At 40.3% G+C, this 60,948-nt stretch overlaps 2 protein-coding genes across 3 annotated transcripts; both read right to left on the bottom strand.

Moving 5' to 3' along the window:
- Positions 1 to 681: 681 nt before the first annotated feature.
- On the bottom strand, positions 682 to 23,225 carry cacng7b (calcium channel, voltage-dependent, gamma subunit 7b). Its single transcript, XM_041793444.1, has 6 exons — positions 23,111 to 23,225; positions 14,222 to 14,417; positions 13,806 to 13,892; positions 10,649 to 10,789; positions 2,070 to 2,215; positions 682 to 1,538 (listed from the first exon to the last, which is right to left on the bottom strand). Exons 2-6 carry the CDS (start codon positions 14,415 to 14,417, stop codon positions 1,092 to 1,094), a joined length of 1,017 nt encoding a protein of 338 aa, XP_041649378.1. The 5' UTR covers positions 23,111 to 23,225; the 3' UTR covers positions 682 to 1,091.
- A 3,445-nt stretch (positions 23,226 to 26,670) lies between these two features.
- On the bottom strand, positions 26,671 to 57,232 carry prkcg (protein kinase C, gamma). 2 transcript variants are annotated; one of them, XM_041793441.1, is made up of 17 exons: positions 57,211 to 57,232; positions 56,082 to 56,328; positions 46,942 to 46,973; positions 46,745 to 46,827; positions 45,747 to 45,858; positions 41,375 to 41,503; positions 41,109 to 41,265; positions 40,568 to 40,769; positions 39,951 to 40,148; positions 36,028 to 36,201; positions 35,689 to 35,780; positions 35,151 to 35,213; positions 33,162 to 33,300; positions 32,011 to 32,091; positions 31,722 to 31,829; positions 28,861 to 29,001; positions 26,671 to 28,147 (listed from the first exon to the last, which is right to left on the bottom strand). In XM_041793441.1, exons 2-17 carry the CDS (start codon positions 56,321 to 56,323, stop codon positions 27,986 to 27,988), a joined length of 2,115 nt encoding a protein of 704 aa, XP_041649375.1. In that variant the 5' UTR covers positions 56,324 to 56,328; positions 57,211 to 57,232; the 3' UTR covers positions 26,671 to 27,985. The 2 variants fall into 2 exon arrangements, with proteins under 2 accessions (XP_041649375.1, XP_041649374.1); XM_041793440.1 differs by lacking the exon at positions 26,671 to 28,147 and having other exon boundaries at positions 28,487 to 29,001.
- Between the last annotated feature and the right edge of the window lie 3,716 nt (positions 57,233 to 60,948).

The following is a 60,948-nucleotide window of genomic DNA, read 5'->3' as shown; positions in this document are numbered from 1 at the left end:
ACTTTAGCAGACAACTTCATCATCTGGGATTTCCGGATGCTAAGCTGCTCTTTAAAAGAGCGGTTAACTAGTCTTAAAGCATGTATCTTCACTCCCGCTGACATTCACCATCTCTCCACCAGCTGTGGACCAACTCTTCTCTGCTGCACCATCAGCTGACACGGTGCAGGTCAGGGCCGCTCCTGGGTCAGTGCAGATCAGTGGCCAGTAGGGGGCATCAGACCCCTGCGTCAGCACCTTGTGGTTCTCCCCGTAAGCCAGCTGCATTCAGGGTGGTGGTGTTGTTATGGTTTGTTGGAGTTGGCCTGTTGCAGAGTCCTCATCAACAGCAGAATAAGTCCGAGGTTTTGTTGATGTGAATGCGCCAAAGCTTCATTCATAATTTACAACATCTATACACGGGTGTGCAGTATTATGTACAGGGTGTTAAAAACGTGTCTCCTAAACAAATATGTCAAATGATTTTCTCATGATATCACAGAATATCATCCACTTCTGCCTGTTTTTATATAACAACATTCGCATACAGTGTTCTCAGATTACTATATTGTTAACTTATATTTTGCACTTAATAATATTAATACTACTTTGTCATTGCTAGTTATGAAACTGGGTTGATGATGTAAGAAATTGAGAGAAGACAAGAATATATTAGAGCACATTTATCCTTTGGTAAAAAGGAGCAGAGTCCATGTATTGGCATGAATTATGGATGTATAAAACTATGTGCATCCTCAGTCGTCAGTGATCGTGTGCATACAAATTTCCCGCAGCACTGCAGCATCTGGGTTTTATACCGCAGCACCTCGCTCACCCCTGCCTTACTCCCTCCCTTTATATCTCCTCTGTCACTCAGCTCTCTCTGCTAAAGTCTTTCTAGGAAAAACACCCTGAATTCCTCTTTTTTCCTTTTTTTCCTCTTGTCCATGCTTGTTTCTTAAAAATCTCACAATTCTTTTGTCTCATTGTTTCAGAGCTACATTTTTTAAAACATTTGATGATTCTTTTTAGCTTGTGCGATCCTGATCAAAGCCCGTCCATCACCTACATTTTTACATGATTATGAGGAGTCTGTCTCCCTCTCTCCCTCTCTAACAGGGGGAGGCGCTCATGTGCATGTGTGCATGATAGTGAGGTGGAGGTACAGGGGATGGAGGCATTGCCATGGGCAGAGCCTGGCCTTGAGGGTGTGAGGAGTGCGACCTTGGCAGGGTGTGTGTGGAGGGGTAACCGCCCGTTTGCGGGTAGCTCCCTGCAGAGGACGACCCGGACGGTGGGCTGCCCTGCCCGCTCTTTTGGAGGTTGCTTTTGGCCGGGGCTGGTGGCGCCTGGTTGAGCTGTATGGAGATGTCACTGGAGGCTTCAGAGGTGCTGCGCCCTCGCTTTGGTGGAGGCCAGGAGGATTCTGGGTGGAGAAACTGGCCACTGTAGTCACTGCTTTCAGACAGACGAGGGCGGTAGAGCGCTGGGTGGGGACGATACATCTCCTCCTCGGCATAGCGCTTCATGAACAGATAGACTGACAGCACGCCGGCCCCCTGAGACGATGTGGGAAGAGATGAGGGGAGATCAGATGAGAGACAAATACATTTTCAAAAAATAGTTCCAAGTGATGACAGGGGAAATTAGACCGGAATGACTGATAAGCTAGAAGTGTTTAAAGAAGGTACAAGGTGGAGAGGTGTAAGTATGTGCTTTTGATCACTGAGGATTAACAAAGTAGGGATGAATGAATTCCTCAAAGCTCATACAAAAAGATTAAGAAGAAAAGGATAGAGTTAAGAGTAGGGGAGGAGGTGAGTTCACACTGAAGTGCCCACTGCACCACATTAAGAGCAGAGCTGCTGATGAGGGGAAAGAAGCAGAAGGAGCAGGGGGGAGGATTCACATGATACTGCAGTACACATGGATGAACACGTACACATTCTGCAGTTCTGCATCACCAATACCACACACCGTCTCCTAATTATCGTCCCTACTTGCAAACACAGCATGCAATACTCCAGGGAAAGAAAAAACACACCATAGAATGAAAATATAATGTGTTTGCAGATGGCACATTGACTGACCTCTTTAAGTAAGAAGGAAGAAGCAGCAAAGGCAAAGGACCAGCCATAGTGGTAGTTAAAGAACTGCTCAGGCTCCCTGGGTCGGTTCATCACCTCATCGTTTATACTGGAGATGTAGAGCACCAGCCCCACCACCAGACTGAGGCCTGCACACAGCATGTTAACAAAGGAAGTGAGTCAGAGAGGGAAAGAGACAACACAGGAGGGAGAGAGGGTTATCAAAGAGAAATCCACTGTGGCTGCACTAATTTGTCCAGGGAGAGAGAAGAGAGCATCAGCATCCAAAAACAGAACATTAATAAAGAGATGGGAGGCAAACCAAAGAAAGACATTAATCTGTGCACAATAGTAGAGATACCTCAATATAAAGTAAAATCAATTCAATAAAGGGGCAACTTAAACTGCTGGCAGAAAAAATGCACAGCTCAAGAGGAAATGTGAACAACAGCGACTCAGCCATGAAGCAGAAGACCAGGTGAAACCACAGAGCAGGGTCAACAACTGAAGAGTTCTGAACTTCCACTGGCACAAAAACTGCGACAGGAGCTACATGGAATAAGTTTGCATGGCCGAATAGCTGCATACAAGCCTCACATCACCAAGTCCAATGCCAAGTGTCAGAAGGAGTGGTGTAAAGCAGACCAACTTTTGACTGTGGAGTGACGAATCACGCTTCTCTGTGGCAGTCATGGGTGAGTCTGGGTTTGGCGGATGCTGGGGGAACGTTACCTGCCTGACTGCACTCTGCCAACTGTAAAGTTTGTTCAAGGAGGGATAAGGTATGAGGCTTCTTTCAAGGGTTTGGGCTAGGCCTCTTATCTCCAGTGAAGGACAATCTTGATGCTTCAGCATACCAAGACATTCTGGACAATGCTATGCGTCCAACTTTGTGGCAACAGTTTGGGGAAGGGCATTTTCTATTCCAACATGACTGTGGCCCAGTTCACAAAACAAGGACTATAAAGACATGGTTTGATGAGTTCAGTGTGGAAGAACTTGACTGGCCTGCACAGAGCCCTGACCAAGACCCCATCGAAAACTTTTGGGATAAACTGGAACAGAGATTGTGAGCCAGGCCTTCTATTCCAACATCAGTGCCTGACCCCATAAATGCTCTACAGAATGAATGGGCACAAATTAACACAGAAACACTCCAAAATCTTGTGGGAAGCCTTCCAAGAAGAGTGGAGACTGTGATAGCTGTAAAAAGGGGGGGCAAATCCATGTTAAAATATGTATTAGAATACAATGTCATTACAGTCCCTGATGATGTAATGGTGTCCACATTCTTTTGTCCACATAGAGTATATGTGTATATTTATCTATATGGAGATAAGAGGATGTGTATGTGTATGTTATTTATATGAAGATCTATATAAATAGGACAGATCAATTCACTTTTTAAGCTATATTTCCCTTTATCAATAGCAACCCCGATAATATGCATCTCTAAAAAACAAGAAAGAGCCTACATCAAAATATCATGTAACTGACTTTGCTTTCATGGCATTATGAAAATGAAGTCACTGTGAAAAATCCTGATATAATTGATCATTAACCCAGCATTGTGCTATTCATAGGTTGAGTTGAGTGTATCGTTCCATCTTTTCACATCATAGTAAAATAGGAGAAATAGATGCATATCAGTATTTAAACAAAAAACAAACGAGCTTTACGGACCAAAAACACATCAGAGCTCATAAAAAGGTGAACACTCTCTGGGATAATAAATCTGACGATGTCTAGCTCTGGTAAAGAAACACTAAAGGAAACTATTTAAGATCAAGAGGAACTTTCAGAACTTAAAAACTGAACATCTGATGCTGTTTTTTTCTGCATTTTTCCTACCCTTTAAATGTGTGTGTGGGTGTGTAAGGAAGGACTAAGTGTAACTGTCTTGGCCTCCAGCCTTCCCTGGAGCGACTCTGTCTCATGCAAAACAACATTTTAAATTCCTTTTTTGTTTTGCCAAAGTGAGTTTTGAGGGAAACCAAATTTCTGCCTGGATTATGTTCAGTAGAAAATCCTTTTGAGCTTATTAAGAAGTACTGCACGCAAAGCAAAGTCAACATTAGCTCTGAGGTTAAGATTAGGGAAGGATGTTGGTTAAGTGAAATTGTTGACACAGGAAAGTCATCTATACTAAACAGACTGCTTTCTTCTATTCACTGAAACAAAGGGCTTTTAATGTCCTCACGTTACTATTTAAATGACTATGTAATGCTGCTAACATTCACAAAAAATCCAAGGAAACACTTTGGTTTCAGTTCCTTGAGGTCAGGAAAAAATATAAAACAATGTCTTAATGTGTATTTGTATTATTGGAATATAGATGATATTTTTGGGCTGAGATCCAACATGCTGATATTTCCAAACTTGTTTTTGCCAACATCAAAACATAAAACAAGGTTCCAGCTAAAACTTCACAGACTTAATGCTTACATTATAAGGGGATGCTAGGGATGGGCACAAAAACAGATTCTGTTTAAACTACATGTGTATTATTTACTTTTCCATTATCTTTTTTTACCAGTGCTTGATTTTAAGGCGACACTACTGATGGTGGCAGTAGCACATTTTTAAATCCGTTTGCTAACTGTCATTAAATGACAAAAGAAGAAAGCAGTGATGTCTGGTGAGATGACTGAACTCAGGAACGAACTTCACTTTATTTAACTCAAGAAAATTTATTTAAGATCTATTTTATAGATCTAAAAAAAAAAAGAAGATGTATTAGATATATAGTGCTGTCAAGTAAAATAGCCTTTCTCTTAAGTTGAAAGTAGCACTAACTTATTTTAAATCTGTTTGCCTGATAAAGGTATTTTATATGCCAGTATCAAGCTAACAAATGCAGGTATACATCTGGGTCCATCTCTTAGAATCTTTGAATCTTCTTGTGACTTTTGAATAGAAGTTTTCTTTGAAATGCCACCGATATGTTGAACTCTAAATCAGTTTTATTTGTTTAGGTAACAAAAAGCCAACAGATGGCAGCAGAAGCTAAACTGCATGATGTAAGTATGTTCAGAGCAAAACAAGCTGGAGGTAGTGGATGAGATAGTTTAACTACTGCCAGCAAGACAAAGGTCGTTTTCACACCCGATAGTCCGGTTAACTCTGTTTGATTTGGGGCTGCAGTTGCGATGTTGTCGCACTTTTATGTGGTTTGGTTTGCTTTCACATTGCACATGGACAAAACGAACTGAATCATCTGAACAGTGTCAAGCAGTTAAACATCTACTATCATTGATTAAAGAGGAGAAGACACAGAAGAAGACAAAAATGGCTCATCTATTGGCTAAAACAGAAACTTCTGCTAACTTCTTTTTACCACAAACAATGGAGCAACACCAAATTTATGTTGTCTTGGGTTTTCTGCTTCTGCTTTGGTGTGCATATGTGTATTTTACAAGAGGGAATTCAGGATGAGCAGCAAGCTTAATGTCTGTGCATACACTGAGAGGGGGATCAACATGTATTTGAATGTATTAAATCCCATATATATCTGTAAATCATACACTTCACGCCACTTCCTGCCTTTGGTTCAAAAGTTGGTCTGCTTTGCTTTCACACTTCAAATGAACCACACCAGGATTAGTTTGGGGGTGAACCGAGACCCCCGTTCTTTAGCAGACCAAAGTTCACTTGTTTAGTCCACTTGATCCTTTACACTGCCCCAAACGAACTGGACTATCCAGGAAAATGGACCAGGGTTCATTTAGAGTGGATTGAACTGCTCTGGTGTGAAAGCGACCTAAAAGGAAACACTGGATTGTTTTGGGTTTCGTCAAACACCTGAAAGTCAGGAGGTGGACGTCACACTTGCAACATGCAAGCAAAAACATGATAAAATACATCAGCAACACCGATCCTTGTCTACACAGGACAAGACACCAGGCTAATTAGCAGTTAGCATCAACAGCTAGGCTGGTTACACTGAGCTGGTTTGTGCTGTCACATCCAGCACTGACTGATGCTTTAAAGTCCAGATTTTCCTCAACCTCTAAACAGGATCAGAAGATGACAAACAGCACATTCTGCTTTACCTTTAAAGAGTTGAGCTGTACAGCATAGCTGATAATGAAGGCTTCAGACAGCTTCCTATTTAGTATGCATAACACTGCTTAATCCCAACTCATTGGCTCATTACAGAAATTGTGGTGGTGTGGTATGCAGATGTTAAGCAAATACAAGTGGACTAACAGCCTTTGCACACTGAGTCCGTTTATTTCGTCCGAATTTTTCGCACGGTAAAAAAAGAAAATCGAGCTCATGATGTTACGATCATGTTTGCACACTGATGCCAAAATTTTTGTCTGTCATTTTTTTTTTTTGAAAAAGGTTTGATTTTATGCGAAATTTCGCATCAGTCCAAATCATTAAAATGGGTGATTGATGATTCAAAACAGTGCTCCCTGCTTCCTCCTCGCTTGCTTACCCCCGCCTGACCCCTCCTCTCTCTCCCCTCTCTCTCTCTCTCTCTCTCGCACCAAACCTCACTTTAAACACCAAAGTTTTCTTATTTATTATGCTGATATCAACCATAGAAATATAACAGAAAGATGGGTGATTGATGATTCAGATCAGTGTGTTTTGCTTTATTCTCTCTTGCTTGCTGACCCCCTCCCAACCCCTCCCTCTCTCTCCCTTTCTCTCCCTCTCTTGCACCAAAACCTCACTGCAATCACCGTAGTTTGCCAGTGTGTTATGTGGATATCAGATATGAAAATATGACAGATAGAGGCAGAAGTTTGTAGCCTACTCACAGGTCATAACAGGCTAAATTAAAAAGTTACTCATCATCTCTCCAACTTGTCTCAGCGCTATGACGCATGAGCGTGTTCTGTTTGAAGCTCTCTGTCATGATGGATCCAGCGGGATTTTAAAGGAGTGACAGAGCCACATACTCGCAATACGAAACAATTTCCCCCATTCTACGAATTTTCGCAGTGAAGGCAAATAAAAACGCAGCGGATCCAGAGTGCAAGGTCAGAGTGCGTGACGTTTTTTTGGATTACGGATCAGAAAAAAACGCATCCGAAAATAACCTACCCAATGTGTTAAGACCTTTATAGTAAAGTGATATCAGAATTGTATTATTGAATGACAAACGACAGCAAGAGGGTTAGAAGAGAGGGTTGTTTTAAATTTAAAGGGTTAAATATTACTGAATGTGCATTTATTAGAAACTCAGTGATTATTATTGGATATTTGAATTTACTTGCTGGATCTCCAAGGACCTAAAGTTGAGTCTTCCAGAGTCTAAGATCCTTAAAGCCGGGTGTACATTGTGTGTTTTTCCTGTGATTCAGCCATGAGTTTGGAGTCGCGCGATAGGGCGTCGTTTCTCGTGCTGTGTACAGGGGCATACGCCGGCCGACCACAGCCCGTCGTACGACCGCACGACCTGCCCCCGACTGGTCGGGAGGATTTCTGGCATGTTTGATATTTTGGTCGTACAACCCCAGACACTTCACAGTGAGAGCAGAAATGCAAGCAGAATAAACAACTTTGGGGGATTGTTTTCCTTTGTAAACGGTCAGACAACATCCTAAATTACCATGACAACAGCTGGAATGACTTTCTGATGCACCCCCCCATGATAAAGGAAATAAACGAGCAGGAAATATTCCTCTCCGTGGATCTGAGGTGATGATGTTTGTGTGTGTGGGATAGAGGGAGGTAGCAGGAGAGGGAGAGAGAGTGAGAGAGGGAGAGAGAGTGTTAGAGATGGGGGAGGGGGGAGAAGATGAATGGAGACACTTCACCCTGAGTGTGTGAGTCTTTTTAAAAGGAAACTCTGCGGGTTTCTGTCACAGTCCATCCCGATTTCAGTCGCACAGTGTGAGCACTCAGGTCGTGCACGATCTTTGAATCGTACAGTGTGATGGGACATGTTTATTAGGTTATATTTATTAGCTAAAATCAATGTGTATCGCAATGTTTTTACTTGGGCTGGGAAATATCCAGTAGAAATGTACGTTTCCCAGGACTGGACAGCAGTTTGAACTTTTCTTTATAAAACTTTGCTATCAAAAGTACTGTTGTCTCTTTAATGAGTGTCTTGTAATCAGGGATGCACGATATTATCGGTCTATCATTATCGGAAGATATAAGCTTAAAAAGGCAAATATTGATATCTGCTGATAATTACATCCAGTATTTTGTTTGTGTATTACTTTGTGTACAGTGCTTAACAAATTTATTAGACCACCTGTCATATTTGTCTCTGTCAGATTTTGTCCATGTATACTAATAAATTGGAGTTTCAGACTGAACCAACAGACCTATGTCAGTTGAGGTCGTTTTCTTTATTTATCCTCATAGTTTAAATTTAAAAGTGTTTTTTAAGGACTAAAGTTTGTTTCGTTGGTCATCCTGAAACCTTAAAGTATGTCCAAAAGGACTGAAATTTCTTGTCCGAAAATCATATTAAGATTTTGATATCGATATTGGCTAAAATAAATCTATAAATACTGGCATATCAGCAAAAATCCAATATTGTGCATCTACTTGTAGAGATGGGCAATTAACCAAGAAATAATCAAATATGACATTTAGAGCCTCTAACCGACGAAAACCTGCCATGTCAATAATTTCACATTTTTCCCCTTGTAATTCTCTCTCTACTAATGCACCACCCCCTTATAAACAAACTACTAGCTGTGTAGTTGCGTGATAGACAGCCAGGTGTTGCAAGGCATGTAGCCTGCAGGAAACCTAAGAGAAGAAGAAGTACGAGTCATGTGACATCATCCCATCCAGTCCGTTAAAACTCAACCAACTGTGCAACGCGAGCAGCAGGTTTATTTGCTACTTTTTGTACAACAGCTGCTGAAACTGCTCTAGGAACTAAATGGTGCCAGATCCATGATTTTGATTTTTTCCATAATCGCCCAGCTCTACCTACTTGTAATGAGATGTACTAACTTGGCACATCTCATTCTCAAGATGTTGGCAGATTTGTTTTGTGCATCTTTACTTAAGATTTTGATCTGGACTTGTTTGGTGAATGTAATAAGTATAATGAGATATTTTTCACTTATAATTAGACAAAAACAACTTTACTCAGAATGTAGTTTCTGCAGTATACCATGAACAATAACTGTCAGTGTCTAAAGAACTCAGGGGGAAAAAAAATCATAACTCAATTAAACAAATGAAAATAATGCACCTTTACACCTATAGGCATTACATACAACATTAAATCCCCCTTCCTCTAAGTACATTTTCATGCTTTCACTCTACCTCAGTGATGTTAAATGCATGAGCATCAACATATGGCCAACATCAAAGAATCAATATTCAAGCAATGCAGCATGCTGTAAGCAGCAAAAAAGATTATTTTTAGCTTCCACTGCAACATCCAAATGCAGCAGCATGCTTATTCCTTTTAAAATTGACATGTCTCTCAGCTGTTAATGTAGAGGATGTAGCAGTTTGACAGCCTGCTGCTGCTGATGCAGAAACCATGCTGCTGTCAATCAGTGAGTGGAGGTACATGCTTATCTAAATAAGTAACACGGGGAAATGGAGGGGCACATGCGTGTGCATATAAAGATAACAGGAACAGAACGTTGGTTGTGTGTGAATGAAAAGAAAGATATGTAGGTAAATACTTGGATTATGAGAAGATCAATAAGTGCTTTGGTGTTGCTTTGAACTAATCAGAAACTAATTCTGAATTCATGAGATCACACTCTAAATATAACAAGCACCAAAGGCTCATATTTCTAAAAAGTCCAAAAACACCCCAGCATCTGCAGAAAACTGAGAGGAAAAACTCTGAATGAAAGGATGAGACAGAAATGAGAGGGAGGAAAGCTACAGAGAGGGGGCAGAGATGTAAAAAGCAAAGAGAGGGGGGAGTCAGAAGGAGAGGGGGGTGAGTAAAGCAGTGTTTAGAGTGAGAGAGGCTTAGTGCAGCAGAATATCCAACCCCAGAAAAGCAATTTGATACACTTGCCCCTTGTTATCACCCTATTATCAGAGTACCTCATAAAGTAAAACACTGCGACACTTTGAGCGGCGGATATAAACATTACATAACCCCCGCCTGTTACATAACACTTATTATTCTGCTACACCCTTTATCGGCAGGTCCCTGCTATAGCATGTCAGAGCCGTCGCAGCAGAGTCTGTTTGATGTTTCCTTTGAGCTCTGCGGCGCTACTCCCCTCTCAAAACATGTCAGTGAAACCGCCGTCAGAGAAAAGGAGGCTCAGTTTGGCTACTGACTGTCAGCACAGAGGCTGGCAAACGGAAGCGTTACAGCCACCTGCTGTTCAAGAAGGTTAACTACACTCAAGCAGGAAACCAAGCTGGAGAACTGGTCTTTAGAGTTCCAACTTTTACATGATTAAAATGCAAATGAACCCTTATGTATAAACCTGTACAGGAAATCCAAGGCCGAAAGGTCAGAAAAGTCTCCCGTTTGGCCTTGAACCATCGCAGTTCTATTTTTTCTGACACTAAAAATAGAACTGTGATGGAGTGACTCCACATGTGACACAGGACACATCAGACCACTGTAATCAATCACAGAGTGACAGTCTGACATGACTAATGGGTCCCACCTGAAAGGATGAAGAAGATGCCGGAAACAAAGGCGAGGATGGTGCGCTGAGGCCGGATGTGTCCGATGTTACTGATGACGAAGGCTGTGAAGACGAAAAGCAGCGACACCATGGGGAAGGGCGTGGCTGTACGCACCATCTCTGTAAAGAGGGGAGGTCACGGTGTTAGAAAAGATGATGGAGTTTGACCTCAGACTGCAGGTAGAGGTTGATGATAAAGCTTCTTGACCTTAAAACTTGTACGTCAACAGAATCATAGGCAGAAAAATCTGTATATGAAGTACTGAGCAGTGTTTCTCTTATAAATGTCAGTTTTCAGATTATTTGGACACATTGCAACAACATTTATTACGTTTTTTGAATGTTCTTGTTACTATTCTACTATAAAAACAGAACTTCAGCCAACCGGTGTGATGCAAAACAAAGAAACATTGCTGTAAACCTGTAAACTGCAAAGAAACATCACTCTCATCCAGCTTTTCACTAAATATTTATAAATTTTCTCTTGTACAGGCTCATGGCATGAAGGAAAGAATGATAAAAGCTTTATAGATACGGTTTGCACCTTTATTACTAGGAGCATTAGATGATGCAAGTGATGAACTTGAGAAACTCTAAATGTAAAATGAACTTTCTATGGTTTTTCCAATTGAAGATTTATTTTATTTGAAAACTATGATGCAATGTATCATAGTTAAAGAACAGGGCATAGAACTTCTGCGCAGAGAGATTATATGTTTTTCCTCATTTCTAACACGTTTTTTAAACATGCTTTACTAAAAATCATAATGAAATATCTGTATATTTACATTTCACTTGTAAAATTTGTCAAAAGTTTGTCAATTTTGATTCCTCCTCTGTTTTATAATCAAAGAACCCTTTTTGTGTTGTGTCAACTTTGGTTCCCCTTGTGAAGTGTCGTATTATTTCAAGGGAAAATAATCCAAAGATGAGGCAGGTTTATATATATTTATATACCATAGTTCGTACAAACAAGTAGTTAGGACATTTCAGCAAGACTAGACCATTTAACATCTTACAACCCCCCCCCCCAAAAAAAAACAAAAAAAACCCCATCTCTTTATCTTAACTTATAAATAAAATTTCAGTTGTGGCTTCAAAGTCTATTTTCACTGCTGGTCATTATTTCACTTCCATTGCTAGAAGTTTCAAGGACTTTCTAATAACTTTTAACAATTTCCAGTTAAAGAAATGTCACGGTTCAGTCTAATTTTGAAAAATGTTACCTTCATATACGTCACTTATGTCACACCTTGGTGTTTTCCCCACAGATGGACGCTACTCAATAATGTTCTCTACACATTTAAGTTATATGTTCCAACAAAGTCTTTATATTTCAGATGTCTTCTGGTAAATCTTTGGCATAGAAACCTTTAAAAAGGAAGCAAGTTATAAATCACCTTAACAGACAGCTGCTCAGCAGAATGAGCATCAGGCATACAAACAGTTTAAAAATATCAAATTGTCTCAATGATGGGTTTGTTTGCCTTTGTTGATCTTATTGATGCATCAGTATTAATATGTCTGTTTTATTAACATAAAAAATCCTCACAGAATTTATGGGTGAAACTTCTGGTGATATAGTGGAAGTAGAAACGTGCATTTCTCCTAAAGGCTAACCACAAAGTTGTTGATGTTTTGAAAGGAATTCACACTAGATTTAGCAAACACTGCTTCATTTTCTTTTAAAATCAGATATTCAATCAATCATAAGTTGTAAGTTATAAATTATAATAGTAGCACTCTGTTTTATAGGGCCCTAATAACCTAGTAATTTTATAGTAATAAGTATAATATCTAGTCTTTATCGACCCTAAAAATTAGTCAGGAATGACTCACTTTAATTAAGTGGACCAAAATACAGAAATTATCAGGGAATTATCATGCAGAGAGTTAGGATCTTTTTTTCCTAAGAAACTGTTTGTTAAAAACAAACAAACAAACAAACAAAAAACTAATTAACATATAAATGACATGACATGTAATTGTCATAATATTATGAGGATTAGGGTTGGGGGTTCAGGTTAGGATTGGGGGGTTGTGTTAGGGTAAAATACCACCAAATTACCAGAAAAGTGCCGCAATATTTTGGCGGTTTGGTTTAGAGGGTAAGGGTTAGAGGGTTAAGGTTAAATACCACCTAATTACCATGGAATTGCCACAGTATTAGGAGGGTTAAGGTAAGGGGGTTAGGGGTTAAGGTTAGGGTTAGATACCACCTAATTACCAGAGAATTGCCATAATATTACAAGGATTAGGGTTAGGGGTTTGGGTTATGATTAGGGGTTAGGGTAATTTACCATTCAATTACCAGAGACTTGCCACAATATTACGAGGGTTAGGATAAGTTGGCTAGGGTTAGGGTAAAGTATCACCTAATTACCTTAGAATTGCAACCATTTTTCAGGAAATTAATCAGGCTTTTCAATTTTTACTAAATTAATCTGGAATTCCTGATTTACCAACCTAAAGAGGTGGTTAATGTAAATATTAGATATCAACAAAATTTATTTGTGAAATAAGGTGAATTTCAGAACATCCACAGGCTAAAATGGGTGATGATACTTTTCTAAGCATCCTTGTTTTTATTTATGTTGAGTTTTAAATAAGCTTGGTTTGAAATGGACAGGTATAAGCCATGTTAGCTGTGATTTTGTACATTATCCTGTTAGAGGTGTAACCGATGACATAATCTCTGAATCACTCCAATAATCAGGATTAGTGTCTCATTACTTTGGAAAAGACTGGCTCTATATTCAGTGACACAGGATGCTGAAAGTCCAGATTTCATATAAACTATGTGGTTTAGGAAAAAGGTGAATGAAACATTTAACATTTCCAACAAGAATTTAAGGACACAAATGTTTTAGAGATTTTGTTCACAGCAAAACAGAGCAGCAGGTCCTCACAGATGCATCAAATGGGTTTCATTCTCTATAAGCCTATGAACTACCACTTCATACTGAAACCGCTGCAGCTGTGCTTCATGCAGATCCACTAGTAGCTGCCGCTTTGCTGTTTAGTTCAGATTTCAGTACCCAGAATCGGTCAGCAGGGGGACTGTGCAGCTTTTCTCCGGGCTGCAGACTCTCACACACAGAGGAGGTGATGTGCTGTTACATGTGTTTTTACTCACTGAGGATGTTTGCTGTGTTTTCCGTGGTGATCTCTATTTCGGGTTCAGTGAAGTACTCTGATGCAACGCATCGCCCGTTCTCTGATCCTGGGAGAAACACACACATAGAGAAGAGCAGGGATGAACTGTTAGGGTTTGCTTTTAGGATCAGAGTCAGTGATGCATGAGGAAACAAAACAAAACTGAAAAACAAGTGTGAGGGTCTGTGCAGTCCTGCTTACAGGTAATGGTCATGTTTTATGACAGCTAGGATTCTAGCTTTCTCTCACTCCTTCCCTTGCTTCTTTCTCACTCAGTATTCTTTCTCTGTGTTGCTGTTGATGTTGTGGATGTATGCAAACACACACAACATGACTGTGTGTGCACAGTAACTCTTCTACCATCTTCATTTAATTTTTGTTGTTGTGTTTTCTCACCAGCCACAAAGCAAACTCTCCAGAGGCCTGAGTGCAGTGCCATCTTCACCTCCATGCTCTGGTTCTGTTGCAGGATGATGCCCTCTACCATGATCAGCCAGTAGTCTGTGGACACGGCCACCCCCACCAGCAGCAGCCCACAGGCTCCGAACACCGTGGACAGGATGGTCAACGCACGGCTGCTGCACGAGCTCATCTGGAGGGCAGAGCGAGAGTAATTTAGGGAGGGTGTGGAAAGAAGAGAGGAATAACACGTGAAAATCTGCAGAGAGGAAAATTAAGGTAAATTTGGAATGGGTCACAGAGAGAGGTCATTAGAAAAGGAGCAGAGAAACATGTGATGTGCACACATGAAAACAGCTACAGGCTGTCCTTCTGTCTTGTTATTGCTAAAGAGAAGTTAGTGACACATCATGTGGCAACCAATCCTGTTAAAGGTTAGAGATAGAGCAAGAATGATGAACTAAAACAGAGAGATAGTAATCACACATATACACACAAATGAGGATAAGGAGGAGGGGTCCTATGTGACTCACACACATGATCTTTCTTCGTGACTTATTCTGACTGGCTGGGAAAAACTTCACTGTAGACCCTCTGAGTGTACCAAATGCCTGCTAAAGTTAGATTCCTGTGCACGTGTGAGATTGTTCAGGCACCAACTTGTGCTTATCTTGGTAATGGAAAGCAAAAGCATGAGAAACAGAGCAGGGTTCTATGTTTCAGTCTTTTTTCCATGGACTGTATATTAAGATGGACAAAGCAACAGCTGAAGGGGAGTGAGGCCAAAATATTTAGAGCTGACTGGCAGTAGCACAGGTCATAAACCCCACATCCTCAATGTTGACAGAATATAAAATTGAATAACAACGTTAAAATGCATGCATTAATGAGAAAACAAATGCAAACAGACCTATCATTAAGAGAGTTTACTTTTCCTATATGGCAAGGTAGGTGTCTGGTAAGGCAGCTTTCTACTGGAATGATATCACTGTATATGTCCAAGGCCCTTTTTTCTGAGTGGTCTTGCTTTAGTTTGTTATTTGACCCAAAAAGACTTGTGTAGCACAGGGCCTGAGACTAAGCATGTCCTGGGACAATGCAAAATGTGCTCTGAGCAACAGAAATCTTTCCAGGGATGACACTGGGAGAAATTGGATTTCTGCATGTGTGTTTTTAAGCTTTATGTTTGTATGTGACAACTTCAGCTTAGAAAAAATGCTAATTTAACCCATTGGTCATTACAACAGCAGATCAAAATGCAGAGCGTACATCTCTGATAGCCTCTCTCACCGTCCGTTGGTTTGGGACACCATCTGTGTCAGAAAGGAAGTGACATAAGTTGCTGGTACAACATATTTCAAGTTTTAGATTTTATTTTCCAAATTAAACTTAATCATGAACAAAGTCTGGCAGTTACATTCATGAAACAATCACATTGCAAACATTAGAGACTAGGAAACATTTAATAAATTAAACAGAGAGGTCTAATCTGGGACTAAATTATGTATCAACCCATTTTAGAAGTAGATACACAAACTCGCTTAAGCTTTGTTAGCATTAGCTAAAGCTAACATAGCCACAATAGCTATGTAATTAACGTTATCACATAAGCCAATGTAGTCAGGTTAGCTTTAGCAACATGAGCATTAGCAAATGTAGCTAGAGATAACGTAATTAAAGATAACGTAGCTAAAGATAATGTAGCTCTGGAGATAACATAGTTTAAGAAGCTGCTTTGTGAGTTTAGCTTAATTATGTTAGCTACGTAGCTAGGTTACCTAGCTGTTTTCTGTTATAATGTTTTTTTTTTTATGGGGAAAAAGCTTTTTCCTATAAGCAGACTGTTTGGCTTTATTAAACATTTTGTAATCAGGTTTTGCAGGTCAGGTTTTTAATTTCTAACTTTTAGTACCCTAACCCTAAACAGAAGTTTAATCTGATTTTATTTAGAAAGTTTTAGTGCGTTCTTCCTTTCTGACAGACGGCATCTCTAACAAACAGGCCAGGAGAGGGAGGATGTACGGTCTGCAGACAGACCTGTTTTGCTTTTCATGGCTGCTGTGCGTTGTTATGGACTCTGTCCTCTTAAGCCTACCTTCACTGAATGGCATTGAAGAAGCAACTTTTTGATCAGGCAATTTAGATGTACTTGAAGACAGCTAAAAATGTTTTTCAGGGACATTAGCTCAAAAAAAAGTCTGGAGCCCTGGTGTAAAGTCATGATTGACAGCTCTGTTGATGAATGTGTCTCCTTACAGCGATCCCGGCTGGATTAGCAGAGTACAGGAGGAAAGGCAAGAGAGAAGTTTCCATACAAAAAAAAATCTTCTGTGCTTTGTGAATTACCAACCTGTGCCATCTTTGATATTTTTACGGTAAGACAATGTGTGCTACTGTCAGTGGAAGGGACATGGTGTCAATTTAATTTGGGCATGTCCCAGCACCAGTTTATATGACTAGTGCAATATTTTGCAACTTATCTTGTAGCATGAAAGAGCTTCTTTCCTTTACCGTCTTTAATTATCATCTATCTTTAAGTATGCATGCTCTCATTGTTTTCAAATACCTGCTAATTCAAAAGAGTCAAGAGTAGGGTTTAAGGACTTAAGCCCAAAGAATTTTGGTTTATTTGCTCCAGGTCCAGGCTCTTGATTTAAAAAATGTAATAGGGCCTAATACATAGGTCTACAAACATTATAAATATGCCAATGCGTATCAACTTGCACTTTCCATCCTGAGATAAAGAGAGCAACTCGTGCTGCAGCCCCACATTTTTCAAATCATCTGCAGTGCCTGGACCTGGATCATTAAAATCTATGTTTTCTGGTCTTAAACCCCCCCTCCCATTTTAATGTGTTCCCCTCCATGAGCACTGGTTGTTTGAGGGATAACAGAACAGCTCCTGCGTCTCTTTTTTTAAGATTATGTTAGTGTTTAAGTTCACTGTCAGTTGTGGTTGCAGACAAAGTGTTAATCATTATAAAATGGGTGTAGATGTTGTCATTAATGATAAGATGCCCTTTCAAATAACTCAAAACTAATGGATGTTGTGCAGCATTTAATAAGATGCCATTATATCAACTAATTTGGCTGAGGGAGGATCTGCCCTTTCACCTCACGTCTTAATCTCTGAGGGGATTACCTTCACTTTTACATCAATTATTAATCTATTTTATGCTCAGTCTTGAATTTGATAGGCTTTCCACCCAGTCGCATGCTGATTTACATTTCTCTCTATGTAATTGGCCATTACACTATGAGTTTTTTTAAACCAACATATGCAGTGTTATAAGCCTGGGGCTCATTAAATTAGCCACTACTTGCCACGACAACAGAGCCAACCCTTATTACTTCAGGAGGAGCCCGGTCCACAATTACAGCTCCTCTGAGTGGCTGCGAGTGTTTCATCGCTGCATGCTTGCTGGGAAAATCCCATTGTATCTCACAGTGTGTGCAGGCCATTAAAGTACACTAAAGTCACTTTAAATGAAATGTGACACTGTAAAAACTGGCAGAGAGAGCCCAATTATGACCATGAAGCAGTATGCTTGCTCTGCAACACAACAACATCCAAAACCTGTCTCAGTGAGTGCTAGGAAAACTTTCCCTCTATCATTACACGCAGTGTGCTGCAAACAGCCTGAACTGTGGAGGCAGAAAGAAGCTTCTATGTTAAAGTTTAATGCAAAGCCATTGATATTTGTTGCAGCAGGAAGATGTTTTCACTCTTTGCTTGTCCAGTTGCAGCGATCAGGTTACCACTCGAGCTTCGCTGCTTTCTTACAATTGCTGACACGAGTGAAATCAGGCATGTTCTCCTGCTGATGTAACACAGCTGCTGCAAGGTTGGAAAAGATGTGTGTGAGAGTGTTTGAATGTGTTTCCTCTGCGTGTCACCGTGCAGAGCTGGTGTCTGCATGCTTGTGGCCTGCTGGTTTGCTTGTCAATAATAAAATGTTCACAGCACTGCAGCTTATCTGATGTTTTATACAGTTTCTTGTACCATCCTCTAAAAGTCCACAATCTATACATATTTTATTTCAATGTAACAGACACTGAACTTCTGTACCTTGTCCTTCTCTTATTCATTGAGCTGTTTGCATAGAAACAGTGGTGGAATACATCATGTTTAGGATGAGTAACTCATTTAATAATGGACATTAATCAGTCACTTACAAGGGCTTTATCAACGCCTTAAATAAAAGAACCTCTTCATTCTTTGTCTGGCTTTCTAAATATCACTAACCTCAGAGCCTTTGAAGAGCAGATTAGTATAGATACAATCATTCTAGTGGGGACTAAACTCTTTCAGACTAGATTTGCCTCTTCTTATCAGAATTGTATGAAGAAGAAACAACTGCAAAAGTTGCTTCAGGTTTTGTGCAGCACTAGGAGTGACTAGAGTTTTTTCTGGGGGAGCTGTAACAGAGCCAGCCAGAGCTGGAGAGCACTCACTTTTGAAGGGATGGTATAGTGAATAGCATTATTTACCCTTTCTATCCTGACCAATCAAATCTTCTTTAATGACTAAAATGAAGTATTTTAAATGTGGCTGAGTTCTTTTGTATATTTTTTTACTTTAAAAAGTTATACAGTGGAGCGAAAACAAATTAATCATGTGACTGCTTCAAGGGCTAAAAAAAAAGCTGTTTGCCCAAGGTCACGAGTTAAAGTAGTAACAAAAATTAATTGAAAGCTGCTGCTTGTGTTGAAGAATGAAACTGCAGTTCCTTAAGTGTCCACTTAGCTAGCATGTAGCTAGCTTTATCACGTAGCTAAATCTAACTAAGATATGTTTGCTTATGCTACGTTTGCTAAAGCTCATGTAAGTTAATGTAGCTACACTGGCCTACATAGTAAGTGGCGTGGCTACTTTAGCCCTAGCTACAGCTAACAAAGCTAATGCGCTTTATACTGTGTTTTTTCAGTGTATTTCAATGTAACTGCTACACTTTGTTTATGAATAAAGTTGGATTTTAAAAAAACTTCTACAACATTGTAACAGCAAATTACATCACTTCTGTTCAGACAGAGGTGGTATCTCCCAGTAGTGGTCTACTAGAGGGTGGGGTCTGAGATCTGTGGTCTGCAGCCAGAACCCTCTCTAATTTTCCCTTAAGAGGGGGAGAGCAGCAGACTTATGCCCATAAACATCTAAAACAAGATATTTCAATCAATTTCAAGCAAAAATATGCATCTGATTCAATTGCTACATGAAGGCCATTGGAAGTTTTTCTCTGGTTTGGAAAGTCTTTTAGTTTTCTTTGAATTGTACTTTTGCATGGAAAGGCCATTGCCCTAGAGGTCAGCTGTGCCCGCCCCCTTTTTTGATGACGTTGCTTCCAGAAATAAAATTCCCTATTCAAATACCCCATTGACATTTTGTAAAATCCTTTTTACAACACTTTTAATGCATGAACCAAGCTAAACAACTACCTGAGTACAAATGAAAATGAAAAATCTGATTTGGCAAAAAAGCAGTGTATGAAAAAGTCAAAAGTACAAAACTGCATTTACAAGTAGAAAGGAGCTATGTATCCAAGAATCAGCTGTGGTTCATTTGATCTGTTGTTAATAATAGCTTTTTAAGCTTTCAAACCTAATATGTACCTTTTTTCTACACTAATCTTTGTGGGCTCTATTAACAGCAGGGTGTGACGCATTTCCACTGAAAAATTAGGCTGCCTGACAACTTCTGCCCAACGATACGTGCTAAGCCTAAATGGAACCTACGTCGTCGTAAATTGTCCTATACTGCGTTTATTTGTCAGTTTTTTTGTTTGTGTTTTTCGATTGTCATTTGTGGTTACTCTTTATCATAATTGCATCCAAACATGATAAAATGACGTTTCAAAGATGGGTTAAAAGCACTTCTGGACCTTATCTCCTGTGTACCACGTCTTCAGCTAAATTTAATTCTGTTCTCAGTTAATTTCTGCAAACAGCAGGTAAACCGCAACAAATCTGCCATTGTACACCATTCTCTTCTGCATTCAATCTTCCAGCCAGAAGTTTGTGAGCAGCCTAATGTCAAATGCGGAAGTGATGCGTGCATAGAGCCTATTGCAGTAATTATATTTGAAGTGATGATGAATAACTCAGTTTGAGCATTTCATACTGGAGCTGCATGTATTATCGTCATCAATAGTCGACAGCCTTCATTTGTGGGCATGGTAGATATTTCCATGGTAAGCAGAGGCGCCACCAATCATCACTTTGCGTTCACACTCGTGGATTGTTGGTATTGTAGTGTTTTTGGCTGAGATTGTGAGTAAGCTAAGTTTTTTTTCTTAAAACAAGACTGATATCTTCCGAGCTTTTGACTTCTACCAGAGCACATAACATCTTTTCAGACTCTGGTAGCTTGAGATCTAACTTGGATACTTCCAGTAATATGGATAATAATCAAATCCGAATGAAGTGGATTAATTAATTCCAGAACCACATGTGAGCCCTATACCTGTAGACACAGCATGCCCAAGTGGATGGGGCTGTCTGCCCCCCCCACTTGGTTGCAAGACTAACAGTTGGATGAGGCGTATATGTGAGAAAAAAATGTATGGAGAGTGAAATGTAATTAAGCCAAAGGAAGTATTGTCCTGTTTATGTGAACACAGAGCTGATATCAACAAATCCAAAGGGACTTTGACTTCAGTTTGAAGTCAAAGTTTAGAAAAGTCCATTTAGAAAGTCATTTCACATTGTATTAACATAAGGTACAATATAATTTAAAATGTATTAATTTTCAGTAGGGATGTATGGTATAAAATAATATCGGAATCAGCAGGTATAAACATTTCTGCTGATACTTCCATATTGGTGGTTTATAACCTATATCAGACTTAAATATTGGTAAAATATAGAAATGTACCATCGAGTCAAGGTTGTTGCCGGGGTTCCTATAGACTCTCAAGGCCCATCCTTAGTCCTTAACAGTCTGAATGAAGCCCAAAACATAAAACAACCACCAGACTGTCTACTTCCTCTTTCAGCTCAGCTTGACTCGGCCTCTCTTTGCACTGAGACACTTGGTGGGGTATTTTTTAAATATTGAAAATATTTGCAATATGGGATGAGAAGTATGAGGAACCATTAAAAGTCCCTGCACACAAACAGAATGGATTAAAAATGTAAAATCAGAGGGATCAAAAGGCAAAGTTACAAGATTTATAAGTACAGGGATACAAACTGCCATCAAAATCACAGTCACATAACACCATTGAGGATTTATATTCAGTTTGTTTCTGCTGTTTTCAATCTACCTTCTTTTTTCTCCTCTAATTGGAGGTTGTGACCGTACTAGAAGTGGCTATTTCTGCTGCTTCTGCTGCTGTTGACATCCGGGACCATCCGTGGATAAGAGTTTGATCTAGTGTGATTGAGAGGACTTAGAAGTAGTCTCCGTAAAATCAAAAACAACTCAACCAAATGACTGAAGGCACAGAGAGAGAGGAGGGGAGAATACAAAGATGACCAGGGCGCAGAGAGGAGAGACGCTCAGGGATGAACAATCACATCTCACGGCAGCTGGAGAACGTGCCGAAGATGCCAGAGCAGACCGTGAATCAATTGGAGTTGCAGCGCAGCTGAAATGAGTGGATGTGGATGAGTGGCTCTTGCAGGCTCGTTCAGCACCATGGACAGCACCCTCAGAGGCTGCCCGTCAAACAGAAAGCACAGAAAAGCACACCAAATCTATGCTGAAAATGAGTTTAAACTCATGTGAGAGGAACAAATTCGACTCTTTGTGCCAAAAAAAGTCCTCCAAAGAGCTGCTGCCACTTTAGGAGAGGACTCTGGGATTGAGATTGAGTGAAAAGAAATCAGTTTGCCTGATAGATTTGTGATAACAATCCCATTTTAGCGCTCTGAGACAGGCCCCTCAGCTCCCTCACCCAGAAAGTAATGAGCCAATTGGATGGGTTAGATAGGAGCCACAAGGGGGACAAAAGGTTTAATTCTGTGTAATCTGTCACAATCTGGAGTCTGACATCACCTCAGAGTCTCTCAGTGAGAGAAAGGAAGAAAAAGCAGAAAAAAATGCCAAGGAAAGAAAGTAGCAGGAGGAAAAGGGATGTAAGGGGAGAGTCTTTATGGTGGGTGAAAGAGGAGACTATGCAGGGAAAGACCTTGGGCCAAAAAAGGAAGGAGTACCCAACATGCACGCAGAGGATGCACGGGTATGCGCCCACACCTGTGCTTAAATACCCAACCTTAAATGCGCAGCGTCTCTAAATAAAATAATGAATAAATAAAAATATAAAAAAAACAAGCCTGAGAGGACGCAGGAGTCACTCAGAGGGAAATAAATGACTTCATAACGACTAACGTTGATATCGTGACTCAATGGGAGGGTTGGCTCATGATTTCTCAGAGCATTTTAGCTGCGTAGAAACCATTTCCACAGAGCCGAGCTGGACCTTTGCTAACATCCCTGTAAACTACATGCATGTTAAAGTGAATGCTCTCTCTCTCTCTCTCTCTCTCTCTGAGGGCTGACTGACTGACTGAGGCGTAGATGTGCGCATTGACTTGTTTAGAGCCCCCCCTTACTGTCACACACACTCGCACGCGGAGTTTGGAGATGATAAACAGAGCTTGGAACATGTGAGCCACTCACACAGTACCAAACATGGAATAAAACGGTAATAACAGACAGCTTGTCAACGGCTTTGCCCCCAGGTAACAGCTGAATGGAACGTCAAAACGGGCACGAGCGGCTGTCTTTACGCTAACACGACATGAAGACGCGTTATGAATGTTGCTGTCCTCTCACACTAACAGAGACTGTTAACATTTAGAAAGACTGACTCAGGTTGAAAAGGCGTCACTGGTGCAATAAAAGCCACGCACAATAGTTGCTTAGAAATGGGAGAAATTACTCACCCTGCCACGAGAATCGTGCGCACACGTCAGAAGCCAAGAAAGCTCACAGCAGGAGGCTCGCTGGGTTTTTGCTCTCCCTCCCTTCCCCTCTCTCTCTCTCTCTTCCTCTCTCTCTTTCTCTCTCACTGTGTGTGTATTTTCCCTTAAGCCCCCTTACCCATCCTCTAAATCCCACTCTCTCCTCTCTCCTCTCTTTCACTCAATCTGTCCCAGGCACTGCGGTGGATCGGTTTCAGCGCGAGCTACTCTGGCTACGATAGAGAGAGAGCGAGAGAGAGAGAGAGAGAGAGCGAGAGAGAGAGAGAGAGAGAGAGGAGGGAACGCCAAACTTCCATTTCTCATGCTATCATGTATTTAATATATTATAATCATTGGTTTTCTGTCTTTATAGTATGTTGTGCAATAATGTGGCAGTAGAATAGAAGTTTTACACTATATTTAGAGTTTTTAATTGCATTTGCAGTTGTTGGCTAAACAAAACATTAAAAAAACAACAATTCTTTATATTTTGTATTCAAGTATGCTCCATTTTCAATTTTCCTCTCTTTAATTACCTCCTGTCAAGGTTTTCATCATTTTCATATCTTTTTAAATAATTATTATTTTTTAGAATAAAATTTATATAATAAAAATACTACTAATAATACTCCACATATATTACTTGATTAATCAATATGTTTCATTATATATTCAATTATTCAATGAGTGTCAATTATTATTATAAGTGATATCAAAAACTCAGTTTAACATAAAATTATGGTTGAAAACATAGACATTCTTTTTTAATGCAGAAAGTCCATTTCATGGTGTTGATGTGGTGATTGAGGTTTTTCTTTGGTCAATCACACATAATGTATGATTTACACACTGTTGCTCTTCACCCAGCAGATATGGAAGCTTCTGTTCATTGTTCATGCTAGTGAATTGTTTTTGTTTGTTGGTGAAAAGTGGAAAGAACTTGTCTCTAATATCATTGTATAAAGGACAGGTGGATAGAAAGTGTAGCTCTGTTTCCACCTGCTGTTGGCTGCAGTGGGTGCACAGTCTCTTCTCTGTAGGAATCCAATAATCAATACAATGATAATAATGATAAATGCAATAACAGTAGTGCAATGATGATTATAATTAGGGCTGTCAGGGCTTATCACATTAATTGCAATTAACTATTATCCACACTTATCCATACTTATTTCCTTTTCAGTCCATAACAAGTTCCTTTGTCCGTGGTGCAAATCTGGATGTTAAAATCTTCAATCTACCAGTAAAAGCAGTATCCAAACTGGAGATCTCATAGCCTTAGTTTAAGACCTTAGAAAAATCCAAAATTGCACAAAACAGTTTTAAATGCAAAATAGTAGAATTATAAATGCTATAAATCAGGTGTGATTAATTGTGATTAACTACAGAAATCTTGAGATAAATAGCAATTTTATTTTTCAATCTTTTGACAGCCCTGGTAACATTGTATTACTGAATCTAAAACAAATGATATGATATGATTATGCTGCTGCTAATGATTATTATAATAGTAATAAGATGATGGTGTTTCTCATGGGCCTCAAGCCCGCTTTAAAGGAGTGCAGAACAAGTAGCACATCATTAGGGATTAATATCAAAATCCAGTACCAACACATCTGATACTGATTTACAGGACAGATTTTGGTGCTTCATTTCAGTAACCCCCCCCCCCCACTGCAAAGGAAAGGCACAAAATATGCTATGTGATCACTTACGCCTGTTTCCTTTACTCTCATTTATAATACTAAGACAGCTTTTAATCAGCTGACTGCTTTTAAAACACTTTTTTTGTCTTTAAAGTATTGATTCAGTTACAGTTTAGGCATGGACGCCTTATTAAAAGTATTGATTTAGCACTGGTATTGGGGAAACAAAACTATACCCAACTCTACATCATACCTGGAGCACTGAGTTAGATTGAAAGAGTTTCAGAGCAAGCAACACATCATGGATGAAGCATTGAATTTAATAAGTATGAGGATGTTGCAGGTTAAAATTTAGATCCCACATGAGACAAACTTTCAGTATAAGGTATCAAAGTATGAACCAGACTGCTTGGCATGTTCTCTGGAGTTCATTCAAGTTTCTCATGTAACCCCACATTACTGTACAAGTGCACATAAAGAGCACCAAACTGGCACAGATAGTGTCCTCGCTGTCTTCTTTTCTCTCCTCCTCTTCTTCCTCTTGCCCCTCTTCCTCCTTTGTCTCCTGTGGTCCCTGTCCCTCGCTCTATTTTTGGCAGACTGGTGGAGGGATCCTATATTTTTAGTAACGATATCAATAGTCTACAGCACACTCTGACCTCAGGGCAGAGAGAAAGAGGAGTAAGAGGGGGAGGAAGGGAGGGGTGGTGGTAGAGTGAGACAGTGAGGAGAGAGAGAGGAAGAGGAAGCAGGAGTAAAGAAGAGGGATGATACTGTGTCAGAGTGACAGTGAGTGATGGACTGTGAATGCGTACACTGACGACCCCTAACTGGGAGCTCTGGAGGTTCAGTTGCAAAAGTCAGATGCTGGCAAGGTTGGAGTAAAGGAAGAGTTAAAAGGAAGTGATTGACAGCTAGGGAAAAATGTAGCAAAGGAGGTTTTATTTCTTTAAAAAATACCTCGTTTATGGGTGAAAATGATCAGTTTTAGGTCTGTATCTGCTGTTTGAACCTGCATCTGCATTCCTTTTGCATCCCTCTCACACTGAATACCATCAGCAGTCATATAGATATAAATATAGAGGAGTTGTAAACAAATATAAACACAAGCATACAGTCTATCAGTGTACAGACACACAGACAGCAGCAAAACAAGATATGATTCTCTTATCATCAGGCACCAGCAGGGGGGTTTTTATCACAGAGATAATGGCAACAACAGTAAATCCTGACTTTATGATTTATAGGGAATGGCATAAAACAATGCAGTAAAGGATTTACAGTGCGGCAGCGACAGGAGAGAAGAAGAAAAAGAAAAAGTGAGATGAAGGGCAGATAAGAGAGGAGGGAGCAGAGGGAGGGAGGTGAGGGAAAGAGGAGTTGATGAGATTTTAATGTGAAGGTCAACTTGTTATAACTGAGATCTCTATGGGGATAGTAGTCCCATCATGATGCGGGAGGAAGGGGAGACTGAGGGGAGGCGGGCCCAACGAGAGGAGGAGGAGGGATTGAAAGTGAGATGCCCGAGAGGGGGTTTTGCTGGTTCGACAACTACAGTAGCAGAGTAAATAGAAGGGTCAGCATCTTCTGTGTGTGTGTGTGGACATGTTTGCACTTTTGAGCAGCAGTATGTGTGAAGCTGAGGAAGAGGGAGCGTGACAGAAGGAGAGAAAGAAGCGTGTGGAGGAGACAATACGAGAGGGTGCGCGTGTTTGTTTCTCAGCAGCTTCACACAAAAACACTTTGGCTGTCGCTGTTTCATGATTTTTTCAGTAACGTTTATTTCAATGCTTCAGTTTTTTTCCAGCACATGAAAACAGGTTAGCTCAAGAAACAGATACATAAATGCATAAATCATCTATTGTTAATCTATTATTGATTGCATTATCTATTGTATTGTGTTGTGACATTTTGACATCAGCTTGGATTAACTGCTCTGACCTTTAACTGCTGTTAAAGGGCCACACATAAAGGAAAGTTAGCTCCTTTTTAGGTGGAAATGTTAAAAAATCATAAAGAAAAAAGACAGAAAGATACCTTAGAGGACTTAATGATTTCTGTGGCTGGTTTGTGAGATAGGAGCTCTGAAATAGGATTATTTCACTGGACGTTTGCAGCCACCTGCACCGCTCAGATAATGTTTAATGACAGCGCTGCTATTTTTTTTCCATGTATTGAACAGTCCCAGTGAGCTTCACTTTTAATTACCCCAAATCAATGCTCTGAGTGTGTCGTTACACAGCAAAAAGCTTATCGTATACATAAAAAAAGAGCAGAAAAAAGAAATAACTTCGTCTTTCATGTGGTGAAAACACCATTAGGACGCATAATTACTAAGTGTGATTATTTTGCCATAATTATGGGCAAACTTCAGCATGTTGCAGCGTGGATGGAGTTTCACAGCTTGTTCAGGGAAAATACTAACACGTGGAGAAAAAGATGCATCTGGATGTGAGGCAGTAATGTAATAGCAGAGTGGGACTGAGCTGGGGGGGCAGCACAGCAGCCTACATTAACTGTCACATTAACTGTGCAGGCTGTGTTGTTTCAGGCTCTCAGCGGGTCAGCTGGGGTCACTGGTGTGACGTAAAAAACAAGAGGTCGGGCCAGGCCAGAGGAACGTGACCGAGCTGCTAGTCTGATACAAAAAAAAGAGACTGAACTGACTTGCTTGATGCTGAATCACTCAACTGTGTAGAAATTCAATGTTACACTGGAATAAACCTGCTAGGAAACAGTAGTAGTCATGTGTTAGAGCAGAGCTGCAATGGCTAAAAAGTCAAAGAGAAACCTGACTGCTGCTCATTCAAAGGTAGAAGATTTAAATAAATTCTCTTTACTTTTTTATCTTCTTGGATATTCTACGCTATAGAAAACTAGTGTGTCAGAGCATTTCATTCTACAAACATTGCATGCAAATAGATTCATTTACCAGTTTGATACTACAGTACTCTTCAATCATTCTATCAGGTAAAGGAAAAGGATGCAACTCTACAGAATAATAAATGTCTTTGTTTGCAACATATCCTGTGACTATCAAGATAAAATACAGACATCAAAAGGGTGCATGGATACAAAGGTGTCTTGGCATCATCATGTAAACAGAATTTGGTTATGAGAGGTGTCTTTAATAGTCATGTTCTCATTCTTTGTTAAAAAACTACTATTAAAGGAGACGACAGGGAGATTTGGGTGGAGCAGGGAGCCGTTTTCAAACTGCAGTGAGAGGTGAAGGAGCAAAGTCTGGGTTCTGGAAGGAGAAGCCCTCGAAGTCCTCCTGGTTCATAGCTGCGAGGATTTCTGGGTCAGAGGGAGTGAGCGCTGATGGAGCTGCTGTGAAGAACTTGTCAAAATTTTCCCCCTTTTTCCCGCCCTGGAGAACAAGAGGAGAAGATTAGCATGCAAATTCTCACTTTAATACTGATTGTATGCACCATTACCTCCCACCTGAGGGGCATAAAAAGAGTTGAACTATAAAAAGACTCCACCTCCGTGTTTCTTTCTCTCACCCACACCCTCGTTTGCTCTCTTAGGATCTCTCTACCAAACTTCTGTAGGCAGAAAGCTGCTCACTTTTCTTTTACAGTGTGTGACAGTCGCTCTGCTGGATGATATGAATCTCATTTGGCTAATGGGCCTGGCCTCTAACCTCTGAGCTCGCTCAGCTCACCTCACCATTGGCCAGCAGAGCTGCAAACTGGTTTGTGGTGGGCTAATGATGACATGTATTAGCATATGGGAGGAGTAGGCAGGACCCAAAGGCCAGCAGGTCCTGTCAGTTGTGACTACTGGTTCCATAGGAAGCAGCAGATGAGGAGGTGGAAGGGAGAAAAAGGGAGTGGAGTGAGGGTGAAAGAGAGAGGGACAGGGACAGTTTCACAGAAAAGGCCAATGTACAGTAGATGGCTAAGAGAGGATGCATGCTGGGAAATGAGAGAAAAAGTGAAGACAGATGGAAGAAAGTGACAGCTTCAAAACCCAAGGTGTCCCAAGAGAGACAATGAAGGGTAAGTAGAGAAAAGAGTGACAAGAAAGAAAGAAAGGAAAACAAGTCAGAATAGTGTTTAGTCCAGCTGTTCGACTGACAGTTCTGGGTTTGAAGGGTGTCGGGAGCTCCAGTCTCTCCAGACGGTCCCAGTCAATCCAACGAAAGAACGGATGCTCCCTGATTTCTCTCTCTGCATCTTCTCCTGCACCCAGACGCTTGATCGGGTTCTTTGTAAGGAGCTTGGGAGAAAAAAGAGAAAAAAGGAAATATTCTGTAGGGGACTGGGTACACAGGAGTGATCTCTGTATATTGGCTTGAATAGTCTTTAGTAGGGTGAGCTTTTCTGTGTGACTATGAATAAATCAGAATACGGTGCTTTGCAAAACTAAAATTCGATTCCAGCAAAGCATTCCCAAAAAGTTTGGAGGGGGTCATGTGATTTCTTCTTTAAACAGCACTGCAACATTTTGGGAACTGAAGCGAAAACTTTCAGTTTTAAAAATGGAAAGGTTATTCCATTCTAGATTTCAGTTGTTTAAAACTCAGTGTCTCCTATTTTAATATGCACCAAATATTTTCAACTGGTGACAAGTTGGGACTGCAGACTGGAAAGTTTAGCAACCGGATTCTTTCACTATGGAGCCATGCGGCTGTAATATGTGCAGGATGTGGTTTGGCATTGTCTTGAGGAAATAATCGAGGCCTCCTCTGAAAAGGACATGTCTACTTGGCAACATAAGCTTCACTCCAAAACATGGAGCACCGTCTGCAAGCTAGTTCAGGCAACTACTTCAAGCTGCGCTGATTTCTCACTTGACGTGTCATTTTTTAATCTCCCTCCATGTTTACACTGCCATTGCCAGATATGCCTTGATGGTACTGGGCTCTTGCTGCTAACTGACCACCACCCCAGCATCCACTTGAAGCTATTTGGTAATAAACTCTCTTGCCTGAAGTCTGTATGATAAATATAAAGCGTTTTATCTTTAAATAATGGGAGTAAAATTGACAACTGTTGTATGAAGTGGGTTTATGTGCAGGAGTATATAAGAGGGAGTAGATGAGAGAGACTCCAGACAACTGAATTTCCCTGCGGAGATAAATAAAGTTATTGTATTGTATTGTATCGTATTGTATTGTATTGTATTGTATTGTATTTCCCGGGGTGGAAAAGACTTCAGAAAGTCAGGAATTAGTCTGCTGCACCCAGTAATATCAAAGTCTGAAAGAGAAAGAGATGTTAAGTAGCGACATTTAGGGCCACTGGAAGAAGGCTTTTGTAACATTAAACCAGAGTGTGGCGAGTGGTTCACTTCTGTTTCCATTCTTTATGCTAAACTGAGCTAAGCTAACAGCTACTGAACTAAAGTAATTTCTATTAACCCTCCAAGACAAACATTGTCCTTTACGACAAGAAGTAACACAGTTTCTGAAAATTTAAATCACTTTTTAACCATAAATCACAGCCTCTTACTTTTCTTCCTGTTGGAGGTTGCTGTTTTGCCATTCCATGCTTTCAAAGTCCTTACAGAAGCTTTTCTAGTGAACCTGAAAGTTGGGGGACTTTCTGTGGTCTTTAACGATTGAATCCTGACTGGTAAATCTAGAAGTGGATATTGTTTGATCCATTTTTTAAAAACATTTTTGAACGTTTCTGCTGCTAACGGCTAATGGTAAACACCATTTTGTATCCCACTATACTTTGTGACAGGCTGTGACAAATAATGGCAGGCTGTTCCGTCATCCCATCATGCTTTGTGAACTATGCATGGCTGTACAGTGAAGACGGCCAGAATAGCTCATGATGGAGAGAAAGAGAGACAGAGAGCCTGTAATGTGGCCCTCTGTGTCACTGCAGACAGGAACTGCTGCAAGTAATGACTCAAATAGAGTCAATTCATAGAAACGCAGGAACTTTTTTGTAAATACGTGAATATTTTGACATTAATATTAATTTTGATATTAAAATTAATATGTTTTTTGTCTTGGAAAAGTACTTTTTCTATTTTTGGTCCCTAAGAAATAGGAGAACAAGTTTGTGCCAAAAAGAGTCAGTCATTACTGTTTACTGTGTGTTGCATGAAAATCTTTAAATTTCCATTTAGTTTTCTGTTTTTGTCTTTATAGTCCCACATTTGTCTTTAAAATCAAATGACACTACTACAGAACACATATTTTTAAAGCTCAGGTTGTTCTGAAAAAGGATGACTGTGCACCACAGGGTTAATTTTACAAGTTTTCATTATTCCTTTAAAGCAGTGGACCCCCCCCCCCCCCCCCAATATTGTTGCCAAAAATCAACATCCATTTAACTGTTTCATTGATAAAACCCAAAGGAAGTGGCTCTTCACAGTCTTTTTCTTACCAACAGACCATTTTATAAGCTGTTTATTAAGTGCCTTATCATAATTTTACTTAATAGTTGCAAATCTAATTTTGACAACCTCAGAGTAGACAAAGCATTGATATTTTTCAACCTTCCACTGAAATCCCTCCCAAAAATACGAATAAAAATTGCCATAAAAAAATCTCTGGGGGGAATTTTTAAAAATCATTTATTAGATTGTATTCAAAAGGCTTTTAAGTAATTTGTTTATCATGGTGATTAGTTAAAGGTCTAAAAGTTTCTATCAAATACAGTTGGCTTCAAAGGGTTAAGCTGATAAGTCCAGGCGAGACAAAATGATTAAAAAATGAACTTAGGGCTCAGAGGGCTAAAAACATAAAAGTGGTTTCAGTTCTGATCCAACTCTTAGTGAGTAAAAGCATTTACTTCAAAAAACATTATTTGACTATTCCTTTAAAGAGCTCTTAATCTGTATGGTTTCGCTTTGCTGCCTTTTGGTAATTATTTGAATATATATTTAAGAAATGTAATTCGAGGAGCTTTCATTTAATTTTATCTTAATTGTCTTTGTGCTAAGTTATACGGCTTAGGAAAAATTAAGTGGTAACTTACTCCCTTGCAGATAGCGACGGCTTCACGAGAAAGACTTTTTGGGTACGAGACACACTGCTCCATGATGGACTGAAACAGCTCCTCCTCGTCTATACCATCAAACGGTGGCTGGAAGGAAAAAGGCAGAGAGAAGAAGAAGAAAAGTAACTATGAAGACCGGAGAGCCAATTAAAGGCAAATATATTGAAATGATATTCTTTCAGATGACTTTTGAAGTGATTACAAAGAACAAGAACTGCAGGGTTTTAATGCCCGAGCACAGGAATCTATTGTTAGGAGTGAGAGTTACCTGCCCTGCCAGCATTTCATACAGCAGCACTCCATAGGACCACCAGTCTACCGCTTTATCATATGGCTGATATGCCACAATCTGTAAAGGTGAGTAGAGGAAAGGTGAGGAGATAGAGGGGGAAGAATGGCAGTGTGGTGATAAGGACGTAAAAGTAGATGAGCGGAGTGAGAATGTTGTGGCAGCTTGGTTGATACGCAGCTACTAGAGCAGCAGTGAGAGAGGGAGACGGAAAGTTTTGTTATAAGGGAGGGCTGATGTATGAATGAGCTCATAATAACCAGCACATGACTCTGGTTTTGTGTGTTTATGTGTGTGTTTATGTATTTCCCTAGTGATTCTGTTTGTGCGTGAACAAAGGGAGCACGAGGTAACAATTCCCAGCCCCTGGGGAAATATATTGTATCTCTTCCAAAATGGCAGATGCAGGAGAATCAATGGGTGTTTACATAAGAGATTCAATACCCAGGGGTGCCATAGCAAGGTTTACACTTTGAAAGACGTGCACTACATCACGTCATATCTCCTCTCTCTCTCTGCCGTCGCCGTCTAACACAAGTTTCCACAAAAAAAGAGAGAAAATATCACCTTTTATTTATTCTAAATCTACTTTGTTTGTAACTTTAAAATGGACACAAAGATGTAAATATTTCAAAGTATTTGTAAGGTAAACATGCAGCATATGCTGATATTATCTAGTATTTTGAAAATGGCTAAAAGCAGAATCATCTTGGTGGTATTCAGGCTAAAATTTGCATCATAATGGAATAAATCCTTTTGAGATTCCTCTAAGTTTGCAGTGCTCGTGTGTCTCTCTGGGGAGGTTTACACCTTAAGTTACACAAAAATTGCAAATACAAAGTCTTTGAAGGACAACAGGGATTACTCTGCAACTTTCAGATGGTACAAGCACACACAACACTGCTAATAGAATCATGGGAAGCTAATTATTCAAAAATGCTGACAAGGTCAAAGAGGAGAGAGGAGAAGATCTGCAGTGAAGCAACTCGCAGTCTTACAGTGAAACAGGTCAAGCTAATGAAAAGGGGAAGACGGGGTGAAGCCAAAGGAAATGAGGGATCTGAGGAACAAATGAGGCGAGTTCAGGAGTTAGTCTGGACCAAGAAATGAGTGCACAGGGGTCAGGGTACCTCAGGGGCAATGTAGTCGGGGGTGCCGCAGAAGGTGCGTGTGGTGTCGCCCTGAAACATGCCCTCCCTGCACATGCCGAAGTCAGCTATCTTTATGTGTCCCTCGCTGTCCAGCAGCACGTTATCCAGCTTCAGATCCCTGAGAGTGATGGAGACAAATCACACAGGTATGAATCATTTTGATAGATAACATCAGTATAACAGTCATTAGCTAAAAAAGACATGATAAATCTGTGCCATGTCTGTTGGCTCTAAACCAGGCAGTGCTGGAAGAACATCCCACTTCTCTACCATGAAAATTTCAGGGATATTGTTAAACTGTCAGGATGCTCTGATTGCATTCTTATCTTTTCTGCTGACTAAACTGTGCAATATGATGTATGATATGGATTTGGTTCTCTAACATGTAGATTTTTTTTTTTTAATTTGTTTTTTTTTTTTTTTTACTACTGTAAAGACCTATTTATTATGTCACCAAATCAGTTATTCTCAACAGTGCATTATGGTTGAGACTCAGTGAATATAACAGGCTGTGGATACCATAATAACCAAAGACTTCCCCGAGTTTGAACTAAGAAAAATTAAATATTCAGATCTGTTTTTGCTAGGTTTAGTGTTAGCATCGTAGGTGAACTCTAGTTTTGTTGTCTCAACAGGTGAGATTTATGAGTTGCCGTTGTATGTAATCACTTTTCAACAAAGCGTACAGACGGGTAGACGTTACAAAATCTAGCCTTCCTTCATAGTGAGTCACCATGACTTGATTTCTGAGGTGGAGAACTGTAACTGTAAGAGGTTATGTGGATGCTTAGTGCAAAACATTTTGCTACCTAGCGAGCACATAAGGCTTACATCACTGATTAAAGGGTTGCACAAGATTAGAGATGCTGGGCCATGGCGGAACGAGCCATGATAACAAGCTGAAGAGCCTCAGTGAACCGATCCGTAACAATAGAACCTGTGTATAGACCAATTTGTGTTACATTTTTAACCAATCCAAGGCTTCATGGACTGATGCACTCTGACCTATGTCATCAGGATAAGTAAATTTATCCAGATCGGTTTATCTCATACTCTATTACAGGGGTACTCAAACTTTTTTGGGCTAGGGACCCCTTACAAGGCAGAAAATCTTCCAAGGACCCCCACATAACCCTCACGCTGATTAAACATATGCTCACTGCCATTTGTACTCCCATATGCTGTATTTTAAACTCTTCAACCTAAATATGAGCTCTTGTCCAATTGAGTATGGCTTCTTACTTTTTGCAATCCTTTGAGCAGCCAAATAAGAAGCCCGTTGTGCTTTTCTGAGGGTGTGGCCAGGTTTACCATTCGTTTTTTTCTGGCGGATGAATTCCTCACCCTTTCATCAGAAAAATCTTCTATTTCGTCCATGAAGACACACAATTTATCCATTGTTGCTATCTGGACCTGCACACCAAATGCGTCCTGAGTAAAGTGACTGATGTGTGATGAGTGATAGATTTACGTGATATGTCACAATCATATCTGAGTTTTTATTGGCTCAAAGCTGACCCATGTGGGAATCACTGGTTTAGTATGGTTGTTTTATGGCCCCCAAGCTGTGGCTCACAGACCCCTGGGGGTCCCTGGACCCCAGTTTTAGAACCACTACCCTATTGTATACAGTAATACTATATACGGTACTATATTGTATCGTACCATTACTCTAGCATATCGTTCTACATTAAATACCAGGTTATAGTACCATACTGTATCATACCATGAGCTGCTATACCTTATTGTATTCTACCTTACCCTATCATATCTCATCCCATCATATAGTTCCATGTTGGTCATATTGTACTGTACTGTTACCCACCATTTCATTATACTGTACTGTATCATTTTATATTGTATCATTTCATATCATTTTGTACCAAATCAACTATACCCTAGCATATCATACTGTAATACACCATATGGTTTCCTTTTGTACAGTATTGTATGGTATTTGTATTGTACCTGTAGATGATGCCCTGGCTGTGAAGGAAAAAGAGGCCAACTGCGATCTCTGCTGCATAAAACCTGGAGTGAAAGAGAAAAGAGGAAGACGGGGGTGGAGAGGGGTCACAACTAGTTGCATTATCTTACTGAAAATTGGCTAAGGTTTTCAGCCAGCAGAGCGGGGAATGCAACTGTACAGGGTGATGAAAGGCAGAGCAACCAAATAGATGAAAGGCAGAGTCATGAAGAAAGAGATCTGGAAATGAGCAACAGGGCTCAAATTAGTTTGAGATGATTGATCAAAGATTATTGATCACATGAACAGCCAGAGGGAGGGAAAATGTTGATGAAAAGATGAGATTATTGGGAGGAGAAAAGTTGGGGAGAAAGGAGGAGGTCTGGTACTTGAGTTGATGACTTTTTATGCGTCACTGTGTATAATGACCAAAGCAAAGAGACGAGTGTGTATGCAAAGGAACAGAGGATATACAAGAGAGGCAGATAATGGGATGCTGCAGATGAGGAGTGTGATTAAAGGAGCTTTTTGAGTACATACGCCGCATGAGGCTCTTTGAACTTGCCGACTATCTGAATGTGGAACATCAGGTCTCCTCCGTTGACATACTCCATCACGTAATACAGACGATCCTTTAGAAAAAGCACATGGACATACGTAGTCTCCATACATAATCACCTCAGTGTCCGTGTTAAAAAGCAATCTGTTAAAACCTCTCCTCCAGGACCAAGGGCCTTGTTATAGAAAGCAAGCTAATTATTGGATTTTATTAAGGAAAATTCAGCTCCTGGGAGGGAGTACGCTGCCAAAATGTCAGGCTGGCTTATGGACAATTTAATGGAAGTTATCTCAGTCTCACACACACATATTCACACACACCTCAGTTTGAAAGGCGCAGTAGAGCGATGTGAGGAAGTGCGGGCGAGAGGAAAGCGCCAGAACCCTCCTCTCCACCAGGGCGCTCTCTGTGTCCTCATCCTGGAAAAGAACATCTTTCTTCAACACTTTGACGGCAAACAGACGCTCGCTGCCTCGCTCCTCTGCCAGCAGTACCTGAACAGAGACAGATGGAGGAGAGAAAGTCACTGTAACAAGAAAAAATATTCCAAGAATTTAAAGGATCTTTTGCATGGACTTAACAGCTATAAATAAGCACAATGTTTATTTATAGACAACACTACTGCAACCATCAGGCGTGGAGAAAAGAGGATGATGACAAAGTGCAACAGCAAGAACAGCATTTTTAAATCCCTTTATATAAAATTCCTAACACAGTTAACAGAACAGCAGCCTGCGTTTCAAACCCAGGATATTTTCTTTTTTCTACATCTCTTTGACAAAAAGTGGATTCAAAACTATCCCAGTTTCTGTCACTCCAGCTACTTTTCTAACTTCATGTAGAATTATGCATGTACTGTACTGTAACTCTGTCAGAACTGAATGTTTTTAGGTCATTGTGTCATGAGAGGCGATGTGCTCCAATTAGAACAAGATTAGTTCTGCTGTTTTATTAAAACTAAGTGCTTTTGGGGCACATTTTCAAGGTTTTGCTGATTTTGCATCTCAGATCAGGTCTAATGTAAATCCAGCCCCATACCCTGAGGCTTTGAGTTTCCTTGACTTGGTATTGGCCTTTAAGAATGAAGCCACAATGAGTGTAATTATAAAATGACTTTAGAAATGACACACTTTGCATTATGTCTGTATAAATGTGACACAAAACACTCAATATACAAATCATTATAAAAGGTCCTATGAATAGTGCAAATAGAACTCTTTTCTAAAATGCATGCTATAAAGACCCAACTACACTCATGCTCTTCCAATTTTTTAGTATATTTTAGTCGACATTAAAGGATGAGGGGTCTGGTTGTGCTGTGTCAAATACAGAAGTATTTGGTTCCTCCATCTGAAAAAGCTGTTTTAAGAGTCAGATGACCACTACCTCTCCATAGGAGAAGCAAAATATGCTATCCTCCTTTAAGGACTCTGAACAGTGATAGAGCAAAGTGGCAGGTTTATGATGAAATCAAGTGGCACCAGTGCTGAAAAAATGGAGCAAATGCAAAAGTGCAAAAAAATTGAACCTGTTCACTCCTAAAAACCAGTGAATGTTCATTTGGTCCTGCTTTTTTCAGCAGAAATGAACCCGTTAACTGCCTAGTACCAAATCTCTATAGCTTAGTTCTTTGTTGCTAAAATTGTACAGGCTTTTTTTTTTTTTTAAATAGCACTTCCTTTTTGATATCATCATGCGCTGCCCACCCAAGTTTCTTATTTTCATTCTCCTTAAATTGAGGAATTTTCTTTAAAAAAAACTGTCCTTGATCTATACGCATTCACCAATCGTTAAACTGCTGTTTACAGTGGCAATGCTTTCCGGCCTCGCAATGTGAGTGGACGTGAGCTACATGCAAAGCATTTTGGGAGTGGTTGCACCACCAGGCTTGAAGGTATTGCTACTTTTAATCATATTTTCTCCCTCAAAATGTGAAATTCATCCATGAAACAGAAATGTTTGTTCACTGGTTCAATTTTGGCAGATATTTTAAATTTACACTTATTCTTGATCTCTAGAGTGAAATGCCTTTTAGTTTTAGTCACATTTTATACTCTTTAAATTTTTAGTCTAGCTTTAGTCGACAAAAACGCAAAAACAGTCCAGCTTTCGTCCCTAAAAGTCCTTACTTTTTAGTCATTACTTTTAGTTAAAAAAAAAAAAAAATTGTTTTCTTGAACTAATTTAATCAGCCAAATTACTTCTATACCTTGAGTGCTCTTCCCCATCTCTGCTTGTGTTTTACTGATCGTACACATTGTGAAGAAATGTGGTTTTTGAACGTCCACCATTCCTTATTTTGGTCCTGTATAAGTCTTCTTGACAAAACTAAACTAACTTTTTGACAACATTTTTACCATAAAAGATCTATTTTTTGCCAGCCTCAGTCTTGTCTTCCTTATGGAAAAAGGTAGTGGACTAACCTTTATAGCCAGAGTTTTAATCAACGAAACTAACGCTGGCCCTTAGCTCACAAAGAAAAGGATGGAAGTGAGTAGAGCTCAATGGTCTGTCGCTGCATGGCTTGGATGGACTCAGTAATGTACCATAGGGAGCTTGGTTGATATTACAGACAATGGGTGCATTGTAGTCATTTTCTTTAAGCTAAATACTTTTGCCTTTAGTTGGATTGTAGCCACAGGTCAGGCTTAGAGGACGGCAGCCTTTGTACATGCAGTGCATGCTGAATGCAAGGCCATCTGCCCCCTCCTTGAGCTAAATCTGGTTTAAATTCTTAAACTGTTGGCTTTCTTCTCATTTTCTTATTTGCACATGTGGATATTCAAGTGAAATGAAATGCCAGATGAGCATCTCTGAGACTATGTCAGTTTTACACAGTCTAAGGGTCATGCAAAGGCTCTGTATTTAAGATGCACAGACTTGGAGGATAAGTAGTACTGAAAAAGTAAAGAGCTTTCACATTGTATGTGAAAAAGTCCAGTTCTGTGCAAATTTAACTTGACACAGTGCAATAACTACAGCAAAGTTTAATTAAAGCTTCTCCACGACTGCAGATTTCCACACACATTAATGTCATGAGTGAAAAAGCGCAGCGGCTCAAGTGTTTTATCAGCTGTTTAAAATGTTTTCACACTCCTTTGAAATTGTCTGCTGGGGGTTGGATATACTGATGCTGTAATTTTCTCCAATGAGCGCTGCGAGAGCCAGGTTTTATGTGGTAAAGATATGGTAAAGAGAAATGGGAACTGCTGACAGCATCACTATTTAAAAACTGCCCATCCAAACTGCAGTGCCGTGCTGTGATGGTCACTCACTCGCTGGGAGATCTCATTTTACTTTCAAATAGTGATGAATAGTACAGAACATTACACGGTTTCATTTTTCAAAAATCAATGTGACTACACGAAGGTGCTTGTGAAGGAGGCTGTGAGCATATTGATGAAGTGTCGGTCACTGAGAGAAATCCTGCCGTCCTCTGCGCTTCCTGCTCTTCCTGGTGGTCTATAAGTCCCATAAAAGTGGGATACATCACTCTTCAGAATATTACAAACCTCACGAACACAGTCACATGTACTTTCTCCTCTTTTTCCGCTCATGTTATCCCATTTCCTTTTGGTCATTTTGTCACTTTCTGCTGCACAGTAATCCTTTTTCTTTTTCTCTCTATCTCTATTCCTCACTTCCCCTCAGTCAGCAGCCCCGGGGTCTGTCTCTCCTTTCTTGGGTCGTTTTTTTCCCCTCACATCTTATGTAAGTCGAGTCTATTTCTCCTGTCCTCTGTAGACTGCTCTGACAGTTATGAAACAGCACAGGGGGATTTCAGAGGAGGAAGAAGGAGGACTTGAGACTCCATTCTCTTCATTATGCCTCATCTGCTGGGGAATTAAAGAGAAAATGGAGAGCAGAGGCTTGCTTGAAATGAAACACCTCCAGGAGGATTGTCTGTGCCTACCTGTGTGGCATGTAGGAAGCCAGACTGAGCTCACGACTGCTGACAGCAGTGAAGGAGCTAAGGGTTAAATGAATCATTTGTAAGAGAGACAATGAGCATGTTCATAAGAAAGAGGATTTTTTTCTCCTGCCTTGCTATGCCCAGGAGCTCTTGAATGAAATGCCACTTGAAGGTCAAGCCCATCAATAGAGGAAATCATTTAAAGCCAGGAATAATCTCTGTTGTCTTAAGCATGAATGGCCTCTTTGATTTCTGTTACAGCTGTTGGATGAGAGGTGCTGATTGAGAGGAGAATAGATGACATTTACTCTCTATGGCTGCTGTGTTTACCTTGCCAAAGCTCCCTTTGCCCAGCACCATGAGGAAGTTGAAGTCGTTGATGCCCACTTTTACTTTGGCAGGGCTTGGAGTGTGGATAGGTTGGCAGGATGATACAAGAGTTGGAGACATGGCTGGAGGGAACCCTTCAGACACTGAGACGGGCATCCCAGGAGGCAAAGAGGTGGTTGTGGCTTCTGGCTGAGGCTCCTGGAGAATCAAGGTGGGAGGATTGAGAGATGAATGGTGGGAGACAGTCCAATACAAGACTTAAAAACAACACAAATAATCTTCCTACCCCTAGTTTTGGATTAGAGTCAGGCAGAACAATCCTGCACCCTGCTGGAGAATGTGGGTAAGAAGGATGGAAGAGGGCTCTGTTTTATTTATTATCTAATTATTCAGCTTCAACACCAGGCATTCATCTTCTGAGATTTTCACCCTCTGATGGAATAGTAAGTTAGCCATGCTCAGTGCAGGCAGTGGCAGCTGTTGTTTATTAGATGTAGATGGAATTATAAGCTGATAAAGGCCTTGCCAAAGCCTTAAGATAAATGGAGATAGAGCTATAAATATCAGTGCTGACTTTTCTTCAGCCTGAAGACAACTGATGGCTGAGGGTTTCTTACCTGCAGGTCAGGGTCTGGCACAGGGATGTTGTAATATTCTCCTTCGTCTTGAGCCAGCAGTTTGAACCAGCCACTGATGGGACGCCGGAAGATCTCACTCACTCCGAATGACAGCGCTCCCATGAAGTCATTCCTGGATGTGCGGTCCCAGTCCCACACTTCCACAGACAATCGCCTGTCCCACTGGTGACCGCGCACTGAGCTGAAGAGAAGAAATCATTATGTGAGTTAGCTTACAGTGTAAACAACTGAAGAATTCACAAAGATGGAGAAAGAAGTCATTATTTTCATATTTCGCAATTCTGGTGAATATCAAAAATATGCAAACATATTTTCAAAAAAGGGGAAATTTTAATGCTGTTTATGTACCAAACAGTAAATCTATTGAGTTAACATCAAACACACATATTTAATAGTCTATTCTCTATCTATAAGGGGGCTTTTTCTGACACACTGTTTGTGTATGACATTTTATTATGGCCTAAAGTGTGTTTTGACCAAATCCTGAGTAAACCTTGGATTTAAGTTCACAAGAACTCACAAGGTGAAACTCTCATTCCAGACGGGATTCAGTGTTGAGCGAATGGTCTTGGTTTTCTGTTTGCTGTGGCTCTTTGGGTCTGGAATCAATTTCAGTTTAACATATGGGTCTGAAAGGCCATTTGGATCCATGGGCATCAGGTTACGAGCCTCCCGCACTGGAGAGATAGAACAACAGAAAGAAGAGAGGAAGAAGTCCTTTATGACCCGTGTTTTCTCTCTTTTACTTAAAGGAAACATTTCCCATAACCCATTGGTTGTTCTCACCTGTGACATAAACGTCCTCGGACTCTCCCCTGATGGTCAGGTGGATCCTCCCTCTCTTCTCTGTGTGGTCCTGGCCGCAGAGACTGGGAACACTGGTCTCACAGCGCCGATGGACATTCATGTCACAACCTTGACAGTAGAAAGACAGACAGGGATCAAACGTGTGCAAAGAGGCAAAACTACTTCATACTGTGAGCCATAAAAGACCTTGTAATTACAAATGGTTAAATGGACAATGTTTGCACTACAGGAGTCTTTGTTGTATGCCATAATGTCCCTCTTCCTACATCTTTTCTGTCTGACAGTCAAGTAACTGATGCATTGATGTCCCACAACCACCAAATTCTTAACCAAAACCCTAATATTTGTTCACATATACTAGATAATAGTGAAGATTTGGTACTCAGGAGCAGGCCTGCCCACAGAGTTGGCTGGGATTAGAAAAAAATCCAGAGAATGGGCATTCTCATTCAATTTTCCAACCCTTTTCATTAATGTTTCCTTAGTCCATTTTTGCCTCTTTAAACAAATTAGTGCCACTTTTTAACTGCTTTTCACCATCTATCTGCCATTTTTGCCTTTGTTTTTTTTAATCCCTTTTTGTCACCTCTTTTATTACATATCACTTTCCGCATAGTTCAGTCAATTTGTCCACCCATATTGTGAACATTACCGATAAAAAGGTAATTCTGTTTTAAGACCGGGTTTATATTTTGAAAAAGGCCATATTGTACAACAGCATGAATAAATAAAATTAATTATTTGTTACTTTAATAAGCTTGGTTATTACTCAGGCCCCAGACAGCTCTCCTCTTTATCCCCACTGATGAGTGGCCTTGTTCAGGAGCGTGGATTGTCAGCATGGTAAATGTTTTGGCTTCCATTCATAGTACATTCGTAGACTAATCTGTTTCCATACCAGCTTTGATGTTTACACGGGACAGCGAATAACATTATTGAATAATATTATAACATTAACACTAATGACATACCAGTACCCATTGGTTGTATTCTGTTGATGATTTACTAGTCCCTATAAAAAGCTATCTACATAAAAGCGCAGGGAACAATCTGTGAACAATCTGATCAAACATTTCAGCTTGAGCCACAAATCCTCTGGATGCTCTGTGACAAAAGCCAATCTCTGACAAATTCCCAGACTACCACAGATGCATCAGAAGTGATCAATCAGGCCTCCGTTCAACAAACACTTTTAAAGTTGTTTTCTTCTCTTCTCGAGGACCAAGGTGACAAAACTTGTCTTTTTACTTTTTACAGATCTGCATCGTGACGTTGACATTTAGGCAAACTTGAGACTCTTTAATTAGACGTGACTCTTGGAGAATTTTTATTCCTTTTCAGGGTTATACCACTGAAGTGAGCCTGAGTAAAACAGCTATTTAACTTATATCTACTGATGAACTGAAACTCACAGGAAACAGATTAACAGGCACCAACCAGAGAGATGTAATGGACTAAGAAATGACAGCATTAAAGAGTGAAAATATGCATAAAAGGAAGTCTTTGCCATTAACACAAACTGATGGCTACACCAGTTTACTGTGAAAAAGGCATCAATTCCCAGCAGCATATATCGTCAGATGATGATAGTCGAAAACTGCTAAATGCTTTTAAGTAGGTATGAGTATTTAAATCCAGTACTGGTACCAACACATCCAACACCTATGGGACGGAATTACAACACAGATCTCAATACTGCATTTCTATATCCCGCCACCCCGAAAGAATGGTAAGAAATACCTTATGGAATTTGTGTGATTTATGTGTTAAGTTACATCGGTTTGCTTTTCTTATCCCATGTTCAACTGGCATCTTATAAAGATATTTCTGAGAACCATTTACAATACCCAGACAGTTGTTGTTTACCTGCTGACTTTCCCCTAACTTTCTTCACTGTGTATCAACTTAGGCACTGGCACCACTCACTAATAAGTACCCTGTACTCCGGCATGGTTGTGCTCACAACTCCAGAGTCCCATGCCTGAGTCCACGTTTATCGTGCCGGACACCACCTCTTCAAGCAGACCGAGGCATGGTGCCTAAGTAGGGTATGTTAATGTTCAGACTTGGGCCGTCAAATTATTAAAATTCTTTATCACGATTAACCGAGGAATTTCTGTTGTAAATCACAATCTCCACATTTTGAAATGTCATAATTTTAGCATTTAAAAAAGTTTGGTTTCATTTTGGATTTTTATACTAACTTAGACTACGAGTAGATGACTTTTTGTGCAGATAAAAAGCTGCTTTTATTTTGGAATAAAATAAGGAACCTTGGGTAGACCAAAGACTGGCATCATCTAAACCAGTGTAAAGTAACTTGTTATGGATTAAAAAGGAGATAAGGGAATGTTATAAAGGAAAATGCTTGGCAACAAAAAGTGAAGATGACTTTTAACTTGTCAACTAAGGAGCAGTGGTGGACTTATTTCAAATTACATTGTAACCGCTTAACCAGAGTGCACTGATGTGGACAGTAAAGCGTGATTAGTCACATTAAAAAACTAGAAAAGCACTTGGAGAGCGCAGACCTCTGCCATTAGCCCTATCTCCCAATAGTGAAGAATCCTTTAAAAAATTCCTGGATTCATCCCTATGTGCCCCCCACCACAGCATTCACCAACTACTCCCCCCCCAGTGGGGTGAACTCGTGGTGAGGCAAAGCATTGGCTTTGCTGCATGTGGACTGTCATGGCGGGAGCATTGCCTGCTGGTGCCAACAGATGCACTGACAGTCTCACCCATGGTCTCTCTGGACGACTGAAAGTCATGGCAAAGGGTGAATATTCCTCTATTCCTCCCAGCATCGTGAGTATTCTTGCTACAATTCGATGTCTTTCTCTGTGTTACGCTGCAACTCGTCTCCTCAACCAGGCGTGCATCTTTCAAACTCTATAAACTTAAAAATTTTGAATAGAAACACCCAAAAACTGCTGCTGGGATTGAAGTTACTCATGTCCACCATCTCCTGGTGTAAAGTGGTAACAGCTCAGATCTCTGCCATTAGCCCTATATCCCAATAGTATAGAGTCCTTTAAAAAATTCCTGGATCCAGACGGTGATCTAGATCAGTCCCAAAATCTAATCAGTTCTTCCTTATGCCATTTCAGGACATTTCCTGAAAATGTCCTGAAAATCCATCCACAAATTTTTGAGTTATGTTGCTAACAAACAAATGAACAAACAAACGAACAAACCCAGCCGATCACATAACCTCCTTGGCAGAGGTAACAATGTATGCACTAATTATGGCCCTTCGTTAATCGTGATCAATACATTAACTCTGACAGCCCTAGGAACATAGGGACCTTTTGAGCATCCTCAAGCTAAAGATCTATGAGGGTGGGAGGCAGTTCACATCAAAACAACATCATTACGAAGGTTGTTCAAAAACATTTGAATTATGCTCTAATGGCTGGTGACTTTAAAAATACTCTGACTGTCATTTGCATTAATATTTAGGAAAATAAGAGAAAAATGTAATTTGCTTAATAATGTGGGAAGCGGTGTAAGCGTACTCAGATCTGGTCTCAGGTCTCTTATGTGAAACCGCTCTTACTCTGGACAAATCAGTCGCTGACTTTGCCACAGGAGATTGGGGGTTCGAATCTGGGTCAGGACATAATGAGTATCATTGTGGGCCCTTTGGCAAGGAACACCTCTCCCACATGAACGTCACTTTGGACAAAAGTATCTGCTAAATGACATTGTTTTGTATCTTGTATCTTGACCGAGATAAAAGTACTGAACTCTCATGGAAAACATGTAATTTTAAAGGGGAAATATTATGCAAAATACACTTTTTCAGGCTTTCCTAACAAAAATATGTGCAACATCCGTTTCCTGAGAGGGGCGGAGTCAGACAGCTCATTAACATTTAAAGCCACAGACAGAAACAGCTCGTTCTGAATAGGGCTGAAACAAAAAGTTTTTTAGACATGCAAAAATCCAATACTGGAGGTTTTTTCAGCAACAAACTTCACAGGAATGTTTTGGGGACCTCTGAGAGCAATATAAACTTGTCTTAAAGGGGTAAAATATGTGACCTCTAAGCTGTTAGCATGTGTTGGTTAGAGAAATAATAAGGATTTTTGTTACAAAATGAAAAGATGTCATTTTGCAGTCAGTTACATACTGGGCTGTTTGAGTTTCTCCTGTCTCAACATCTAAGCAGCAAAGCGGCAAGAAAATGAACAAGAGCTTTACCTGAAATAATGCCATTTAACAGACACATTCAACATCAGATGTTTCTCCCAATTCTGCCCGTGTAAGCTTTTTCATCCCCATTATACGATCATATAAGTATTCAGACAAACAGCTTTATCACACAGTTAAATGAGGTAAAACTCACAGGCACATTTCATGCCCTGGTGTATGAGTCCGTACAGCAGCGAGCCGCAGTGATCACAGAAGGTTGGGCTGGAGTAGGTGTGGATCTTAAATGTGTGTCGACTCTTCAGGTCCTGAAATACACCAGAAACAGTTCAAATTAACACACACACATAGAGTACACACAGCATGACTACGTGACTGTGGAAGCAGCTATGAACACATTCATTTACACACACGGATGCAGAGTATGATTAGTGGAGAGATGTTGTGTGGGGTATTCATGGACAAGCCAATTAGATTTCTCCACTGGGAGAGGACATATAAATGAGAGTGCATCTTAGCAAGGCTGTGTGAGTGTAGATCTGTGTGTGTATATCTATATGTGTGTGTGTATTCTGTGCAGAGAGGGATGAATCATTTTTATCTCTCTTCAGTGCATCAGACCCCAGACATTACCTTCTCCCAAACTGTTTTCCCTCCCCGGCCCCTCTGAGCTGCTATTTAAAAACTCTGTCACCCTGTTTCTCTTCCTGAGAGTGTGTATTTCCCTGTCTTTCATCCGTTTTTCACACACACTAACACAGCCTCACACACACACATGTTCCCCTTGACCTCATTTCTACAGCGGGTTTATTTGGACAGCAGAGAAAAAAGTGAGGAAAGGAAAAATATCTGAAATCCTCAAAAACCCGTAGAGAGGAAGACTGAGTCTATTCCCTTTTCCTCCCTGTAATTCCCCGGTCTTATCAGTCCCTCCCAACCTCCACCTGTACCCCCCCCCGCTCGCTATCTCCTCCCTACTCCCCGCATCTCTCCAAGGCCTTGTAGCATGACATGACATGAGCGCAGACGTCACACCCAGGACAAGGCTGCCAAGGATGTATGGACTGATGGATGAGTCATGCACACATGTTACTGGCAGCTGATGGCAAAATATGACAACGACGGAGAAATTATGACAACAAAAAAAACGTAAGAGATGATAAAAGTGCTGTAATTGCTGAGACATCTGCTCACATCTGGCTTTGGGCACGTCACGGAGCCAGGACAAGTGAAGGTCACAAACTCGTGACATCTTTTGTGCACCACAAAACTGCAAACTGGAGAAAAGATGGAGGAAGAAAATCCTTAAAAATTAATCAGCCACAGTGAGAAAAATCATCCAAGAAAGATTTAACACTGCAGAAAAATACAATAACAGAGTTTATCTTTACCTTGACATTGGAATCCCTGTTTGCCAATGCCCCTAAGAAAAAAAGCACATGGATTAAGACACAAATACAATCTTCTCCACCTCTCTTTAAGGTGAAATATTTTGCTTGAGAGACTGTTTCTTAGCCAGAGGAGTACAGATAATGCTGCCAAGATGAAGATAGAGCAGCTGTGTTATTTTGTTCTGTAATAACCCAAGACATAGAGGCAGAGGAGGAGAATAAACTCTTACTAATCAGAAAACAAACTCCTCTACCTCTATAGACTTGATAAACAAAGTCATTATGTGTAGAGTTTGAGTATCTTTCCCTATAAGCCATAGTGCTGACCAGGTCAAGTGGAGCAGTTTCAATTATTGTCTCCCACACGCACAGGCATAAACACAATTCTCCTGTTTCCAGAACTGCGGTGCTGGCTGGTTTCCAGTGTCTCCTTAGAGCTTTAATTGAATAATTAAAGCCATTGATTGAGTAAAGAGTCCACTCAGCGGCCTGCCTGCTGTGAATCAAGTTTTGATTAGGAGGTTTAGGAAGAGAAGATGAACGAGACGCTGCTTCCGCTGAGAGCTCCTTCACAATCATCGTGGAGAAGCCCAGGGGTTCATAGGAAAACTGACCACAATCACTGATCTAAAATCAGTTCACCATCTGGCTTGGTAATAATTAAAGAGACGGTTGCAGAGGGTAATCTGATCCTTGATCAGCATTCACCAGAAGCCTCTACAGGCAGGGTGAGGTGTATGTCTGTTTTTGACCAGTAGAGAGCATTAGAGATCCAGAGATGGGTTTGGAGGGAAATCGGCAGTGTTGCTTTTCTGCTGGATATAACGGGGAACTCACTGCATTTTAAATTTAATGATGCATTGAAACATCTTTCTTACACAAGCCATTAAATAAACAGGTGCCCTAAAAGCAGCAGAAAAATGCTTTTCAACTCAGATGAATCCTTAAATCATCCAAGGCTGAGAGTTTAAAGAAGAAAAATACCAAGAACTAACTAAAACACATTATAAATGCTTGCCTTTTCTAGAGGTGTCATTCCCCACAGTTAACATATTTTAACATGTCACTGCGAGAAAAACACGTGTAAATGAAAGTTCATATCAGCTGAGCATTAGCTGCCTTAGTTTCAGTGTCCTGACACGATGCATGCTGACTCACTGTCACAGTCATGGCTCACTGAAACACTTCAACAGATTGGATCCATCATTAATGTGATAAGTAATGCCTGTGCTATTCTACTATGGCAAGTCAAGATGTCTGCTGTGTCCTTTTGAAGTGAACCATTATATGGTCTCATTAAGGGAGTTTCTTAACTGTTAAAGTAGCTGTTTAAAATATGTGACCTTTAAAGCCTTGTGAAATATGGCATGAAATAGTAGAAGTGCAAATATGACATCAAACACAAGAGGCCAATTAAGCATTCACAGAAAACTAAGCAAAAGTAAACATCTGTGACAGTTGGAAAACCATGTTAAAGCTTCTGTGTGGAGGTTTGGGATGTTGTAAAAAGGACTGAAACTAACACAGAAGGCTCTTTATGACCCAGAAAAGCAAACCAGAACGGACTGATTATTTCTTTATGGTTATTTAATGCTGCTGGGTAGGAGTACTGCGATGTGAGTAACCGCACTCTGCCGAATCAGCAATTTAAGACATTTCCCACTTATCTTGATAAGTGAGCGTTCAGCTGTTACAGCACATTTTCACATACATACGTGACTAATAGCTATATTTCCTTATATATATGAATGATGCCCTCTAGTGTCCACCAAATGAAGTGCACTCTATCACAGATGAATGCTAATATCTACCTGTAGCCATTAAGCAGCTTGGAATATGTGTTTGGGGAATTACTTCATGAACTTTTATACTTCATATAAAAGTGGTTAATTTGACTATATATCATATCAAGTTGATAAATATGACTTGTCATTGCCTGTTATCCAGCTATCAGATTGGTCAGCTAGCACACCGTCATACAGTCTCTCCAAAATGTACAACGAAAGTTCTTTTTTTGAATCTCAATGTACTCACGGCACATTATAGATTAAATTATTACAGAAGGGAGGAGTTTTACAGACAGGCTGGACATCACGGAGATTCCCATAGGAATGAATGGACTTCTTGTTGATTAGCCACCATAATCATAAATATGTGGAAACGAGGTGTTAAAAGAAAGCAGAATACAACTTTACAAAAAGACAAATTCAACATGTATAACAGATAAGAGGCACTGCTGCGTACCTAAAGTTCCACACAGGAGCTTTAAAATATTTTCTCTTTTGCTTGTTAAACCATCAGATGATATCACCAAAGCTAGCTTTGCTCATAACAGTGCCTTGTGTTAGGACCTGTGTTGTTCAGCCTTTAACAGTATGCTTGTGTTGCCTCAGACTCAGAGCGCTAAAGTAGAAGACCTACCATATGGCAATTAATCATTTCTGGTGAGTAACAAAATGCTTTTCTATCAGGGTTGCCAGTTCTGTGGTTTTCCCCTTGACTTGGGCTGCTCTTCAAATACTGCTGTGAGTTGAGTGGACCTATTTTTGATGTTAATAATAAAACTCTTTATCATAAATAAACTACTTTGTTCATGCCAAATCAAACTAAATCAACAAGTAGATAAACAGGTATCATGGAATATGTCCAGCTGTAGCCTCCTACCCTGCTGTCATTACAGCTGTGGTTGCAAAGGAAGAAGCAAAGGAGTCCACAAAAATTAGCTAGCTAGCTATAAACATCTGGCAAGAAACATACCAGCTGATAAGTGGGCAAAAATCAGGGAAAACACAAGGGAATGTAAAAATTAACATTATAAAGTGTTTTGGTTGAAATCAATGAATCAAATGCATATTAAAAAACATCAAGGTTAATTGTGCTTTAGTGCATCGTTCTACACATTCACAGAGATAAAAGGCTAAAAAAAAAGGTACAGTTGAGTTAACATGGGATCTTAATAAAAGAAAGTATAATATCCTTACTAGTTTACATGTATAATATGGAAAAACTGAACACTTGAGACAGTGAAGTTATCATCCCACTTAGGGCTGGATTGTGCTTTACTCATGTTCCTTAAGTGTTCCCTTAATATTGTAGGTAGCACATATATTTTAGTTGTGATGCTCTATTGCACATTTGATAACTTCAGTAAGTTAAGAACTAGATTAAAAACCCTGTATGTGGAAAACTCCTGTAAGTGCTGGCAATTTGTGGTGTTATTTTGTAAACATAGCAACACATTTGATGATTAAAGCGATGATATTGTACTTTAGAGGAAAAACATACTGTATGGTGTTGGGGAGGTTGTCCTGGTTTATTTTGAATTCTGGTGTTTTGCTGGTTCTTGGGCTTAATTTATTGCCTGTTTAGGCTAGTTTTGATTGGCTGTTGGACTGTTTTTTCACACAGACCTGACAACCCTTTCCTATCCAAATCAGTTAGCAGTCAGTATTCACAACATTGGCTTAGTTGCACCTATTTGTGCTCAAACCTACGAATGCTTAATGATAGTTCTACAGTGTTAGCTAGCGCTATATTAATACAGTTCAACACCTGCCGATACTAAACACCTATATAAACACATATATAATTGAGATCAGCTGATCTCTCACAAACGCACATTAGCTAACAATCAGCTGATTTGCTCTAAGAATGCTATTGGCTAATCACACTCATGCTGCTATATTCAAACTGCTCCAGCCTGGCTACCCTCTGCAAGCGGCTTTGCGCAACCCACCTCCACCCCAGCTCCTCCTTTTTTCTGCTACTGACTTAATCAGTATCATTCTGTTATCATTGCTGCCTGCTCTGCTCTGGGTTTTTACTGCTTCTCTCCCTGCCTCAGGCTTTCCTTGTCGGCACAGGAAAGGCAGGAGCGTGAGCTCGATGTTTTCCACAGGGGCTCGTGGAAGGGCAGGGGATCTCAGAGCAGTCAGTGCAAATTAATAGCTGCCAATGAAGAAAAATATTTATAACAGCAAGTCTTGTGTTTCTTGTCTAAGTGTGCCTGACTGAACTGTGTGCAGGGAAAATCCTTGAAGTGCTGGTATAAACTGGCTATTTATGTTAGTTTCACCTATTTGTCCTCAAACCTACAAATGCTTAATGATAGTTCTACAGTTCTACAGCTAGCACTATATTATTACAGCTCAACACCTGCCGATGCTACACACCACTGCCTGAACTAAACTCCAACAGCTAAAAATAGACAACCTCTGTGTACAGTCAAAACCTTCAGCCATCAATACTCTTCCCAAGGACATCACTAGTACTGTAAACAGATCAAACAAAACCTGCCATGCGACTTTTTCTTGCTATAGAAATATGAATGAATTGCCTTAGTTTTGACATCATCTTAACTGATCTTTAACTGGTTATAAAACAGAGTGAAACTAATACTAATGCCTTTATAACACCAACAAAAGTAAATGCATCTGTAAGCAAGTAGATTGAGGGTATCTTTACTGTAATTTCTAATAGAGAAACTGTTGCAACAATGTAGGTGTCCAATGATATGCTTAACAGGGCCTCAGGAAAAATCTTGTTTTACACTGTCCCTGGCATATGTGAACAAAAAGTGACACATTTGACTGTTAAAATGGGGGTTGGGGTAAAATTGTCCCAAACAGAAAGTTCATCACAAGAGCTTTGAATAGTTCAGCAGTATGTTTCTCACTCTTTCCACACTTAACAATTAGCTGTGGTGTTTTTTTTTTTCTTCTGAGACAATTCCAATAAACTGATAATTGAAAAAGCCAAACAAGCAACAACTGGTTTGTTTTCAGTGCCTGATTGAACAAAATATTTACGTTTCAGCCATCTCTCCTTAGTCTTTAATTAATCCAATAATCCCCAACGGGGCTGCGACACCCAGGTTGAAATCCTGCGTGAAGGAAGAGAGTTTTCACCCTGAGCTAAGTGCTGCCACCGCGGCCAAGACAGCAGCCAGTTGGAGAAATGTCCTGAAAGCTACCCAGAGGCTGCTGGCACACGCACCGCCCTGCACCGACATACACCACCACCATATGTCCAAACACACACACAACCACACACTCACAGCTCAAAAAAAGACTCACACATACGCTACTGCAACTTTACCGGATGCAACCAGCTAAATGCAGGGCAGTCTATAGAGTGCATGAATACCAGCAAGTAAAAGGTCTGCATAAACAAAAACACTGACTTGATTGGTCCATATGTACAGCAGAAGAATTTCAACGACTTATTTCCTTTGCTCTTGTTCCGCTCTCACACTTCAGGCTTATTTTCAAACATTTCTGTCGGTTGCTAGTAGATGAAAATGAGTGAATAACACACTACCCTTGAGCATTTAGGAAAACAGCCCAGTTTTTGACTTTATCACAACTAATTTTCTAACCTTCTGGTTTGTTATTTTGTCTAGATACATCCCAGATTTATCAACTGTGTATGTGTCTTTAGAATATGGCGAATTTGTAACCTTGCAAAGCAGATGGATTCGCCCCAGACAATGAAATTACAATGTTTTCTTTATATAAAATAATGTGATTAAACACTAATTCACCTAGTCCTACTTATAAATATCATATTACATTTTTACTAAGTTGAAAAAAATTGATTTTCATCAGGAGTTAAATACAACAGTTACAACTGTAGATCAGCACAGCTTTTTCAGCTCTTTTTTTCTGAGTTGACAGAACACATTTGTAGTTTTCAGTACTGTACTTAATCACTCTAAGTATTTTTTGTATTGATACTCAGATTATTTGACAATCATCTCTTAATCTGTATAGTTTTCCCAGAGTGGCTTTGGGAATTAGACACTTTTGCACCATGAGTGAAGTTACCCACTCAGTTAGAGAAGTCCCATCTAGTGAACTCTGTGGAAGAGCACTTGCTGGGCCAAAGTGCACCTTTCAAAAAGAGAGTACTATTTGACTGTGACAACACATCTGTTATCACTGTAGTCCTGGAAAAGCCTTCAAAGGTCTGTAAATTACCCCTAACTTAGTCAATATGGCTAGACCTTTTAAAAGAGGCTACTGTGTTGCGTCATTGGTGTAGTGACTATAGAATATAGAATAAAGGGTCAGCAGTGATAACATCTTTCTAGTAATTCTGGGTTTATTCCCCAGACTCCTGCAGCCACATGCTTAAGTGTCCTTCAGCAGGACTCTGAAGCCCAAATAGTTCCTCCTCCTCCTAATGTTAGCTGTGTTTGTGAATGTGTGTAAATTTGATTTTTTTAAATAATTATGGACACATTACATACCAGCCTCTGCCATCGCTGTGTGAATGTGACTTGCAGTGTTAAAGTGCTGTTAGTACTCATAAAGGCCAGAAAAGAGATACACAAGTTCAATTCACCATTTACTAAGAGTGGGACAGAAAATCAATTCCCGTATTGTAACTTCTTTCATTGGGTGGTTTTAAATCAAATCTAGCAGTGTAGTGGTGACTGGAGAAGTGGGAACGCTCTTAACGTGTCTCCCACATTTTTTAAAGCAGCCTGTCCGACAAAGGGTAACTTTCCTGTGCCACACGCAAGAGAGCATCTTGCATACTTAGTTCAAATAAAAACTGTCCTTTAGTATTGCATATTGTCACTTATGTCCTGCTGCTTCAGGAAGCAAGGATCATGAAATTAAAGCCAACTCTATGGAGACTTACAAATAAATTGCTATAGTCTGTAAACTTGCATAAACCCTGCACTACCACTCTGGTCAGATGATCCTGACATGATCTGAGAGCAGCTGAAGAGAGTGATGCCTTCCTTGCTTTCTCAAAGCCTGAAGTCTTTCAGATTTTAAATCACCTCGCATCAGTCCCTCTGACTAAACCAGCTAATAATGACTAAATTGTTTCATCCTAACTGAAAGAGATAAGTGGCAAGAAAGTGCTGAGCTCCCATCATATCTTTGTGCATTCAGTTTTATCCAACTGTCATCCTGCCTGCCAGTTGGGTGGGTAGCTAATTAGCTTAAAAACATTTTCTTTTTTCAAGGAAAGATTTCAAAACATCATCCACCATCCACAGAAAGAAAACTGAACTGTTTGAATACAATAAATAGTGAGCATTTTCTCTAGGTTGGTGAATTTATAGAAGAGAGCTGATAAGTCCAACATAAACTGTCAGCCTGCTGGTGTTAGCCACAGTTAGCTCGCATGCTACATCATTAGTCCATTAAACTTTATGGGAGGATGTTTCCAATGAGGAGAGAGCAAAATCAGCAGTGTGTGGGCACTTAAAAGGCAACTGCTGCATCCAGTATTATACAGTAAAAATTTTCAGAAGTTTATTTAGTATCCATTTAGCCACACTTAGCGCAATCAAGTCTCAGTTTATACTGTTCAGATGATGTCACTGCTCCAAGCAACAAATCATAAAGGTTGTTTGCAATCACATGATCCTAAATGTCTGGTGGGGGTCATGAAGTAGGGGACACCCATTAGAAAAGAATGGGTACCAAGGAAAGTTAGTACTTTACAGCTCTAAATGGACCTCTACACTGCACTCATCATCAGAACATTTCTACATTCAGTGAAAATTTAAAATTTTTTTACAAAGAAAGGTTTTTTTTGACTACAGTTTAACTTTTTTACCTGGTGGCCATCAATATTTCTTAGTCCTACAGCCTCCTAGTGTCTAGTGTCCCCTTGGGAGACAAGAGTCTTGAGGAGTCTTGTCCTGGGCTTAGAGGCAAGCTGATCTCCTTTAACGTATAAAAATGTTTGCATTTTGCCGTAAACATCCTTTTCATTGAAATAGGGATGCACTATCAACTGAGAGACCGGGTGATAATGTGCTGTTCATGAATGAGTCTGTTCTACAAAGCTACTCTTTGATGTGAGTAGCTAGCCCCTGTTTGAGTGCCAGTTTCCTTTCCTCCATTCTTTGTCATTATTTAATCCACATTTAAAAAAGCCAGACTTGCACCAAATGAAGAGCTGTTTGGGAGCCAAACAACCAGCTCTACTGAGCTGAGCCAAATGATCCGGATCTCTGAAATGAGACAGACATCGGCTGAGGAAACACAGTGAGGGTAAGAATTTAATTGGCTAAATCATGCCAAAACTGTGCCAAACCAAACCAAACCACCTTGTGGAAACAGACCATACATGAGCGTAGTGTGCCACAGCTCACCCAAGCTTTAGAGGAAGGCTTTTTTAATTCCTGACTGCTGCCATTACGCGGGGAGGTTTTTGAAGCCTTTTTTAAATTTTTCCCTGATGATTCACTATTTTTGAAACTCAAAAGTATCTTAATGATTAAGAATGTTTTATTTTTGCACTTTGAATGCTTGACATAGTCGTAAACAGCTCAAAACACAGCCTTTTGGTAGTGTTTTTCTATGCAGAAATCCCTCCAAAAGATGTTGTAGCTGAGTGTCTGATGGATAGGATAGAGTATGGAAAAGCAAAGGTGGCTGTAATGAGCAGTGTTTTCTTAAATTTATCTCTTTTCTTATATAATTTGACGATTGTTTTGACTTTAAAATTAAAAGAAGATTGCAATCATTTAATTGTAATGGAGTCACTTTACCTCAGTATTGCAGTTTGAATCGAATTTGCACCAAAGAATGATGTTAAGATCATACTGGGACAAAGGCGTGTCACCCCAGCCCTCACATTTAACATTATTTGAATTGCATGATTTTATATTTAAAGTAACCCAGACCTAGAGTAAGAGATCGAGGTTATTTTTATCATTCTTTGTATGATCTGTCTCTGTATGAGTACTTCTAACTTTATAGAACCAACAGCCAAATAAATGGAGTATCCCTTACAAGTGGGATAATTCCTCCTACACTGCTGCCTCTGTGAGTTTGTGCATGTCTTTTAACTGAAAGCATGCATGCTTTATGTTTTCTTTTCATATGAGCATGTGTGGTAGCAAACAGGGCTCCTAAATTAATCCCAGTGTGGTGTAGGCTGCTTGTGGAGGAGAGGTTATGTGATGGGGTCAGTGTGGTGGCGACAGAGTGTAGGCTGCTTCTTCAGCAGGAAACTCTAGCTGCTGGAAGAAAGAAAACATGCAAAGAAAGTCAGAGTCAGATAGAGTAGTGGGATGCCTGAGGAGGCGTCTTCAGAACTGACAGGATTGCTTTCTGTGTGAATGTGTAGCTGCTAGTGCGTGTGTGTTCTCGCGTTATGTGTGTTACCAGATGAAGTCGGTGCAGTGGCTGCAGAAGGTGGGCTGTTTGAAGAAGCGGGCTGTGAACTGATGATCTTTCACCTCCACGATCCTCTTGTGTTTGAGCGCTCCCTTCCTCTGGAACACGGGAACCCTGGGTGGAGGGGAGAGCGGCGAGGGCAGAGGGGAGGTGCCAGGGGAGGTCACTGATGCAGGGGAGGCCAGTGTCAACTGTGAGAGGGAGGGGGGAGGGGAGATTGGGGTGGACATGATGCCTGGAGGATATGGTAAAGAGAGAGAGGGAGATGATGAGTGTCAGAGAGGAGGGTATACAGGAGGAAGACCTTGAACACAGAGGAGGGGGAGTGGAGGGAGCGAGGAAGAGGAGGGAGGGATGGAGAGTGTTATGGGTCACGGTTGAGACAGGAGTTGTATTAATGGCACATGGGACGTCGGGTGGGGAGTGAAGTGATGGAGAGAAAGATTGAGAAAGCACCGGAAGTGCAAAGGAAGATGGAGGGAGCAGGGGTGTGAGAGTGATGGAGAAAAGAGAGGTGTAATGAGGGAGACATGGAGGTTAATTCAGAGACAGAGCTCTCCTCAGAGACTCTGAGACGATTAATACAACTCACTGTGTCCCACATACTGCCCGACCGTTGCACCCCTTATATCTCCATCTCCCTCGCAGCTACGAATACCACCCCCCCCCGGCCCCTAGTTGTCATCTCAGCTGTACCTCCTGTTGCCATGTCAACAACACCCCCACCACCTGCTCCAATATTAGAGCGTGTATCCTCTCCTGACTTTCTCCTTGCCCTTATTAGCAATTAGTCCCATTTCTGAAATAAAGTTTGAACTAGAATAAATGTATTTTTTCCTCTATAGCTTATCACATGTAGGGCAGAAAAAGTCTTCCATGCTTGTAAATGATAAATGAAACACCAGCAGAGATTTAATGAAAAAGCCCATAGCAAAAAACATATTAAAGAATGTGGTTAAAGAGCAGTGTCTTAGGACAGAAGCAGAGAGTAAATCAGTGAAAAGGTTACAAGTGGAGAGTGGTAATTGCTGTGAAATTACTAGAATATTGATATGAAGGTGAAATATGTCCTAAAATTCCTTGGTTTGTAAAGCAAAGATGATAAAAGTCATAGTACCTGAATTCGTGGTGATTCTGGAGGAAAGGCGCAACTAAAGGAAAGCTTTCTTCTCTTCCTCTCCCTCTCTTTTCTCCTCCTTTGGCTCACTTCAAAGGAAAGGCTAAGGTGTCACACCTGTGGCTGGTCGACTCAAAAAAAAAAAAAAGGAGAAGAAAGAAGAAAAAGAAAAAAAGGCTGCAGCAGGGAAGTTGCAGTGGCAGATAAGTAGGAAAGAATCAGCCAAAATAATGAAAAGAAAAACTATTACAACGGGAAAAAAAAGAAAGCAAACAAGCTTTTGGCAAGATTCAAGCTTTCTAGGAACCAAGATAGAAGAGTGAAGTGGTATATCCGTTAACCCAGAGGCAGGGTGAGGAGGAGGACGAGATAGAGAGGTGGTATTCTCTTTCTAAGATTGGTTCTCTTTTTACCAAGTCGAGGACGAGAGATGGAGTGAGAGAGAGGGTAAGGTAGAGAGAGAGAGTGAGAGAGAGAGAGAGAGAGAGAGAGATTGAGGGGACTAGGCAGCGATTCATTTGGAAATCTGGGTTACTTCTCTCAGGAGAGGGTGAGGAAGAAGGACGGCCGAGACAGAAGCTGCCATTTTGCCACCACCAACACAGTATGGACAAGCAAGTGCCAACTGTCCCTCACTTCCTCAAGCGCCAGAAGGAGAGAAGAAAGGGAAAAGAAAAGAGTGAGAGAGAGTGTGCTGTTTAGAAGAAAAGAACAATGGATTTAGAGGAGTTAACAAATGGTTTGTTAAGCTAAAACAGGACAGAGACTGTTAGAAGTGTTGGAGTTTGCAGCAGATCCAGATGACTGAAGGATCAACAGGCCTGTAAAATGAACAACTCTGTTAATCTTTTCTGCAACAGTTAACAGTATGTTCACTGCATTTCCAATTTGCTCTGAGATCAGAGACAGGAGTGAGATGATAACACAGCTCCAGTGTGCATGGAAACCAGGTCAGCTGAGCCTGATGGGAAGAGTAGTTTCCAAGAGAGAGGAGCTGTTTGTCCATTGATTTCCCACATACCGTAAAGAACACACTCAACATACACACTTGTACACCATCTTTCTCCACACTGAGTTGACTGGTATTTATTCATGGAAAACAAACAGATCTTAAAGGTGTGGCTCGAGATGCTATTTGCTTTCTTGCAAGATTCAGATGAGAAAATTGACTTTACTCTCTTGAGTACTGCAGGTGAAAGTAGCTGCAGATGCTTAGCTTAGCTTTGCATAAAAAAAGACAGTAATCAGGGGAGATAGCTAACCTGGCTCTGTCACAGCCAAGATTAACACGTTACATCCTGTTTATTGTAAAAACAACAATTTGCTCTTTTTCAAGAGGAGATGTGCCAGACTGTTTCTTGGCTGGAACCAGTTGCCAGGCAACCAACAGAGACTTGGACTATTAGAATGTGTTAATTAGTGGCTTTTGGGTTGCTAGTAGACTGATTCATTTTCACGTTTGGACTGAACCGGCAAGCTGTGCTCTCTTTTGTGCTAAGCTAAGCTAACCAGCTGCTTGCTGTAGCGTTTTACAGAAAGTATTCAGACCCCTTCTACTTTTCAAATTTGTTAAAGTGCAGCCTGATGCTTCAGTCGAAAAATGCATTTTGATTCTCTTTAATCTACACTCAGTACCCCATCATGACAAACAGAACACAGAATTTTACAATTTTTTGCAAATGTATTGACATAAGTATTCAGATCTTTGTAACAATACTTGAAATGTAGCTCCTCCCATTTCCCATAAATTGCTGCTGAGATGTTTCTGCACCTTGACTGGAGTCCACCTGTGGTAAATGAAATTATTTGACATGATTTGGAAAGGCACACACCTCTCTATAGAAGGCCTCACAGCTGACAATGCATATCAGAGCAAAAACCAAGCCATGATGTCAAAGGACCTGCCTGCCTATATCCCTTTGCAAATCATGCCCAATCAATTTCATTTACCACAGGTGAACTCCAGTCAAGGTGGAGAGAAATCTCAGCAAAGATCAAGAGAAATGGGAGGCACCTGAGCCAAATTTGGGTCTGAATACTTACGCCAATGTGATACTTCATCTTTTTTATTTTTAGTAAGTTTGCAAAAATTTCTAAAATTCTGTTGTCACTTTGTCATGATGGGGTACTTAGTAAAGATTCATGAGAATAGAATTTTTTTTTGACTGTATCATCAGGCTGCAACATAAGAAAAACAAAAAAGGGAAAGGGGTCTGAATACTTTCTGAATGCACTTTAAATGCTGTAAATATTTTAGGCTGATCTTGGAAAGAAATTAAGTTATGCATATTTTCATCAACAACGAAAACAATGCTTAAACACTTAGTTGTTTGTCCTCCGTTGAGTCCCCATCGAGTGACTGTGCAAACAAATGTTTGTCGCTGCAATGCATAAATACAAATATATATTTCACACACAATTAATCACAGCCCATGTGTGCACACGCTCCACAGACAACCTTTGGTGACGGGAGCAGCAGGCGGGAGAGGAAATGCAGGCAGGCAGGGGACGAATGGGTGGATTGGAGTGGGACGGAGAGACTGGGAGAGGGAGCGAAGGGTTGAAGGTCTAATTAATGGAAATGTAGGTTATTAGTCTCCTGATGAGGACACTGGCAGAGAATTAATTAACAATTATAATTAGCAAGATTGTTAGAGAGCAAAATGGTGTCAGCCAGCAAGATAAGAGCGAACTAGTGTGTGTATGTGCGCTGGAGGCTGTCATTTTTATGTGTGAAGAAAAAAAAAACAGCTGTGTGAACATGCCCTATCTGACAATGATATATGTCATTTCAGCATTAGTCATGCAGAACAAGCAGCTGATAGGAAATGATAGGGTGCTTTCCTTAAAACAAAACAGACCTTTTTTCTACAAGACTGTGGTTTCTGCCTTCATTTTCCGGCCCATAATTTGTCTTATCTTGTGTAAGTCACATTCTCACTCTGTTGATACAAATAAATACGGAACATGTCCTCACACAGTGAGATGAATAGAGGGAATAGGGCACAAACATATGAGGTGTAGACCACTCATCAGTAATCAGAGTGCTGAACAACAAAGCACATAAATGGCTTACAACACTTCCCTTCATGCAGTATGATGAGTAAGCACTTGTGGTTCTAGATTGTCTGTATCAGTGTGCGTTTGCATGCCTATCAGAGCACACTGTTTGATTCTTAGCCATAAGCGAGCTGCTCTGCAGCCAGCAGATGATACATTAAAGCTGTAAACCACAGATGTACGCATGCAGCAAAATGAAAAACAGACTAAGGCGCATGATTAAGAGCTGAGGGAAAATGAAATATAGCACAGACAGAAGGGAAGATAACAGAAAATACAACATAAACACTGAAACAGAAGATGCATGAATGAAAAAAATCACAATCTGTCTCAAAGTTATAAACCTCCCTCCAATAGTAACCTTTATATGACAGAACCTGAAAGCTGCTGCTGCCATTTCTGATCATGAGCACTTTCCATAACCACCCCCCCTCCTCCTTTTCCTCCCTCAGTCTACAGATGGCTATCTTATTATTTCTGACCATGGCTTAATGAAACAGAAAATTCTCCTGCGATGGAATCTTTTTTGGGGGAGCAATCAGCACTTCACCAATTACACGCATCCATTATCTTCTAACGAGCGCTCTCTCGCATCAAGCACCGGCTTCAACCTGGCTGACTGGCTGGCTACTAACTGTTGTTTGTGGCATCAGGAGAGAGGCGGTGTCGAAGGTAATC

The sequence above is a fragment of the Cheilinus undulatus genome, linkage group 8 (genome assembly GCF_018320785.1).
Source record: "Cheilinus undulatus linkage group 8, ASM1832078v1, whole genome shotgun sequence".
NCBI classification, from domain to species: Eukaryota; Metazoa; Chordata; class Actinopteri; order Labriformes; family Labridae; genus Cheilinus; species Cheilinus undulatus.
Note: the sequence above shows the minus strand (reverse complement) of the source record. Positions and strands in the feature narration are given on the sequence as shown.

What these genes read in the sequence shown, in the direction of transcription:
- prkcg (XM_041793440.1), bottom strand. Translation starts at nt 56,323, where the DNA reads ATGTCCACCCCAATCTCCCCTCCCCCCTCCCTCTCACAGTTGACACTG. An exon ending in CACTGCACCGACTTCATCTG is followed by an intron (nt 46,974 to 56,081) that starts GTAACACACATA and finishes TTTTTTTCTTAG; the next exon opens with GGGCATTGGCAAACAGGGAT. An exon ending in CCAGGGCATGAAATGTGCCT is followed by an intron (nt 41,504 to 45,746) that starts GTGAGTTTTACC and finishes TCTACTGTCAAG; the next exon opens with GTTGTGACATGAATGTCCAT.
- cacng7b (XM_041793444.1), bottom strand. Translation starts at nt 14,417, where the DNA reads ATGAGCTCGTGCAGCAGCCGTGCGTTGACCATCCTGTCCACGGTGTTC. An exon ending in GAGAGTTTGCTTTGTGGCTG is followed by an intron (nt 13,893 to 14,221) that starts GTGAGAAAACAC and finishes TGTTTCTCCCAG; the next exon opens with GATCAGAGAACGGGCGATGC. An exon ending in CTTCCTTCTTACTTAAAGAG is followed by an intron (nt 1,539 to 2,069) that starts GTCAGTCAATGT and finishes ACATCGTCTCAG; the next exon opens with GGGGCCGGCGTGCTGTCAGT.